The sequence below is a fragment of the Mixophyes fleayi genome, chromosome 1 (genome assembly GCF_038048845.1).
Source record: "Mixophyes fleayi isolate aMixFle1 chromosome 1, aMixFle1.hap1, whole genome shotgun sequence".
In the NCBI taxonomy this organism is placed as follows: Eukaryota; Metazoa; Chordata; class Amphibia; order Anura; family Limnodynastidae; genus Mixophyes; species Mixophyes fleayi.
The window spans coordinates 181,061,376-181,133,464 of NC_134402.1; the positions used below are offsets into that span (position 1 = coordinate 181,061,376).

Here is a 72,089-nt window from a genome sequence, read left to right on the forward strand (position 1 = left end):
GTGGCCGGCTCCGAAATTGACAGGCTTCTGGGTGGCTGGCTCCTTCCCAGGAACCAGCCACCCGACTACATGTCCCGCGCGTGCCGTCACGCCTCCCTTTCCTGGTTCTTCATCCATTCTTTGAGATGGGGTCCCGGTGGGTGCGCAAGACTGCCTGAATGATGAGCTGACAGCTGCGACTCCCGGAGCGTCCTGTAGGAGAACAGATCACCTAATCAGGTATGTTAAGATATTGTATCCTGTGCAATGTAATTTTGATTTTTTTTTTCCCTTTCAGTTGCGCTCTGACCTGTGTGGCATATGATTTAAGGGGCACTGCTGTGTGGTATATGATTTGGGGGACATTACTGTGTGGCATATGATTTAGGGGGCACTACTGTGTGGCATATGATTTGGGGGGGCACCGCTGTGTGGCATATGATTTGGGGGACATTACTGTATGTATATGATTTGGGGGACATTACTGTATGTATATGATTTGGGGGACATTACTGTATGGTATATGATTTGGGGGGCACTACTGTGTGGTATAATTTGATTTGAGGGCACTTTGTGGCATATGACTTGGGTGCACTACGGTGGGCCATAATATGAACTGGGGGCACTTAGGTGTGGCATAATGTGAACTGGAGGCACTATGTTGTGGCATAATGTGAACTGGGGGCACTATGTTGTGGCATTATGTGAAATGGGGCACTATGTTGTGGCATAATGTGAACTGGGGGCACTATGTTGTGGCATAATGTGAACTGGGGACACTATTGTGGCATAATATACAATTTGGGGACAATATTGTGGCAAAATATGATTTGGGGGCACTACTGTATGGCATAATGTACGATATGGGGGCACTACTGTGTGGCATAATATATGATTTCGGGTCCTTATAGTGGCTTAATATCATTGGAGGACATGCACTCAGGAGTGAGGGATGTGTGAGGGAAGGGGGGGGCGTTAATATAATGTGGGAGGTAGGCTATTAATTTAATGGTGGAGCGTGGGTGGGGGCTCATTATTTAATGAGTGCTATTTTATTTGCCGTGATGATACCGGGAGAAGGCCAGCACAGGGCAGGTAACAGACAGCAACCAGTTGATCCACAGAGGACTATAGTGACATACCCCAACATCCTGTAGCTCTCCAGCTGCTGTGGAGCTAGACGTCTCAGTATACCAGAAAGCCTATTGTGTGGCATGCTGAGACTTGTTGTTCCACGTAAACTGGAGAGCCACAGAAGGCGTAAGGGGGCGGTTCCTTAAGCATATTTCTATTTGACAGCAGCAGGTTTTCATAGATTCTCTGATTACGATACTTTGCAAAAAGTACTGTAATTATTATGATTATGATTATTATTATTATGATTATTATTATTATTATTATTAATATTATTATTATTATCTGGAACAAAGGTGGGCCTGTGTGCTTTAAATGCCAGGGCTGATTTTTTGTCCCAGTCCGGCCCTGATATATATATATATATATATATATATATATATGTATATATATATATATATCATACATATATATATATATATATATATATATATATATATACACACACACACACACACACACATACACACTATATACACATTATAAGCAACCAGTAGCCTCTACTCAAAAATCTTTGTGGTATATTTACTAAATTGCGGGTTTGAAAAAGTGTAGATGTTACCTATAGCAACCAATCAGATTGTACATTTCATTTATTTAGTGCATTCTACAAAATTAAAGCTAGATTCTGATTGTTTGTTATAGGCAGCATCTCCACTTTTTAAAACCCGCAGTTTAGTAAATATACCCTTCGGACTGAACCACAATTGATTAAACTATTCTAGCTCACTGATCTCTACAGAAAATACATTCAAATAATAACAGCTATTCTGTTGTTTTCTCTGTCCCTCTTTCTTCCTGTCTAATGTTGTAGTCTGTAGTGTAAACGTGATTTTCGAAGCACAGCCTTGCAGACAACCTCCTCCCTACACTCTCTCTTCTAAAATGGCAAATGTGAACACGAGGGAAGGATATATCTAAAAGAACGATATCGATCCAAAATTTATGAGATCTGACATTTTCACACAAATGACGTTTTGCCTCGTTTTCAGATCTGATTTTGTTTGACTTGATTAATCTCTGATCCCCAATGCCGGATCTTGCCAGATTTCTCTGAATCCGAACAGCACATCTCTACCTATTGCAGTGGTACCTGATAATGAGTGTCAGGTGATTTGACAAATATCCTTATGATAACAATTGGACATAAAGATTTTGCATCCTGAAGATAACTTTTATTCTACCATAACCCTTAACATAATGAAGACTATATATAGCGCCACCATGTTAACACAAGTGTAAGCTTCAGCTTTCCACTCAAGGACTAGGTGATAGTAGGGTGAAACATAATACCTCCAGGGGAAAATATTTATTTATACCTAGACTCATTTAATCTATACACTGACACATAATCATGCACATTACATGTCTGAAATATTGCAGAAAAATATCCTAATAGTTAAAAAAAAGAAATACTCGTATAGGGAACTAACAACTATTTTGTGGATTGATTGGGATTTAAAATTATTACCGAGCCTGGAAACCCTTTAAAACAAAACTGTGCAAATTAGATAATGCTGTTTGTGTGCAAATGGAACTGCAAATTAATATATTGCTATATAATTCAAATGAGATCATCTAGGCAAATTGTGGAGTGTGCAGGGGCGGGCTGGGCCGGGGGGCAGGGGGGGCATCGGGGGGCAGGGGGGGCATCCCCCAGGCCGCTCAGTCTGACCCCTGTCTGAGCCGGGCTTCCCCCCCCCCTGGTGGATGTCAAATTGCGTTCATATTATCCGCGGCCGCATCGCAAAACACGCGATGCAGCCGCGTCAGAGCACAGGCAGCCGCATCACATGACAAGCGATGCGGCCACGTCATCAATGACGTGGCTGCATAGCGAGTCATGTGATGCGGCCACCTGTGCGCACCCCGGGCTGAGATTTGCCAGCCCGCACCTGGGAGTGTGTGTTAGGAAAGTTAAAACTTTCTGCAAACATAGGTTTGTGAATTCAACTTACACTTTATATATTATGAAAATAAAAAATATGTACCATTGTACCCATTCCAGTGATTTTGTGTCACTGCTTTTGCAAAAGGAGGAAAAGATTAATGAGGTTCAATCCAACTCATGTTGAGTAACTATTCATAAGGTTATCTAAGAAGTGCAAGGAAGAGGTTTGCAGACTGCAATTATCTCTGCATGTCTCCTTTATCAGCATGTCTTTCTTTGCTAAGTAACTAAATTATTAAGAAATCGTTACACAGTAGGAGAAATTCAGCTTTGACCATTGAGCCCATTAAACACCATCATGAAATTCCATCACTATATAGTCTTCCCTAGTGTTGTAGCACCCACTTGTGGTTACTGAGGAAATATATGTTTTGTCACTATTGTTTGCATTACAAGGAGCATATTTATATGTTTTGCCCAAACTACATATTGTCTCCCTCACAATACCAGGGATATATCAAGTAGACATTAATAAATTTAAAAATGTTCATGTCTGTTATAGAATAAGAAAGCCTAAATCAAACGTTTTAAACAATTAATTTTAATGTTTTAATTAGAGATTGGCATATTGATTTGTAAGCTTTTGATTTATTAACAGTGTCAGTAGATTGTGTATATAGCATTCGGCACAAGACATCACTGTTTTCTATTGATGCTGATTTGCTACAAAATTTGACAATATTTGACACACACTGGAGAATCAGACAATCTATTTATAAAGCAGTGGTGACTAGCAATAGTCTTTCACTGAAACACTGTGGCTATACCATTATCTCCTATGGGGGTTGGTCTGGCACTGCTAAAGGGACAAGTACCTCCTCCCCCCACTCCTGGTTTAAAGTGAAATAAATAAATAAATGTTAAAAAAAAAAAAAAAATATAGCCTTTCCAAATCTGCCTGGGCTGCTTTCCGCTATAACAGGGTTTTCTTTAACGTACAGTAACAAAAACTGAAAAAATTATATTTAAAAAAAAGAGGAATTAGACTCAATAAAATATAGGTATACTATTATTGATAGAAGTGAAGCGATAAGACAAGTGACACAAAAATAGAAATAATACATTTCTACAAGAAGGAATCATATGGTTATTTAGCTATTTCATATAAGATCTACCCAGTAAAGTCACCTATTTGGTTACAATAGACATATGAAATAGTATCTAGCGAGAAAAGATGACAATATATAGGCAAATTCGTCCTTTTAGACCATACTTGCCGACTTTCTCACGTCGGCGTCTGGAAGCTGCATTGGGGAGGTGGGCGTTTCATGGGCGAGGCTATGCAAATCACGCCAGATGCCGCAATTCCATGAGAATCGCTGCATTTTGAATCTAATTTTGCCCACTTCACTAGAAATGCGGGAGGCTGCCATACTCTCCAGTGAGTCCGGGAGACCAACCCGGAATCCATGAGTCTCCCGGACATTCCAGGAGAGTTGGCAAGTATGTTTGACTCAATAAGCTGAAATTGCATAGGAAGTTCAACAGATAACATTTCTCCATGCATATAACACTTATTAAGATAATAATTTAGCTACATATATATGGACAATAAGATGATACACTTCACCTTGCCTATATAATTTTCATATGATTTTGAGAGACAACTGAACTGTAAAATGTTCATACAAAAGTTATGGTAAGGGCTAAAAAGAATGCAAGTAGGCAATGCTTTGTGTGTGGCATCACATCTATGGGATCTCTGCAACCATGTTGTCTAGAGTAGTGTGGTAAACAATTGACATTTGACCCTGATGGTAAAGCAAGCAAAATGGCAGAGACTGGTTAAGGGTTCAGGCCTCCCTAGGCCAATGTGCTCATAGGGACTCCTCGCCTTACACAACAGGCTAATAAAGCAAACTCATCCTTAATTTAAAATCCAGCTTTCTTCACCCCCCCCCCCCCCCAATGTTTATGTTCCTGGAGTGAACTGTCCCACCTGCACCTGTAGCCAATCTTGGCTCTCCTATTCACTTAATCTCAAGCACCCTCCCAAGATTTCATTGTCTTCAGCCTTCACCATGGTAATATGTCAAGATTAAAACCTTACTACATTTTTCGTTATTGATTTATTTTCCCTTTGAAGAATAGCTTTGCTCTATTATTTTAAAACAAATTTTAGTTTATACCTCTCCCTGTCACAATTTTGCATCCCCAAAATTGTTGCCCCCCCCCCCCCCCGAAAAGCCTTGTACCCTAGTAGCATTGTTAGATAATCTGTAATCTACAGCCCTTCAAAATGTATTCTATGCTAATTGGTCCTGTTTGCTAGAAAATAACGTCTAAGCTATGGGGCATGTGAATATAAAAAAAATAACTCAAATATATGATGAGAATTACAACAGCTGTAAAAAGCAATTAAAGGAAAGTGGTTAATTAAGCCCTTTGGGGGCCAACAACTCAATCTAGCTTCACATTTTAATATTACCTTTCTTCTATCACTTATGCTCCTAGATATTTGATTGTGATCTATCATCATGTAACATGTCTCATTAGCCTCATGTGTTTGTTTCACAAAATGATCCACAACTGGTTGACCACTGAGATGCTGATTCTTAGCTATTTTGATGGCAGAACAATGACTGGTCCAAACTTTCACCCACGTAGTATTTGCCACGTGGGCAAACTTTTGAAAACCTAATTAATAAACTATTCATCTGTGTCCTGTTGATTAGTAGTAACATAGTAACATAGTTGATGAGGTTGAAAAAAGACACCAGTCCATCAAGTTCAACCTATTTTGGATCTTCTGCGATCCTGCACTTATATTTGAAATTAATCCAGAGTAGGCAACCGCCCATCTGTTTCAATTTTGAAAATCCCCCCAGACTCAATATTGCAATCCAATTTTTACCCTATATCCACTACTATCCTTTATTTTAAATTAACGGTCGTATCCCTGGATACACCTTTCCGCTAAAAATTTGTCTAACCCTTTCTTAAACATATCTATTGAATCTGCCATCACAACCTTCCCTGGCAATGAATTCCATATCTTGACTGCCCTTACTGTAAAGAACCCCTTCCTTTGCTGGTTGTGAAATTTCCTCTCCTCTAACCTTAGGGGATGACCACGTGTCCTGTGTTATATATCTTCCTTGGGGTAAAAAGTTCCCATGAAAGCTCTCTGTATTGACCCATAATGTATTTGTACATAGTAATCATATCTCCCCTTAGACGCCTCTTTTCTAAAGTAAACATGCCTAAACTGGCTAACCTTTCCTCATAACTTAATGACTCCATACCCTTTAGCAATTTTGTCGCCCTTCTCTGAACCATTTCTAGTTCCAAATTATCTTTTTTATAGAGTGGTGCCCAGAACTGTACTGCATATTCAAGATGAGGTCTTACCAACGATTTATACAGTGGCAAAATTACACTGTCTTCCTTTGCATCTATGCCCCTTTTTATGCATGCCAATACTTTGTTTGCCCTTGCAGCTGCTGCTTGACATTGAGCACTATTGCTAAGTCTACTGTCTACGAGCACTCCCAAATCCTTTTCCATTATAGATTCTCCCAAATTAATTCCATTTAATTTATAGATTGCGTTCTTGTTTGTGATCCCTGAATGCATTACCTTACATTTATCTGTGTTAAACCTCATATTCCATTTAGCCGCCCAATCCTCCAGTTTATTTAAGTCCCTCTGTAGAGAAGCTACATCTTGCTCTGATTTTATTACCTTACAGAGTTTAGTGTCATCTGCAAAAATAGAAACTTTACTCTCTAAACCATCACCAAGGTCATTAATAAATATATTAAAAAGGAGTGGTCCGAGCACGGAACCTTGAGGTACTCCACTTAAGACCTTTGACCAATTAGAAAATGTTCCATTTATCACAACTCTCTGTTCCCTATTCTCTAACCAGTTTTCGATCCAAGTACAAATTTTGATTTCTAGACCCAGTTCCCTTATTTTGTAAACCAACCTCTTGTGTGGCACTGTATCAAAGGCCTTTGCAAAATCTAAGTAGACCACATCTACTGTCCTGCCCTGGTCTAAGTTCCCACTAACTTCCTCGTAGAAACTAATTTGATTAGTTTGACATGACCTATCCCTCACAAATCCATGTTGATTCCCACTAATAATTTTATTGCGTACCAAGTAATCCTGAATACTGTCCCTTAAAATACCTTCCAGTAGTTTCCCCACTATTGATGTCAGGCTTACAGGTCTATAATTCTCTGGTTGTGATCTCGTAGTGGGCTGCAATTTTCAGCTCCTAGGTTAAAGATAATATATAATTCAATGAAAGCTGTGCATATGTATTTTTCTATTCTGTAGAAATGTGTCAGTAATTTTGATAGGATATTCTGCAGGGACATCAACACTTAACATTGATTATCTTGTTACAATGGCACCTGTCAAGGGGTGGGATATACTAGGTAGCAAGTGAACAGCAAGTTATTGAAGTTGATGTGTTGGAAGCAGGAAAAATGGGCAAGCATAAGGATCTGAGCAACTTTGACAAGGGTGAAATTGTGATGGCTAGACAAGTGGGTCACATTATCTCCAAAATGACAGTTCTTGTGGGTTGTTCCCCATATGCATTGATTAGTACCTGCCAAAGGTGCTCCAAGTAAGGACAACCAATGAACCGGAGACAGGTTTATTGCCACCCAAGGCTCATTGATGCACATGGGGAGTGAAGGCCAGCCCGTCTGGCCCAATTCCACAAAGCTACAACTACCGTAGCACAAATTGCTGAAAAAGTTAATCCTGGCTATGATAGAAAGGTGTCAGACCACACATAGTGCATCACAGTATGCTGAATATGGACCTGTGTAGCTGTAGATAAGTCAGAGTGCACATGCAGACTTTTATCCAAAAAGCTCCTACAATGGACACGTGAGTGCCAGAACTGAACCATGGGACAATGGAAGAAGGTGGTCAGGTCTGATAAATCACGTTTTCCTTTATATCATGTGGACAACTGGGTGAGTGTGCATCGTTTACCTGGGAAAGAGATGGCTCCAGGATGCAGGCAAGCTGATGGAGAGTATGATGCTCCGGGCAATGTTCAACTGGGTCCTGGCTTTCATGTGGATGTTACTTTTACACGTATCACCTATCTAAACATTATTGCAGACCAAGTACACCCCTTTATGGCAATGGTTTTTCCTGATGGCCTCTTTCAGCAGGATTATGCTCTATGTCCCAATGCAAAAATTGTTCAGGAATGGTTAGATGAACATCATAAAGAGAAACAATAACCCAAGCGCTGTCTATCTAAATGTAGAATCAATTATATTATAGGTGCTTAGGGATGTGAATGGTCTCCCTCCCAGTCATAGCAACAAAGATATATTCCCTGGCACTCCACAAATGAAAAGATTACATGAAAATAAAATAAATGTTAAACTTGATATCACAAAATGTAATGAATGAAATCACTCTGCTCAGAGTCTAGCATAATATATAGGCAAACAAAAAACACTGAAAGAGCACAAAAAAGGCAGGATACATGTGTGTCTCGTAAGCAATATAGGTCTTCACACTACAAGTGTGCAAAGATGAACCTCAGTATCCCAATTTAATGCGAGCATCTGTAAACCGGGTTCATAATGTTATGTATATATTGGATATGGCGTCTTTCCAGTCCAACCAATATAAAAGTCCAAGAGCAAATCACAGTTTGTAGGGAAGAGTGTTGTTCTGTTGTGGCTTGAAAGGTGCTTCTATTCTATTCATACTGTGCTGGAGGGTGATGAGTCGCCACGGCATTTGCACCTCTGTTTTGGTTCGCGTCCTGGGTGCTATGGCAACAGCTGGGACATCACTTCTAGTTTCTCATTCCAGCCTTCACCTAGGCTTCGGCCAGCACACTCTCACTTCTAGCAACGCATCCTGGCAAATGGACAGCCAGGCGCGTGCACAATTAATATGATTGCTCTATTCAGCCTTCGGGGCAATAGGAGGAGTATTGTAAAAATTAATTAAGCAGCCCCCCAGGCTGCATGTTGAATGTGGCTTTCCTGTCCCCTGATTGGTTGCTTTGTGTATATAAGACAGGGGGGCTTAGCCTCTCTGCAGGTTACAGCATCTTGTGTGCTGCACATTTTGACTCACCTGACCTGCTTTGTTCCTGTGAATACATTGCTACTTAACCTGATTCCCCTTTGTGATCTTTGGCTTTGTTTTTGGACCCTGCTTGTACTCTGCATACCCTGCCCTTTGTTATTGGAATTCCCTGCTTGATACCAGCCCTGACCCTTTGGCCTGTCCCTGACTACTCTGCCTGCTACAGACCCTTGACCCCGGCCTGCTTCTGACCACACGTTCCAGTCTTGGCTACCGCCTCCTATACCTTTTGCGCTACGGCCACCATAGATAAAGTTTTACTACGCTAGAGCTTAAGACCTGGGGGCATTCAAGTACCTGCGAGCACATAAAGGTCTACGGGAAAGGGTCTGTTAAAGGTGAAGAACTCTATACCATCTGTTCTAAAATTTTATCTTGATAACTGTAAGCCTTAACATGGAGAGAGTAAGGAGCTGTATACATTTCTGTATTGCTGCAACCATTATGATTATCATGCTGGAGAAGAAGAGTATAAATAAAGAGTTCAGTTTGCTATAGAAATGGTCTGATGCCCAAATTATTCTGACTTTCATTGCACTGCACCACAAAGTGACATTACCTGTGTCCCACTACTTACAAAGAAACACCTGCATGTGCAGGGATCCCCTGCTCATTTACACCAATGCCCATCAGCTAGCCAGGGCTTGAGAAGGAGGTACACTGTGTAACCTTTGCACTCCACACTACACACAGGGACAGGAGGTTACACTTGCAAATAACTTAGCACCCATATCTTGCAAAGTGATCAACATTTTTTGATCGGCACTGATGATTCCTGGTGCCCTGATGAACTGTGAGCACAGTAGCCCTCACTGTCAAAAGACTGGATGGAAGTTTGCAGAATGCAGGACATTATTTACATCAATGGGATTGGTATACAAATTAGAGCTCAATACTGCATATTCAAGTAAATCAGAAAGTAGATATCTGTAGTGACAGGCAGACCACAAGAAAAAAAACCTCCTGCATACAAGGAATTAGATGAGCACTAAATTGGTAAATGAGGGTGGTGTGTGTTAGTGTGTTTATTTCTAATAACATTTTGTGTGTGTCTCTCTTCTCTCTCTCTCTCTATATATATCTATATATCTATATATATCTATATCTATATATATATATATATATATATATATATATATATATATACACAAGTTAACCCGTGCATGATACTCATGCATTCTAGTCAAATCAAGCTACTTAAGGTGTTAAAAAGGTTCTTGTCATGCATTTGGGGCTAGGCCAGGCCTCCTCAGGGAAAGAGCGTTACTTCCCGATGCAAGCGCCCTTTTTTAACATGGTTTTGTCCACATGTCACCACCTCATCATTCTTTTCCATCACCTCATCCTTAATTTTCATCGCCACATCTATCCAGATGTCTATCCAGACACAGGGATCTCTCTCAGCCGTCCTGAGCATCACACTCCTCTCACTCTGTCACCCCCGGCAACCACCAACCACTCCCCACTGTCACCCCCGGCAACCACCAACCACTCCCAACTGTCACTTCTCCTTCAAGAAATATATATATATTTCTTTTAAATCTTTATAAACACTTTTACCAATTAACAAATTAAATTAACAAATTAAAAACATCTTAGTATACCAAATTTCAGCCCTTTCTGAATTTTTTTTTCTACACACACTAAGAATTTAGTAGGTCAGTGTATAACTCCGCCCAGCAGGTGGCGCTGCAGCTTGTTTTTTTTTCCACACACAGACAGACTAACACACGCCACTAGCCATTTATATTATAGATATATATATATATATATATATATATATATATATATATGCTGTAACAAAAGAACAAGCAGGGCGCCTCTGAGTGTATTATCAATTGTATAGTGTGGAATAGAGCAATAACTTGCGTACCATGAAGTTGTAGATGATAAACTTTACAGAAGATAATGGAGTAATCTGTGCTTTGCCTTTAGTCCTCCAGATCTCCACCGATCCATATAAAATACAGGAAAACAGCAAACATAGTGTAATACTGCAAAAATCACAGCAATATCACCAGGTTCCCCACAATACTATGGGGTATATGGGATAACTATCCCAAAATAGCAATAGGACACCACCACGAGTGCACAAAATAAATATTAAAATCTGCGTACCAGATATAGTGATATATTCCACTTCTGAAGGGTATTAGAACATGTGTAACACCAATGTCTTCACGATCATAACCTAATCCATGAATAACAGCCGCCGTTAGGGATGGGTCCTTCTCAAATTCATTAAATGCTTGGACAATCTGGGATGCAGTCTCAGGATTTACAGCATTTCTGGCTTCAGGCCTCTCTGTTGTGATCTGCAACTGCTGGAGGCCAATATCTTCTTACAGGAAAGTGCAGTAATACCAGCTCTGTGAACTAACTTTCTTGGTCACTGCAGCTCTATACTCCAGTAACAATTACATATTGTCCTCTGTTGGAAGTGAGATTGGGAGAAGAGATTGTCACTCAGTCTAGAAACTACACCTTGCAGCACCATGCACTTGGCTATAAGTTTATACTTATGCTTCTGACCACACGTTCCAGTCTTGGCTACCGCCTCCTATACCTTTTGCGCTACGGCCACCATAGATAAAGTTTTACTACGCTAGAACTTAAGACCTGGGGGCATTCAAGTACCTGCGAGCACATAAAGGTCTACGGGAAAGGGTCTGTTAAAGGTGAAGAACTCTATACCATCTGTTCTAAAATTTTATCTTGATAACTGTAAGCCTTAACATGGAGAGAGTAAGGAGCTGTATACATTTCTGTATTGCTGCAACCATTATGATTATCATGCTGGAGAAGAAGAGTATAAATAAAGAGTTCAGTTTGCTACAGAAATGGTCTGATGCCCAAATTATTCTGACTTTCATTGCACTGCACCACAAAGTGACATTACCTGTGTCCCACTACTTACAAAGAAACACCTGCATGTGCAGGGATCCCCTGCTCATTTACACCAATGCCCATCAGCTAGCCAGGGCTTGAGAAGGAGGTACACTGTGTAACCTTTGCACTCCACACTACACACAGGGACAGGAGGTTACACTTGCAAATAACTTAGCACCCATATCTTGCAAAGTGATCAACATTTTTTGATTGGCACTGATGATTCCTGGTGCCCTGATGAACTGTGAGCACAGTAGCCCTCACTGTCAAAAGACTGGATGGAAGTTTGCAGAATGCAGGACATTATTTACATCAATGGGATTGGTATACAAATTAGAGCTCAATACTGCATCTTCAAGTAAATCAGAAATTAGATATCTGTAGTGACAGGCAGACCACAAGAAAAAAAAACTCCTGCATACAAGGAATTAGATGAGCACTAAATTGGTAAATGAGGGTGGTGTGTGTTGGTGTGTTTATTTCTAATAACATTTTGTGTGTGTCTCTCTTCTCTCTCTCTCTCTCTATATATCTAAATCTCTATATATATCTATATCTATTTATATATATATATATATATATATATATATATATATATATATATACACAAGTTAACCCGTGCATGATACTCATGCATTCTAGTCAAATCAAGCTACTTAAGGTGTTAAAAAGGTTCTTGTCATGCATTTGGGGCTAGGCCAGGCTTCCTCAGGGGAAGAGCGTTACTTCCCGATGCAAGCGCCCTTTTTTAACGTGGTTTTGTCCACATGTCACCACCTCATCATTCTTCTCCATCACCTCATCCTTCATTTTCATTGCCACATCTTTCCAGATGTTTATCCAGACACAGGGATCTCTCTCAGCGGTCCTGAGTATCACACTCCTCTCACTCTGTCACCCCCGGCAACCACCAACCACTCCCAACTGTCACTTCTTGTACAAGAAATATATATATATTTTTTTAAAATTTTTATAAACACTTTTACCAATTAACAAATTAAATTAACAAATTAGAAACATCTTAGTATACCAAATTTCAGCCCTTTCTGAATTTTTTTTTCCACACACACTAAGAATTTAGTAGGCCAGTGTATAACACCGCCCAGCAGGTGGCGCTGCAGCTTGTTTTTTTTTCCACACACAGACAGACTAACACACGCCACTAGCCATTTATATTATAGATATATATATATATATATATATATATATATATATATAGATGAGGAAGTCCCTAATTGGGGATGAACATGTTGAGTGCTACACACTATCATAATTTGCCTTCTGGAAGTAACTCTGCTGAAGAACTATCTTGGTGAACACCCTCTTACTTGTTGTGACTACAATTGTTCCCAAGGGCCATGGAACTACAGGAGTAAGAATACCTTTAGTTTAGCATCTAAATAAGTTTTGTATCTTTTCCTGTACGTGTGTTTTTTATTTATTAAATAATAGCTTTAAATAATATACAATGCTAGTTTTATTTCTTCTCTATTGGGGTCATCTTGTTTTTTTGAGAGATTAATTGATAAAAGATATTGTGGGATTATGGACATTCCAAGATCTATGGAGAAGTGATGGATAAGCTGTTAATTATTTTCTTTTTGATGAGCAGATTTGTATTTATCTTATTACCATTATTTATAGGTGTGCGCACTTTACGACTATATACACCTGCTATAGACAGGATGCATGGAGGTTGGGTCATGCGAGATGGGAATCACTAACAAATGACCAATTTTTAGGAATTTACAAGCATAATTGTTAGGGTAGATAGACTACAGAGGTAAGAGCAGGAGTGGAGCAGGTTAAGTAGATTAACAACAGATGGCTGGAAGAGAAAAACAAACAACTGTAGGTGGGCATGGTCAAATGTCAAATTGAAACAATTCTATGTAATCCTAAGGGGGTGTGGTCATCTGTCAAAGTTTAAAAGAAAGTGTCACTGTATACTATTCTCAAGGGATAAAACCTTTCTAGAGAAATAACTAAAACACTGCCTGGTACTTTGAAAAAGATACATAGATTACATAAAACTCATTTGGGAGGAAACAAAACTGGAATGAAATACATTTTTCACACACTTCAACCAAACACATTATACCTTAAGTTTACCAAAAAACGTGACCAAACAAGCATTAACTTCTAGCCCTAACATTATACATGATACATGAAATTTCTTATATTCCCTCTAAAACATTTAGAAAACATCAATAGCTATGTTCTAAAGACCAGCTATCCCAAAAATTCATGGCTAAACAACATACCATATACCAATACCAAACCAACCTCTGCAATTTGAAATATAAAAATTGATATGTCCACAATAAATAACATAATATAAGTTACCCCAAACACCTCTAAACTACTCAAAAAGACTAAACACAATACAATTAAGACAGTTACAAAGCAAAAAGTTCTTGCTAAATACTGGAAAGTGATAAATACATAGGCCTCCTCTTACCGGATAAAACCCTTATTACATATTAAAAAGCAAGGCACCTAAGAAGTCAAATAGCTCTTAAAACCATTAACACCACCACATAATACAGTAAAATAAATGTCACAAACCTTGTTGACTGTGACTGCCTAAGGCTCCAGGGGCTAGATTTACTAAGCTGCGGGTTTGAAAAAGTGGGGATGTTGCCTATAGCAACCAATCAGATTCTAGCTTTCATTTATTTAGTACCTTCTACAAAATGACAGCTAGAATCTGATTGGTTGCTATAGGCAACATCCCCACTTTTTCAAACCCGCAGTTTAGTAAATCTAGCCCCAAGTGTTTTAAAGAAGGCATTACACATTGCAAAACTTTACCATTCACAGTCATTTGGTATATAAATAATAAATAATGATGATGATAGATTGGCATCTGAACTGAAGCAAGGAAAGCCAGTTAAGGTTGAATATTTTGTAGGGAGTGTTAAGTTCATAGTATAACCAGAGCCGTAACTTAGAATTCTAGCGCCTGGGGCGAGAAAGACAAATGCCGCCCCCCTTGCCCTCAATTTTAACCAAATGGACCTAAAACATTACTAAACTGCGCCCCACTTCAGCGTTGCGCCCTGGGCGGTCGCCCCTGTCGCACAGCCCTAGTTACGTCCCTGAGTATAAAAGAGGTATTTTTAATGAGCGGTGATGTTATGCAGATGCCAGGGTGCCTACCTGTAGCTATAGGAATCAGTGCAAGGCTACTTTGCCAGATTATTGGGTATACCTGACTAGTGTCCTGCATAGCTGTTTTTGTTCCTCTTTGTATCTGATCTGGCTTTCATTTGACCACTGTTTGTTTTCTGCCAGCCATACTTACCTGGCTATTTGTCTGACTACAACTTGATTGTTGTTTGCTACGCTGACCTGGCTTCCAGTTCTCACCAAAGCCACCCAATCATTGTTGGTATTTGCCTTGCATCATGCCTTGGAATTTGTTGGTGATATTTGTCAGGATGAGGGCCTAAATAGAATATTAAATTGATAAAAAGAAATCACCATGATTTCCCCTCAGATAAAAGTTGCTGTTTTTTCTTTAAAACATTTGTTTGATTAGTCCAGTGGGAGGTAATTAGGTTCAGCAGACATTATGTCAGGAAACTAATTAAGATATACAGATCACAGCCATGTGCTTCTTATTTAGAGGAGAAGTCTAATAAGGCATTGTACAAAACAAAGTACCCCCTATGTGCGAGGTGTAAATTAGGGAGAGCTAGGTGACAGAGGAACAGTTTAGGCCAAAACAAAATATAGAAATAGTAACTTAAACAAAAATGCCTTCATATTTCATATTTTGGGACACCAGCGTGCCACTCCGTACCACACAAGGGTTTTAAATTATAGGTGCCAGCAGTACCGTGGAACAGCATTAGTCACATGTCTTTGGGAAAGTTATTTCATATTGTTATAATTCCATTATGTTTGGTATTTCAATGTGCGGGAGATTATGACCGTTTTTTTGATGGGGCTGTTATGTATCTGGGATATATCTGAGAAAAGATAAGATAGGTCAAAACTTTTGGAATATTTTTTAGCAAAGCACAGTTGACACCCAGTGGATATTTCTGCCTCCACATTAGCATCAACACGGCCCCTCTGAATGCCGTCCTATTGTGTTGGCTTAAAATCCTGTGTTGTGAAGGGACAAATTGTTAGCTCTTGGGGATCAATCTAATTGAAGGACTGTCCATCTCTTCTACCTGCCCCAGGCATACTTATGTTCTGTACTTTCATCCCATTTGTTTTTATAACTGTTATGCAATTATTTTATTTGTATATCAATTGTTTATTAATTGTTTTCATAACCTGTAAGCATTATACTTTTTGTATATTAAATGTTAACATTAATAAGTGCTGTCCTTATTGCTCTAAACAAATTCACTGCCTGTTTACAAGATATAGATTGCTTGACTGGGTTAACCCTTTAGATATCAATGTGTGAAGTGTTAACTATTTTAGCTACCAGAGCACAGAGGGTGCACAAATGGATAATTAAGTCTTAGGTTTGCTACGGGCCTTATATGTAGCTAGTGGCACTTGCGGAGAGGTGTGGAAGCGTGTCTGTGTTAGGCAAGGGGCCCACTAAATCTGTAACCTAAGAGAGAGGTGAGTGTGAGACTTAGGCTGGAATCCTGTGTTTTCCCTTACAGTAAACTTCCAAGTCACGAGTGCGCAGAGTGTGGTTTGTGACTGGTAAAGGTATTCAGGATAGGTTTTCTGACAAAATAATGGTGATATATTGTTTGACTGTGTGAAGTTAGGATTAGACATTAAATCAGGGAGTGGCTAGAGGTGGTTATCCCTGACAATATTATTACTGAATAGACTCTTGCCACTGACTCCTGATCTTGTCTAGGGCTGAAGCAAGTTTTCTTTTTCATTTCATCAGTTGCTCACTGCTTGCACTGCTAAACAGGCGCGGGCTGGCAGGTATCAGCCTGGGGGGCGCACAGGCGGCCGCATCACATGACACTCGATGCGGGCGCGTCATAATGATGCGGTCGCATCGCGTGTCATGTGATGCAGCCGTCTGTTCACTGACGCCGCCGCATCACGTGATCCGCGATGCGGCCGCCGGTAATATTAAGCAAATTAACAGCCGTTAGACTGAGCGGCCCGTGGGCCCGCTGCCCCCCTGCTCCCCGGTCCAGCCCGCCCCTGCTGCTGTGGTTCTGGCATTGTTTTTGGCTGAAGATTTAGCATCAGCAAGCAGTAATCCTTGTGTCCAGAATAATCATTGCTGTACCGGATTCCGTGAGATGGATAAAATGCACAATACTCTTAATTCTAACGAAAGCTGAAGCAAGGTCTAATTTGTATCCAGGGCCGGTGCTAGGGTCCACGGCGCCCTAGGCATTTTTAAAAAAGCGGCGCCCTCCTCCCTCCTCTCCTTACCTTGTCTCACCACCGCCGCCTCTCTGCTCCGTCTCCTCCCCTCCACTTACTGACACTAGTAAGTGGAGGGGAGGAGACGGAGCAGAGAGGCGGCGGTGGTGACAAAATAGCCTCTTCCCCCCCTCCCCGTCCATCTGAATGCTGTGCGGCGGCCATGACAGGTATGGTCAGCGGTCGCCGCACAGTTTTAAAGTATTTTAGAATTCTGTGGCGCCCTCCAGGCGCCCTCCAGAGCCCGGCGCCCTAGGCAAGTGCCTAACCTTGCCTAATGGGAGCGCCGGGCCTGTTTGTATCCCACCGACTGCTTACAGCTGGCACTGCAGTTGCTTCTGCCAGGAACAATCATTGCTTTTTAAGACTTTGCAGACTGCTGTACATATATACTAATCATCTGTACATACATATATATGTATGTATGTATGTATGTATGCATGTATGCATATTGCTATTAATATTTTAATGTAAAACTGTGATTGCTACTTAAGTCTGCATACTGGGCTTTAGTTGGAGCTTCTTGCAAAATGCACTGAAAACTGTGCCTGAAATTTGCTGTGCTGATTTCTCTTTTTTTTCTATTTTAGAAGATTGCTGTTGCAAAGTAAATGGATATAATGGGTATCAGTAGGGCCAGTGTAAGGTTTTTTCGGCCACTAGGCAAAGTTTCAAACTAGCGCCACCCCCTCACCCACTTTACTTTTGTAAACTAAAAATGATAAGCCTTATCTTCTTCAGTAGTTCAGATGCAGTGATGTTTCATGCAGAACACTGTCCAGACTCCACTGCTTCCCAGGGGCAAACACATGATTTCTAGAGGAGAGTCATCCAAGTGTTTCGGAACAAAAAACTTGACACAATAAGTCAACAACAGACATTTTATTTGTCTGCCTCGCTCCTGACTGAAAGTGGTGTCAGGACATGATGATGACGACACGCCCAACTGAAGTGGTGAAAACAATCGAAATACATAAAAACATCACATGTAAATCCACTAATTTAGTTTACATATCAAAATTCCCATGCAATCTAGAATATGAAGACCTGACAGCCAGACTACTGTTTAAAAAAATGCAGGAACACAATACTATATATGTTATGCAATATTATAATATATATAATGTAATGTGTTTTTTTAAACAATGCTGTCAGAGACGCAGCCGACAGGTCTGTAAATAGACCTACTGGCTGTTAGAATTTCATTCTGTTGCTGGTTGCTTCTGTAGTCAAAAACGGTTGCTGCATCTCGGGAACATTTTTTTTCGTTTTGGCAAGTTCCGGATGGATTGCTTTGGGGAGCAAGCTGCCAGACCGAAGATTTGGTTTTTTCATCACGTTTTTTTTTGGCTTCTTTTTTATTATGTCCCTTGGAATATTTTTTGGCTTTCTTTTTTTTACATCCTTTGGAATATTTTTGGGGATTTTTTTTTAACCTCACTTGGAATATTTTTGGGGCTTATTTTTATTTTAACCTTACTTGGAATATTTTTGGGGTTCTTATTTTAACATCCTTTAAAAAAAAAATTGATGTCCTTTTTTTCACCATTTGGAATATTTTTTGGTTTTTTTTTATGTACATTATATACAGAATATTTTTGGGCTTCTGTTTTCTTCACTCACTTTGGATTAAAAGCTTACAATAATGTAATTTTTTAATAAAATGTTGTGGTTTTAATGAGAGGTGTGTCAGGGCATGCTGGCACTTGCGATTCCCCAAGTGCCAGCATGCCCTGGCAGCCGTGGGTTTGCTGGTGTTTGCAGTACGACATTTACCAGCATGCCCAGACTGGCCATGGCAGCCTGGGCTTACTGGTACCTGTAGTCCACCAGTATAAAGTAGTGTTTGATTCATTTGTTTTCTTTTTTTTTTTTTTTACACATTTATTACCCCACACCCCCTGCCCAGGGGTGTGGGAAGAACTGAAGTGCTGTCAGCATGGAGCTGGGTATGTGGGGCCCACATTTTCTTTGTGGATCACAACTCCCTAGGGCATCCACTCTCATGCTGACCAGCCTGTGGTTGGTTGGCATCCTGGCTGAGGGATCCCTTGCAGTGGGTTTCCCTGCTATGGTGCCACCAGCCCTGGTTGGCTAAGCCGTTGGATCTGCCGTTTTTTCAGATAATACGAAAATCTTCTCTGTGCATGCCCATAAAAGGGAGATAAGGAAAATCCATTGCGTATGCTAGGAATTAAGGTGAAAATCCACCTTAAGTGGACTTAAGAAGAATTTCCACACTTAAGAAAAAAGGGATGTGAAAGGGAGGGGAATGGGTGGAGATCCAAACGAAGATAAGAAGAGTAGGCGCCATCTACACTGTGTTAAGAAGAGAAGGCGTTACCTCCTTATCCGTTGGATAGTTAAGTAGAAATGCTATGAGTTTTATCTTAACTTCTTGCTTAAACTTAAGGAAGCTCAGGGTCATGTTTAAATCCAAAAGGCAGCTAGAGCAGCAGCGCTGAATAATAAAACTAAACTGTTCATAAACTGCTTCATTCTTTTAAAACACTCACAAGTAAATATGCACAAAATACACCTTTATGCACTTCACATATAAATTATTTTATATTTATATCACACATTAAACATTGTGTTTTTTATTTTGAAAGCAATCTTTTTTTTATTTCAACCACAATTGTAATAAATTGCATTGCAAACTGGTTGATGTGTCTAACAGTTATTTGTTCATATTTGTAAAAACAGCTAAAAATATGCTAATAATAATATGAAAGCATAATAGCTTAATTTGTTCGGCTAAATTGTGTGAACTTAAACCAAGCATACTCTTGCACAAGGGGCACATAGGAAATCCACACAAACATGAGTGAGGATATATAAACTCCAGAGAGATAAGTGCATTGGAGAGGATTCGAACTCAGGTCTGCACTGTAGAAAGCTGGATTGTCTAACCAATAAGCCAATGTGCAGGTGGATGAAATAGACTAGAACAGTGTTTCCCAACCCTAGTCCTCAAGTACCCCTAACAGGTTTTCCATACCTCTTTGCTGGAGCCCAGGTGTATTCATTACTGACTGACAAAGTTTGAAAGATCCACAGGTGATACTAATTATTTCTCTTGTTACCTGGAAAACCTGCACTGTTAGGGGTACTTGAGGACTAGAGTTGGAAAACACTGGATTAGAAGGAAAAGCTGAGCATCAACTTATTTCATAACAAGCTTTTTTCTTGAGTAATTTTCAATAATGATACTTTGAAATATTAGAGCCTTAAATCCTTGGTACATGCACAGTTTAAATATTTGGATATTGAAAATCATTTATTTATAATATAATACTAATCGTAATAATAATAGGACTTTAAATTGATTGTCAATTTTGGTTGTTTTTTGGGGCACTTAGGTTTTTTTCGTTTTTATCTGTGGATATTTCCTATGTGTTTGGAATCAAGCTATTTTGACCAGCTGCTTTTCTGTGTTGAAGCTGCACACAATTTTTAACATGCAATTTATCCATATTCCACAAAATGGGTCAGGAATTGAACTCATAACCCACTAATGAAAAGTGGATTGTCTAACTACTACGCCAACGTGAGAGTGGATGAAATAGACTAGAAGGGAAAGCTGGGCATCAACTTACTTTATAACAAGCTTTTTTTCTTGGGTAAATTATAATAATGTCATTAATGATACTTTTAAATATTAGACCTCTCAGTCCTTGGTACATGCAAAGTTTAAATATTTGGATATGGAAATTCAAAACACAACACATGCATTACTGGCAACATGAAGGTTTAAGGATAAACAATAAAGAATTACACACACACATTCTCTTTTACTCCAACATGAAAAATGTGTCATCTGTAAGTTTGAATTGAAAATAACCATAAATGCGGATGTAACGACTAATAATTCGCAATCATAAACACTGGCATACTCTTCTATAAGTGACACATTGGAGTAAATCCACTGAAACATTGGGAAATCCAAAGTCCACACAGATACAGGCATGATTCTGGATTCCAACTCATGACGCTGCTGTTGGCAGTTTATTTGTCTAACCACTAAGGAATACTTCAGATTGAAATACCCATACAACACAGCATAAGAACTTTTGGCAAAATAAAGTGTTAATAAGCTTACTTAAATGAACAATTGCACACACGTTTTTAGTAACAGACATCAAGGATCATGTTTTGTTTTATAAAAATTTAAATAAGAAATTCTATGCTAATGCATATCAGAATAATTCACAATCAGAAAAAATGCAAACATTTTGTAATCTGTCTAAAAGGAAGCTAGAGATTTTCATAACCAGCGTTGCATAGACCCAGCATCAAATCTCGTCAGCTTACACCACAGTGGGCCATACACCTGTATATACTTGTCTTATTACAATCCACTATAAAAGACTACTTCATGCACACTTGAAGTTGGTTAGGACCCTATAGTGTGTTTTTCTTCTGTGGCTTTGTATAGTGGTCTTTTATTTGTATTGAGAGTTATATGTTAGTTTACTCTTTTATAGACACTTTAAATGTTTGTGTTTGTAAGATATTTTATGTTGCACAATAACAGTGGATCTCTATTTTCATATGTAATGTGCATTTTAATGTGTGTGTTGTTTGACAAAATTTATTTTAGGTTTTGTTGGGGGAGGGAGGAGTGTTGTGAAGCTTTTCAATCTAATATCTATTCAGTTAATTCTTATGTGTTTTTGCACTTTTCCATGTTGCATGTTTATCCAATAGATCGCCAGCACTCCTGAAACTGTGGAGGCAGCCACTTTAGGATCAACACTGATTTGCAAGATAAAATCTTTTTCGAATATGGTTTATATCACATGAAAATTCTCTGACATCCTAATAATACAATTGTTGATGTAAGTAAAGGCCTGTTTCATTTTTAAAAACATATACAAATGCATGCACCAGATAGTTTGGACTTAATCAAATGTTTACCTTTCAAATCGTGCTGTAAGGGCTGCCTCTGCCCCTGCTGAGATTATCAGATGTGCCCTTTATAGCTATAGCACTTTGAAAAATAATAAAGCTGGATTGTTAGTTTCGTTTAAAATAGACCAAACTAAAGGCTTTCATTGATGTACTACCAAGAATTAGCTGGAACATATCTGCCTCACCAGAAAAATATTCAGTAATCCAGGATGTTTTTATCAAGGTTCATTGCATGCCGAAGGATCAAGATATGGAGGAGTTGTCTTTTACAGCATGTAAATATCTAGTTAACGATGTTATTCCTTTTAGGTTATTGGGGAACCTGTTTTACAGTTAAGGCAACAAATAGATTATACTTCTGAAAAGTACAGGTGTGTACAAAGTACTCAGTCAACAAATATTTTTAAGCCAAATGGCCTAAGGTTGATTTTTTTTTTCTCTTATATTTTAAACAGAGAACGAAGACAGGCATTATGGGTTCCAGCATAACCTGCCTTGTAACACTTATAACCAATGGGAATTAAATCAACATGCATGCATTTATACTTTTTAATTTAAAAATGAGTTTGTATTTTCAGTTTGTTTTCATGTTGTGTTTCATTTCATTACTGTAATTGTATTTATAAATATTAATATTTTATTTTTGCAATACTCATTCTCCTGTAACTCTCTGCTGCTTTGGATAATGTTTAACACCCTCTTCTCCTACACATCCTTCACTCCATTGTCCATCTAGACACAGTTCTCTCCTGGGTCCCTTGTTCCCTCTCCAACCATTCCTGTACTGTACCCACTTCTGGCAAATTCTCCCTTCCACTCTCACTCTCTATTGAGGTTTCCCAAGGCTCCTTTTTTTTATAAATGGTGTACTTTAATATTGTACATCTCTAGTCTTGGGGTACTAATTTGGTCATTTAGCCTCTAATACCACCTCTATGCCAAGGAAACCCAAATGTACATTGCTTTCCCTGACTTATCTTTTGAAAACCACTGTCTCTCTGCATTGGCCTCATTGATGTAAATAGCACCACCTATACTCTCTGTATTGCATAAAATGTAATTTTTCTTTAAATTTGTGATGAGGATAGGAGGAGCAGATTCCTGAGGAAAATTATGGCCCAAAAAATGTAACTTTGAACTTTATCAAAACCATATCACCAAGTTGTGTTTAAAATTACAGACACATATTTTAAATCATAAGTAAATTACTGTATGATTTTTCTGGTAGTTATCTCAAAATGATTCACTTTATTTATACACTTACATTTACAACTCAGCTTTCTCAAAAACTAACACACTTATAAATCTAGTGTCTGAAATTGTGAATAGTAGAGTGGTATTTCCATTGGGCCGCCCCCTGTGTGCTAGTATACGAGGAATGAATGACAAGCCAACATTTTGTAAAGAGAACCGCGAGTGACGTAAGGATGCTCACACGTGCTCTGAGAACCAATCACATAGTTGATTACTTGAAGAATACTTTAATACTTTTGGTCGAAGCAAAATGAGGTCTGTCGATTTGGGCGTAGGGAGCTGTGTGCAGTGACGGAGGGCATGGATACCATGCCCAGTGGTAGATATATTTTGAATGAAATGAAGCCGCAGGCTTACAGAATGGTCTGCTGATTCATCTGGCTGCGATTTCACCGCCGCAGGTCTGTAGTCCAACTGCAGCGACGGTGGAGTGATTTATGGCCGCGCCAGCCACAGATCTTGAAGGAGCTCAGGGAAGAGATCAGGAGACGTGAGTTCTCTAGTAATTTAAAAAAAAAAAAAAAAATCTTACAAGTCCTTACCCAAATACCCCCTGTAATATTTCCCCCTAATCTGTGGCTATTTAGAATCTGAAATTATTTCTCTGGAAAAATATAATATTAATGTAGTACTTGTTATTACATTTGTTGTATTTTGTTTAAAGACATTCAATTATCTCTGTTGCTAAATCATGTTTCACCATGTCAGGTCACATTATTATATGAGTACATGTAGGTAACTGTGAATCAGGGAGAACAAATTTAAATAAACTAATGTGTTATACTTATCCCAACATGACATCAGGGGCGTGGTGCCCCAGCAGACATGGTTGAGGAAGAGGAGCAGGAGACACTGGAGGAGGTGGAGGATGAGCCGAAGGAGGAGCAGGAGGCACCGGAGGAGGTGGAGGATGAGCAGGAGGCACCGGAGGAGGTGGTTGAAGCAACGGAGGAGGTGGCCCTGGAGGAGGAGATCATTGCGGTGTTGCAGGTGGCAATTGCTGAATGTAAGTATTGAAATTAAACCCATTCCCGAATTGTATTCCTTTAGCGGAACATTGTAGTTTGTTGATTAACCACATGACATTTTCCAAATACCAAGTTATCCATTCCACAGTTTACAAACATGATGGCGATAATAATATTTATTTTGGGTTTCAAGTAAAATCCATTCCTCTGGCCACTACACAAATGTGTATTTATAAATACATCTGTCACCCAAAATTATTAATTCCGTGCCTAGTACAGTGTTTTGCATACCATTAACGTTTTCAAACAATGTTAAGTTGATCCCGTCAAATGTGGCAAACAAAGTACACCCTATTGAAGTAATATATGTTTGAACAATAAGCTAAGCATTTTGTGTTTGGTTTTTTTTCAACAGCTCAAGAAGACACCCAGGTTGTGGTGGAAATCCCTGAAGCAAATTAAGCCATTTACCATGACATTTTCAAATATAGGAGGAAAATAAAAAAAGTATTCCAAAGTAATTTAAAAAAAATGGTACTACTGCAACAAAATTGTTAGTTTATTAATATTTAGATAATGTGTTTTTTGCCAAAATTACATTGTTCAAAAGTGTTTAACAAAAAAAAAAGAAAGTTGGTTGTGTCTTTTGAAATTTAATTCCCAGAAATGTGTTGAGGTTATTGGAGCCAATAATGGATGGCCAGTTATAACATACCTTAAAATTTGGTTGACATTGGTCCCTTTGCATTACATAATATTTTATACATTTTAGATTTAATTGATTTGTTAAAGGTGACCTTGGCAAATCAAAAATCTATTCACATACAATCATATGAAATCACACCAAAACTGGATTTTGTGTCATACACTTATTATTTTAGTATTAGCTACAATTAACCAGGTGCATAATGGCCATTATGGTCTCCTCCTGCTCCACATTTGGGTTTCAAAACTTATACATTTTAATATATCTGCCTTCATTAAGCAGTGTGTGTGTGTGTGTTGCAAAATATGAAATCCTCATTAAACTTCACACTGGTGCAGTGTTGTTCCAAGGATGCCCAGGTTTAAACTAAGTAGGTTAAGGATATCCCCTGGCTGCATGGCCATGCTGTGACCTAGAGGGACTAAGTGGTAAAGGACAGGACTACCAAGCTGACAATGTGAAACTATGAACAACCATGTCACCAAGCAAGGGTGAATACACTAATCTTTTGAAAAAATAAATACAAAACCAACAAGTAACCCAAAAAAAGTGGCCCACCCAAAGCACAAAACTATAATAGGTTCAGTTATACTAGGACAAGCCCTAACCCTACTTTCAAGCTTCCCTGGATTATCTAATTGTTTAATTAAAAAAACTAAACTTCATTTAGCAGCTTCATTACATTAGACACGTATCTCCCACTGGCTATGCTATCCATAGCCTCCGATAATACACGCAGCTCCTTACGTGCAAAAGTAGCAGATCACATTTTTTTCTAGCTCTACCTCTTAACACTACAGGTGGCGCAAATGAGTACTCTCTATTGTTTATAAATTACAGTCAGGGCCAGATTAAGGGAATGGAGGCCCCTGGGCTAAGGGGGCCTCCATTCCCCCGTGAGGGCCCTCACCCCCCCCCCCCGTGATCCGAGCTGCCCGCCCCCCGCCCCCCCCGGCATTGACCTCCTTCTCCGGTGCGCTGTACGCTCTTTACTGAGGAGATCTCGTGAGAGTGAGACTCACGAGATCTCCTCAGTAAGGAGACTACAGCTCGCCGGGGAAGGACCGCAGGGAAAGTGCTCAGCAGCACTGATCGCCCCGGGGGCGACCCCGCCCCTGACCGATCAATACTGCTGCTGAGCACTTTCAAGGGCCCCCTGGATGCCATAGGCCCCTGGGCTGTAGCCCAGTTAGCCCTATGGTTAATCCGGCCCTGATTACAGTATGTATTTTTGGCACAATTCATGTAATGTTTAAAGCATTGGCACATCACATAGTAAATTTAAAGTGCACTACAATGCAACATGTTTGGACTAAACTGCATAATCAAGCATTTATTCCCTTAATTTGCCGCATAAGGACACCAAAACAACCCTGTACCTACAACACAGGCCACAGGACAATAAAACCTTTGCTTTTCTACACTAACAGATACACACATATGTATGGACCCCGCAATAAGGAACAGACAGCTCAAATTTTAAATTTAGTTTTATAAAAAAGCAATAGTTAAGCATCCATGCTTATCACTTTACACAAATAAAGTGTACGCTAACGTTACACATTTGTCCCTCTGCCTCAAACAATGTTAGTCTAGAAAACTAATATTTTCATTTTTGAATGTCCCTTGGTTTATGATGGGTTTAAAATATTGGAGGGGGAAGATATGCTTATGTATGTGTTTGTAAACAATCACCAACAACTTGTCAACAAATAAAAAATGACCTAGCAAGTATTTGTTTGTTACATGATAACAAACCATTACTTTCCTTATTAGCTAAATACTATCCTAATACTAGCCCTTGAAAAACAAAACGTGGGCTAGTTTGGCCAAATTTCCTGTTTTGTTTCTTTCATTATTGAATAAAGGCTACAAGCTGCACACAGATGCTACGGCCATGATTGGTATTCAAACTCATGACGCCAGTTTTGTAAGAAAAAGGGCTAACCACTAAGTTACCTGTGCAGATCATAACTGGTGTATATTTTTGGATAATAACGAAGAGTACTATTATCTAGCACTTACATCGGTTGCACACATGTTGTATTGTTGTGCTTCTCACTATAGTCTATAGAATTTATTTTGGTTTCCAAATGAATGTTGCCTTAGTGGTTAGCCAATCCACCTTCCAATAATGGAGTCATGAGTTTGATTCCTGACTCATGTCCTTTCTCTGTATGCAGTTTTTTATGTATCGCTTATGGAAGAGTAGGCTATGCATATTTTTAACGCAAGTGACAGAAATTTATAAAGTACATTAATTACTGTTTATTTTAATATGTATGTTCATTTATGCTAGCAAATTATTAGGAGATTAACCTGCATTAAACCTTAATTGTTGTAATCAAACTCTTAACACAAACTTTCATTAAGAAGGTGTGTTAATTTAGTTAATTAAAAACAAAACAAAATCATTTGTCCAAGTCTCTATAAACTTGTAAGTATTGCAATGAATAATTAGGTTACAACTGTGCTGTCTAATACACTCCTGAGTGTGTTTAAACATTTGGTAAACAAACCTTTCGCACCTCTGACAATTGCTGTTACGTAGCACACTTTTTTCTTATCTTTAAATAAAGAGCAGAAGTTGCGATGCGTATTTTAAGATGAGCTTAAGATCCGATACATCTTATATTCCGTTGAGTAAAGGACTGAAGGTGGACGTGCTTTTCAACTTTCCGTTCTTTATTGAATTGAGAATTTCTTATATCCCTGTTTGTTCTTAAGATACGCATCACAACTTCCGCAACAGAACCGATCGCTAATGAATCAGGCCCAGTATTATTTCTGTCTGTATTTTCACTGTCGGAAATATGATTAACACTGAGCTCTAGATTTAAATCATGTCATTAATTCCAGGAGATCCCAGGTCATTATCCCCTCTCTTGCTGCTGAAAAAGCATTTGATAGAATTTCTAGAAGTTTCATGACCCACAATTTTAAAGCTATTGGTATCTCTGGGGACTTCTTGAGTGGTATACTGTATCTATACTCTGATTCATCAGCCAAAGTTTTGATCAATAGAATTCTTTCCAAAACAGTGACCATTCAAAATGGAACCAGACAATGCTGCCCATTGTCCCCCCTAATATTCACCCTGTTGATTGAAACACTATCATTACTCATTCGACTAGTCTCTAATATGTGGGAACTTCAGAATTTTGTTGTTTGTGGATGATTTATTACTGACTTTAACTCACCCTAGTATTTCTTTGATAATCTGTATAAAATTATAAAGTGAAATATTGGGATAAAAAATAAATTACTTAAAATCAGAAGTCATACTTCTTCTTGTCTCCCATCAGCACAGGGTCTGCCTTACATCATACTACAATTTCAAATGGGAACAGAAAAATATTAAATACTTAGGGCTGTTCATTTTCTCAAGTTACCATCTCTTCTACCAGGATTTTGCCCCTTCTCTTTTTGTCAAGCTTCAGACCGAACTAATCTCTTGGAATCAGCTTCATAATATTGTGGCTGGCCAGCATTATATCGGTTAAAATAAATAGTATCTCCAAATTGCTGTATATCTTCCACATCCTACCGTAACTGTACCACTTTCATTACTAAGCAACGTCCAAAAGTTTCTTACATGATTTATTCAAAAAAACATATCTCCAAGAATTACCTCAAACACACTTATGAAACCTATATTTAGAAGATGTTTTATCCCCTTATATAAAACTGTATTGTTTTGCAGTTCATTTCAACCAAATTGTGGCTACTTTTGCTACTCCAGTAATAATCTCCTGGCTAGATACTGAGTCTAACTTGTTAAACGGACCAAATATATAACCTATCTTTGATCTACACAAAAAGCACAACCCTCTTCACCATCCAAACTACTTCTGTCATTGAAATTTGCTATAAAAATCTCTTAAAGCCAACTATTAGAGAAATTGTGGTCACAGTGGCTGAAAAATGCCTTGAATTTGTGAAGTCCCCAAGGGCAACTGAATATCAACATAGAATGGAGGTGGTTCTTTACTATCCAGGATCTATGAAGGAATCTCCCATGCTAGGCTAAGAAACTAGTAAGTACTTACTGGTATGTGATTGAACTGTTTCTTGTTATTCTCTCTTCTAATCACTAGAAAGCACATCAAATCTCTCTGAGTTTAAATGGTCTAAGAAATTAATAACTCATATTTTGATGTCATGAAAGTGCCTACTGGCCAAGAACTGGAAAAGTTCACTCCCCCTACAACATTAGGACACAAAAATAAAATATGGTTTAATGCTGCCATGGAAAAAACACGATGTTCATTATAGTGGGTATGCATGTGGGCAATTCTGGACACCATTTTTCTTTTAGAAAAAGCCAGAACCAACCATGCTCTCAGTGATTTTCATTCACTCACCTTTCCTAGAGCTGTGCACATCTTTGTCCCAAAACTAACAATACTCCTCTCCAGCCTTATGACCAGTAGCATGTGGTGTTTTTAGTTTATATTTATAAGCAAATGAATATGCCTGTACTTATCCTCACCTCCCACCAGATTTGTCCTGTAGCAGTTCCCCCTAAATGTGATGGGATATGAACTCTCCAACAAAAATGTTAGCACAAGTTGGGCAAATTGGGTACCCATGGCCATTCCTACTGCTTGTAAATAACAGGGGCAGTCAAAAATAAAATAATTATGTGTGCCAATAAACTGAATGAAATCTAAAATAAATCTTGTTCATATTTATGGGGATTGTGGTAGTATATATTCTGCTACAGCTAAGGAGAACCTTTACACAAAGACAATAGAGCCAACATTACATTGCCAGTGTTCTAGCTATAGATTCTCTCTTTCTGTGGATCACCTGAATTAATTCTGACTGTGTATTCCAGTGAACACACAAATCTGTGAATTAGCAGCTCCACCATTTTGTGAGTGACAGCAATCTCACTCTATGATAGTGCTAAATCTGCAGCTAACCACAGGATGTGATGTCAAACCATGGCTGTATTGCGCAAGGAACATGTCCATTAAGGTTTCTGACTTAATTGTCATAATTTCAATGCTTTTAGCAGTTTGAGTGGAACAGTTTCAATAGTTTTCTTACAATTTAGATGGTGTGTAAGTGTAAGGAACCTTAATTGGACATGTTAAACCGTAAGGTTTTTGTCTATGGAATTTCATAGCTTTTTGTAAAGTTAAAATATGTATGATATCAAGTTCAGAAACATGAACATAGAAATTTAACAGCAAGACAAGAATCACTCAGCCTATCTAGTATCCAATATTTTTTTAATCTCTCATAAACAAGAGTGTTTAAATTACTCTATTATATTAAAATCTACCACCTCTGTTGGATGTCTATCCCACCTATCCACTACCGTTTTGGTCAAATAATTTTTCCTCATATTTGCTCTAAACCTAGTACCCTCCATTTTCAGTACATGTCTTTTTCTCACAAATACCCCACTGCCTACTAGCTTTGTGATCACATGCACGCATGCCACCACCAACTACACCAACTTTTTATTATGCCATGTAACAGTCTCTTTCACATGGCACCCCATTCTTATAAGCTTTTGTTTACATGTCACAAACTATGCCCAACAAATTTTCTGTCATGTGTCATCCCATATATCCTTTTCTCTTACATGCTAAACTGTATACCCACAACCATGTCTTATGTGCTACAATGAGTGGTGCAGTATGTATATATGTTTTGACAAGTAGTGGTGGGGTGCAGCAAGTATGCATGTATGTTCTGGCAGGCAGTGGTCGGATGCAGGATGAATGTATCCTCTTGCAAGCAGTGGTGGGGTGCAGCATGTACGTATAGTCTGCTAGGCCGTGTTGAGGTGCAGCATGTATGTATGTATATTCTGACAGACAGTAGTGGGGTGCAGCATGTATGTATGTATGTATCTTCTGGCAGACAGTGGTGGGGTGTAGCATGTATGTATGTATGCATGTTCTGGCAGGCAGTGGTGGAGTGCAGTGTGTATGTATGTATATTCTGGCAGTCAGTGTTGGGGTGCATATATGTATGTATGTTCTGGCAGGCAGTGCTGGGGTGCAGCATGTATGTATGTTTATTCTGGCAGGCAGTGTTGGCGTGCAGTATATATGCATGGTCTAGCAGGTAGTGATTGGGTGCAGTATATATGTATGTTCTGGCAGGCAGTGATGGGGTGCAGCATGTGTGTATGTTCTGACAGGCAGTGGTGGGGTGCAGTATGTATGCATGTTCTGGAAGACAGTGGTGGGGTACATATATGTATGTATGTTCTGGCAGGCAGTGCTGAGGTACAGCATGTATGTATGTTCTGGCAGTCAATGGTGGGGTGCAGTATATATCTATGTATGTTCTGGCAGGTAGTGGTGATGTACAGTATATATGTATGTATGTTCTGGCTGGCAGTCGTGGGTTGCAGTATCTTCTGGCAGGCAGTCGTGGGGTGCAGTATATATGTATGTCTACACAGGCAGATGGACAGAGACACACACAGGATTGGGTGACAGAGGCACACATGGACAAAGTGGCAGGGGGAAACATGGCAATGGGACATATTCACACATGGGCAAGGGGACAGCGGCATTCATGGGTAGGATGGCAAGGGGAACATAACAAGGGGACAGACAGAGACATGGGCAAGGGGACAGGAGTACACTTAGGCATGAGGACAGGAGCACACACGGCAAAAGGACAGGAGCACACATGGGCAGTGTGACACATGGGCAAGGGGACAGAGGCACACATGGGCAGATTGGCAGGGGGACAGATGGGCAAAGGGACAGAGGCACAAATGGGCAGGGTGGCAGGGGGACAAAGGTGAGGCACACATGGGCATGGGGACAGAGAGACATATGGGCAAGGGGACAGAGGGACACATGGGCAGGGGGACAGGAGCACTCATGGGCAGGAGGACAGATGCAACATGGGCAGGAGGAAAGGAGCATACATGGGCACAAATGGGCAGGGTGACACATGAGCAAGGGGACAGAGGCACACATGGGCAGGATGGCAGTGAAAACATGGCAAGGGAACAGGGGCACACATGGGCAGGGTGGCAGGGAGACACATGGGCAGGGTGGTAGGGGGACACATGGGCAGGGAACAGAAGCACACAGGAGTAAGTGGACCAAGGCACACATGAGCAGATTGGCAGGGGGACACATGGGCAAAGGGACAAAGGCACACATGGGCAGGGTGGCAGGGGGAAAGAGGCACACATGGGCATAGGGACAGAGAGACACATGAGCAACGGGACAGGAGTACACTTGGCATGAGGACAGGAGCACACATGGGCAGGAGGATAGGAGCACACATGGGCAGGGTGACACATGGACAAGGGGGCAGAGGCACACATGGGAAAGGGGACAGAGGCACACATGGACAGTGTGGCAGGGGGACACAATGGCAGGGGGACTGAGGTACACATGGGCAAGGGGACAGAGGCACACAGCTGAAACCTGGACAGAGGCAGATGTAGACTTTTAATTTAGGGGAGCGATTTTGCATATACACGCTCCCTTAACACTTATTGGTTGGCTCCGGTTGTTCCCGCCCCCTTTTCGCAAATATTTGGACCTCCCTCTAGCACTTGAATGGCAGTGGGTGAGGGGCATCAGGAGCACCACAGAGTCCTTGGAATGAGATGCCTACAGCACTGGTGCTAGGGACTGCTACTATCCTGCTGGTCTGTCATTCTACCCATGCTGCGTCCTGCACTGTGGGGATCGCACTCTGCTTCTCTGCTCTCTCTGCGCTTAGGTACAGGGACAGCCTTTTGCTGTGCTTTCCTGGCCACACAGAACAACCGCACCCGGCGCCTCGATGTTCGGTGATGAGCGCCCAACAGCCGAGCTCCTCACTCTCTCAACAACTCTATAACTCAGTATGGGGCATACTTCAGTTTCACCCTTCTAGGGACTATTCAGTCTGACAGTATATAAGGGTAATAATTATTTGCCCGTATTCATTCCTCCTGTGAGTGATGGATAGTAAGACAATGATATCTGTGTGTATATTCTTAGCTAGAATGCTGTCTGCTTATCTGGAAATAGTTATAGTGATTGTAGATTGACTTATTGTTCCGTATTCATCCCTTGTGTGGAGCTAGTATGATCAATGTTAGTCCACTAATGACATCTGTCTGTAACTTCTTGGTTGATTTAATAACTAGTTACACACAGTAATATTTATATTGTCAGGTAATACTAATTACCATGGTTTAAAATGCTAGCATGTTACTTTATATACACTTTACATGTTAGCATGTCCCAGACGGAGCACAGAGCACTTTTAAATCTCCCGCCCCCAGCTCAGTGCAGTGAATAAATTAACTGACGTCACTGAGGGGGCAGGAAGTTTAAAACGGGCTCTGTTACACAGACACCGAGGGATTAAACTATGAAATGAGTGCGGTGCCAGGACTAAAAATGCTAGTGTGTCCCCCGCAGCCCCAAAACCCCAGACAACCTCCCTGTACCCCGCAAATATGGCTAATTTCTCTGGTTAACAGGAGGGAATTTCTTAGTGAGAGGGTCAGCCATATTTGTGCTCTCAAGTGAAGCCAGTCTGAGTACACCCAGCACACACCTCTAACTGACATGTGCAACATTATGAAATCCCTTACCTTTAAAATGGGGCAAATTTTACCAAATTGTAAAAAAACTGTAACTCTCTCAACATTTTAAACTTTCAAAGGCACTCCTCAGCCCAAAACAGCTTTCCAACAAAATATACCCCAAGTCTTTAAATCTTCTGTACACTGAGTTATGCTCTCCCAAAAAAAAGCAGAAAAATGGTGACCTCTGCAAAACAGGAAGTGGCAAAAAACGGCGAGGTTTTGATGTTTAGCTTATTCCTAATTTGTCATTTTTTATTCGTTTTTTTCTGAAATTTGGCATGCGGCACCTATGGACGGTTCGCCATTCACACGCCAAATTTTAGCTTAATGGCTTTAAAACTTTTTAATAAAATGTAGCCCCTCAAACATCATGCCCCTCCTCTCACATATTTAACATGGCGGAATGTCGTTCATTAGATGTAACCTTAAATATAAGGGCACGACTGTGTCCTTATAATTTGATTGTTTTGTCACTTTTATTTACTAGATTCTAAAGGACTGTTCTATATTTACTATTTCTTCTAAGCTATTTATCATCTCCCTCTAATTTTACCACACTGTAGTCGATTTAATTCCTTGTGTAGCATTACCCCATCCCCTTTACCCATTGCTCATGCCACCCATATATGCAGAGCATAGCACAGCGTTATATACTCTTCAGAGGAGATCAGATCAACTTCTTTCTGAAAGGATATATTTATGTAGAGCAGAGCTAAGTTCTGCACTCAGTTGGGGCTGATGATCACACATTGGTCTAATACAAGTACAGAGCTCAACTGAGCACAACACAGTGCTCAGTGGGAAACTTCAGTTCCCCACTCTGCACTTTGTATGAGGTGCTCCAGAATGATAATCACAAGATATTCTGGGGAGCACAAATGAAATGTGATGTTGACAGTCGCAGCAGAAATCTATTGATCTCACTGCTAATAAAACAGTTAATAAAAAATATAATTTGACAGCACTTTCTAAGTAGTCCTGAGGGATATATAAACTGCAAAGACATATATTGTGCCACAGTCTTAGTTTATTTGTCTATGTGTCTATGTGTTATGCTCCATTTTAATATGTATCACTTCAAGATGACATTGTCCATTGTTTTCTCTTTTAGCTGGATCTTTTTCATTATTTGAGAAGTGATTCTGTTGAGGAAATAAAGTAAGATGTACATTTATGTTATTACCATAAAATGTGTTATATAAAACAGTGCATAATTTAGAAAAAACATTAGTACTTGTTTAGCAGTACATTTTATGTTTCATTTAACATACATTTTTGCTGTTTGAAGGCATTCTTACCATATTACTTAAAGCTGCATGCATAATAATTTTCTTATTATATAGAGGCTTTTACCTATAGTCTGGGAAGGTTTTAATTAGTCGTCTTGAGGAGCTTATTATTCATTGAGTGCCATTGTTTTAAATGCTGTCAAATAAAACATGTACCTAGTGGTCGAAGTAGAAATTTAGAAGTGGTGGAATGGAAATTTAGAAGTGGTGGTATGGAAAATGTAAGTGAATGGAATTTGATAGCATTACAATGAAGGCAGTATCAGAAGTGGTGGTATGGAATACCAATGTACACAAGCCCACTTCGACCACTGAATGTATATCTAACCTAAGCCCTCCTATTCTTTTTTATTCATGGGTGATAATCCTCACACAACACAATAGCTTGCAGGTATGCCAATTTTCAAATTGTGGAGTTATGGAATTTGGGGTGGGGTATAGTTACTAGGGGTGTTGCCATAAAATATGAGATGAAAAAGGAGGCTTGATGCCTTTCTATATGGATAGCAGAAAACCATGTCTAGAACATGTAATCCCCTGTATTAGACACTAGTGATGATCAAACTATTTAACCAGTTCAATGACCTTGAACTTTTGGACAAACTGATCTTGAAAATATGGAAAATGAATTTTTATTTTGACCATTATAGCCTGTATTTTATAACTGCTAAGCTGTTAACTTAGATTCAAAGTTTAAATTCAACTTTGCATTCACAGTTTGTAAATAAAAGATTCTAAAATAAAGTATGAAAAGCTGTTTAAGCTTAAATGGCAAACTTTTATGGCATTTTTTCTTAATTGGTATTACTATATTTCAAATAAAAGCTCTAAGTTCATTTTTGCTGTTCTCATGGAAAATTTTGAAACATACTACACAGTATCGTCATTTCAGCTTGAGCATGTTCAAACCTGGTTAAACTTGTTCACCTTGCTTAAATTTATCCTGGATGTTTTAGTTTATCTCAAGTTTGATAGCTTATTGCAAATTTTTGAGCTTTAAAACCAAGTCAAGGTAACTAAAATTTTAGAGACCACTGCAACATAATATTTTATGAGTAACAGATTGTTGCGTCAATCAAAGTCATAGAGTTAAATTTATCAAGCTTTGGGTTTGAAAAAGTGGAGGTTGCCTATAGCAACCAATCAGATTCTAGTTATCATTTATTTAGTATAGACTACAAAATGACAACTAGAATCTGATTGGTTGCTATAGGCAACATATCTACTTTTTCAAACCTGCAGCTTGATAAATGTACCCCAGAGAGTATTAACTAATCAACAGTATAGGGTGTAATAATTCACATATCTAATACACTAATATATTATACAAGATAAAAGCAAAATATAGTAAAAATAGTGTTACAAACTCACCCTTATTCCTTTGGACTAGGACTTTCAGGTTGGGTTGCATCATTTAGCTTCTGGTCTTCATCCCCACTGAAATATATAACACATTAACGGTTCATTTATTTTAGGGAATCATTATTTTAGGTAACAATACCAAAAAATGTAACTCTTGATTAAATGAATGTGACTGGGAGTTGGATAGAACTAGAACACAAAAATGTTTTATCTGACAAAAAAATAGTCAGGTCGTAGATTTGCAGCCAGATGTTTACCCCTACATTCGGGCAGCAGTATTTCAGCTGGTCCTTAGTATCCAAATTTCCCTCTTCACACCAGTTCCTCAGCAACAAATTGAAGTTTTAGTTCTGCTTTCTTCACCTATACTGGCATTACTTCTGAAAAGGTCACAGTGGTTGCCATCTACTTAAGAACAGTCCTTAAGCATCCTAGGGTTTTCTTCTTATAGCCATAACTTTAGCACTTACCAGATCATTTGTCCCTAGGTGTACTATAACATTTACCTCCTCCTCCTTTGCTGCTTTATGATTTTTATCATACTTTCTTTATTCTTTGGAGCTGTAGTTCCAGGTAGGCACCTCACTTCTTGCTTTGCTTCAGTGTCTGTTCTCAAAAGTATATCTCTTACAATGGAATCCCCCAAAATCCTTTTTTTGTATTTTATTTTCCTGTCAGTGTTGTGTTTGCCTTGCAATTTTGACTATAGTAGGTGTTTCTGTTGTGCATTTCTGCCTTGCAAATATGGCAAAGGAGTTGTGAAGAACGACATATTTGGTGATGAGCCAATTATTCACTGCTATCTCTAATCCATTTCTGACAGGGGTCAAAGCCTCTTTTCATCTGAACTGCCTCTAATGTAGTGGTAGTATCTCTGATAGCCTCTGTTTTGGGCAAGAGAGTACCAAGGGTATGTATTTCCTAATTAACGTAGCCTTCAATCTAGCAAACTGCAAACAGATGGGACAGCACCTGAATGTCAAACATGTCTCACAAAATACTGTACAATATAGACAGAATAGACATCCACTGCATATTAAAACACCAAACATTGTAACAGATACAAATATTGTATACATTTTTTACAGTAATTTTACATTTTCCTGAGCAGGTCCTTGATTCCAGGGCATTTTGGCTATTGTAATTCTGCAGTTCTTCCTTGAAAATAGGCACATTAAAGAATGAGAAGAACACCAAGGCTAAGGAAGAAAAAATTGTTCGTTCATGTGATTATTAGGAGGCCTAGGGGTGTCCATGAGTTATATATCTGACATTTCAGAGACTGACTCTTTGAACAAGCTTGCACCCACTTCCTCAATTTCTCAATCTTTATGAGGATGATTAATGATGGAAATCCCTGGTATGCTAGCGCTTGTTGTAGATGGTGATCGTGAGGATAACGAGGATGTCAATGATGATGTATGTGTTGAACTTGAACAAGTTGATTATGATATTGATTGTATTGAAGGAAAGCAGCCACCACTGCATGCACTAGATAAGCTCATTGTCATGCTTGGCCAAAAGTCAAACAGATCCACCACTTGTATATGGATTTTTTTTGTTCCCAAAACCAGACAGCATATGTCAAGACATCTGTTTCTTTTGTTAGGTCAAAGTAAGTAGAGGCAGGAACCTAGACCATCAAGGGACCTCTTAGACACTAGCAATGGGCTACCAAAACCGTACACCCTCCAGTGTGTAGTCTGAAAGAGAGCTTATTACAGCCGGCCTCATTGTAAGTTAATGTTGCTGGAGCCTACTTCCAGTGGGAATGATCTTATATTGGTTTATGATCTTGACATCAGCATTGATACTGATGAGAATGAGAAAGAAGAACAATTAGGGATGATGGCCTGAACCATAATCCATAGAGCAGAATCAATAATTCTTCAGCTGTGGGGGCCCAAACAAATCAAGAAATTCAGCCACAAAGATTAAATTCCTTATCGCTGAAGTGAGCTGTTTGCTATATTGTTCATATGTCCTGTTTAGCCTAAATTACATCCTCCTTGCTGTGGCTCTACCACTCTGTTTTATTTGCCATCTTCTTGTACTTTTAATGGATGCTGGGCTTTGCCCTCCTGTATCTTTACCTACTCTTGCTCATCTCTCCCCTCGTTGTATCTCCTGTCAGTCTCCCCTTCCCATTTAGATTGTACACTCTCTTGAGCAAGGCCCTCTAATCCTCATGTCTTCCTCTTGCTGTTTATCTTTGCCTTTGGCTCCCCAGCCTTATTTTTACACCTTGACATTTGACAGCTAGTTTTTCCTCTTCGTCCTTGCCTTTGCATTTCCATCACTGCCTTGATCTAGTTTATTGCACTAACACTACTGGGCACAGGTTCAGTCTCCTTTAGTTTACTCCCCACCTCCCTTCATCCCTTTCCCATTTTCTCTTTGTTCTGGAATTCACTTATTCCTCTTTGCCCTGAACACCTGTTCTCAGCTGATTTTGTATTTAATTGTACTGCCCATGATGCCATGTTCTGTTTTGTCCCATGCTCTATGTATGGCGCTACAGACCGTTTGTGAAGCCTTATAATTAAAAGATAATAATAATAATAATTAACAATGTCTTCGCTATTTATATGCTACCATGGGGTGTGAGTATACACACTTGTATGACTCATGTATGTCTGGCGCAAATGCTAACTAAACATATGCAGATAATTTAAACACCCAACTATCATTTAAAATATATGCAATAAATATATTAGTAAATACATACTTTACTCAAATGAAAACTGAAAGAAAGCAACATATGAACTGTGTTAAATGATAATTGTTATGCAATTCTCATTTTGTATTTTACATAGGAACAATACAACAAAGAAACAGCCATGACCTTTAGTCACATTTTTGTATCATTCATTTACCTTTTGGAAGCTTCTTGGGTCTTTCTGATACGTGATACAACCAAATCTTCTGCACTGTAGTATACAGATAATCTATCGGACCTAAAGAGTCAAAGAGTGATGGTTAGATCTGACTATAGAAAGAAATACAGAGCAGGGGAGTAGAGTGATGTAACCTAGCCCTTCTGCACAATATTCTTGCCTACATCTATATAGTCTGCTAAATCCTTGATGGGTGTGTGACTGTGATAATGATACCCAATTAACCGCTACACAAACATAAAATCATTGTTTATACAGTTACTGTACACTGCTTAGTGCACTATCTGCAGTGCCAACAGAACCCCAACTCTTCTCTCAGCTCTGGAGCTCACCTGTAAAGCAAGATCAGCTTGGAGAGCAAATGCTGAGATAATGTCTCATCCTATACTTCTAACGAGACAAAACACTTCCTATACATAGTGTACTGAGTAATAAATAATAAAAAAAAGTCAATGACCCCCCCCTTTCCCATCCCCATACCCTGCACTGGGCTATAACAGAGAACATGAGCATAATGTCCCCCTGATATAATGAAAACCAGTTATGGGTTGGTAAGTAGGCCTTGCTCCCCTATTAGGGGTGCAGAAAACAGCACATACCCCACCCAGAAGCTACCAAACCTGGAACTCTTCCTAACCCTCATGGACTGTGGGAGCCAGGGTAATTAACAAGATTTGGATTGACAATTTTGCCCTCTCAATGATCTCTGTATAATGTACAGGTAAACCTAAAACCTAATTATCCTGCTCTGACAATCTTTTTTTCTGCACTGTTCTGTAAAATGAGGCATTTGTTTTGTTTACAAAATAAGTATTTGCTATTTGGTATCAATACTACTTCAAGGACCTCTCTAATACAGGAAAAACAACTCCCCATCTTGCGTACCTGAATTTTTTTTTTATTAAATATGCACACAAAACCATAATATATGCACGTGCACTGAATACAGCACCTATCAGCATTGGTGAAGCATTCACAGTCAGCCAATCACAAGCAGTTTATATTGCTGGTGACTGTCATCATTATCAACCAGTATCTGCATCTGCCCTTGACCTACAACAAATAATATGGATTGGATAGGCGCTTATGCGTGAGTATGAGTCCAGTCTGCATCTGTTCACAACAGTAATTATAATCATCTTCTTCCTTGGACCAAGATGTTTCAATGGCTTAGGAAAGAAGTTGATAATGATAACATCTGAGTATCTTTCATTTTTCAAAATATATACATGTATATTTTTTATTTTTAAATGAGCCAGCCTGGGCTGGTTTCTACTAAAACAGAGGGACAACAAGCATGGGGTCCTGCTACTAAGCCACCTTCAGGCTAGACAGGCTTGGCCAGCTTGATCAGTCAATCCCCCTGACATAAAATGGACTGGACCCAAAGTGGTTAGCGACGGTCTGAAGTCACTATGGGGGTCCCAAAAAAAAGGATCATCCTACAACCAAAGATTACCAGCCCCTCAATGAAAACCACTGAGACTAAGACCCCTCCCTTGTTATACTAATACATAATAAGTAAATGAAACACACAAAGGTGTAGATTTATCAAACCTTCTAAAGAGGTAAAGTGGAGGTATATCTAATGCATTCTAGAAAATTATAGCAAGACTCTGGTTGGTTGCTATGAGCAACATCTCCACTATTGACTGCTCGTAATGAACACTTCACATTGTTTAATATGTTTGTTTTTATTGTCTTTTGACTACATTGTAGAGGAAGAATTAATTTTTTAATAAAGTAGAAAAAGAAGGATTTTGGGGAAATTTTAAACCATTTACTTGCTTATTATATGTTATGTATTAGTGTTATACTGGGACCCCTGGCAAATTTGTTAGTACTGGGTTTTGATTATTTTTTCACTTTTAAACTAGTACCTACAGCCAACAGGTGCCAGGAAGAGTCTCAGTGCTTTTCAGCGCCTTTGGTAGTCTTTGAAAGGGGGGCTCCAGCTCCACGCTGACAGAATGGGTCTGGTTATGACAGGGAGACCTCACCTTATGGGTTTCCATTCTATTGTGTGATCAGCTATTCTTTCTACCTGGATTTGATTTCCACTTCAGCAGGGGTCCCCCCTCTTATGGTCCACCCAAGTTTAGTAGGAAGCCAACCAGGCCACATGTGATGACATCATAAAGTACACCTGCATGAGGCATGTCATCCAATCACATTGTTACATAATTTCAAATAGGAAATAATTATAATAATAATTATAAAGTTTTATATATATATATATATATATATATATATATATATATATATATATTATTATTATAATTATATATTATATATAATTATAATTATAAAATAATAATAATTTTAGATAAAACATTTAATTATTGATAGCAAGATGACATAATGGTGTACTACAATATCAGGTTTGAATGGGAAATCTATCAGGTGCATTACATATTATAAACAGAAATAGTGTTGGAACTCTTCCCCTATGTGAGCTTGCTAATGTATAAAAAAAAACAGTAGTGCAGTATTCTATTTCCATTTGACTAATTTGTTCACTTTTTACATATCCCTCACTTATGGGTTCAATAAAAGGATTATAAAGGCACATAGATAAAGTGCAGTTATTTATTGGACGAATGTAAGTTGCACTAAAACTGGGTACACACTACCATGTTTTCAGACAATTATTGGGTCAATCAGACGATAAACGACCGGTTGGCCCAATAATACATTAGTGTGTACTCTGCAACAATGAACGATTAGTGTTCCAAACCCCATCATATCGTTGAAAGAGATTTTTAAACCAAACTAAAAATCTTGTTTATCACTGGAACAGCGTTGTTCCATTCCTGCAGTGTGTATGCACTTATGATCAGGATGTCCATAGAGTTTACCGAGTCATGATCTTTTCAGCCGATGATTATGACAGCTGAAGAGCACAGATCTGAGGGTAAATCGTGTAAAACCTGTATAGTGTGTACACATAAATCAGCATGCTGATCAGGACTTTTTTTTTCCAGTGATTGGTGTAATCGCTACTGATAAGGCATAGGGAGAAAATTTCCGTAGTGTGTACCAGCCTTACAATGGGCAAGTACTCAAATGAACACACTGACTGCAGTCACATTCAGGATTAACCTGTGTCTGTGTGTTTCAGGCTTAGTAAATATTTCAAATGGACAAAAAAATCTTTTGTGCTTTTGTGTACACTAGCTAAACATCATGGGGGAAGGGTTTCAGCTCTAATTACAATTGTTTCTGAAAACCGTTAGAAACACATCTCTTTGTTATATATGGAAAGTAAGACTTATTAAAGATTATGATGAATAGTATAACATCATTGTACCTTTTAGCTGACCATTATGTCCAGGTATATTATAAGGTCTTAAAGATTTGGAAATTCTTTTCAAGTGATAGTGATGGAATACACATCCGAGATCTGGGCTGGTTCCCATTATAAGAGGGAAATCAGAAGCATTTGTTCCCATGTTATAATGGAAACCAGCCCCAGGCTGATCAGTGCAGTGCTAGTAACTCTAAGGGAAGGGGAGCTGTTAAAAAACCGCATTGCCCCCTCCAAGACACTACCAGCTACGTGCTGAAAAGGGCTGGGGCTCTTCCCAGCTGCTCCTATTTGAATAAAACACTTCCCACACCCTCATTTACCACTATTATAACGGAAAATCATCTTTCTTTATTCTTGATCCATTGTAATCCAAAGACAAATGGCTAGATTTACTAAGCTGCAGGTTTGAAAAAGTGGGGATGTTGCCTATAACAACCAATCAGATTCTAGCTGTCATTTTGTAGAAAGTACTAAATAAATGAAAGCTAGAATCTGATTGGTTGCTATAGGCAACATCCCCACTTTTTCAAAACCGCAGCTTAGTAAATCTAGCCCAAAGTCTTCTGTCTGTGAAATCCAATAGGAGCAAAAAAAACATAAAATCCAATGCAACTGCTCACTATGGGCTTGATTCATTAAGGAACATAAATGCTGATTCATGCTATCCAATTTATCTTCAAACACAAAGGATACTTCCAACAGCCTACGATTTTATGGGCGGAATGAGGAGGAGAAGTGGAGTATGCATGTATTCAATGTCTATTAAGACGTGTCAAACTTTAGCACATTCAGTATCCGATTCAAACTTTGGGCATCTCTAAGAAACATGTTTTTCAGTCACTTGCACCAGTTATACAGGTCAGGTGTAAGTGCCAACTGATAGTGATGATAGTCATGTATGCATGCTAGAACATGTGTTTGCAATTTAGAGCAGCTGCTAAAATACATTCTATGTATCACAGACATAACAATAACATCCTGATAGATCTATTTCACAACTGAGAAAATACATTTATGAACAGTAAACATCCTGATAAAACTGGTAGTAAATTGCTTGAAACTCACAGTTTAACAAAGTGGCACATTTCAATTTGCCATACCAATTTTTAAATGCTAAATATACAAACTGATAGATTTACTAAGTTGGCGTTTTGTCAAAACGCTAGAAAAACCACCAGAGACATTACCAAAATAAAGGAAAGTGGTTGTGAGAGGCGAGATTGATCAAACAGCGTGTTATCTTCAGCAAATAAGAGGAAGCACCACTGACTTATTAATTATGGAACAATCATTATTTATTGGTTAAGGGGGCAAAATTAATTTATAATTAAGGCTACGGGAGCAAATTACATTTTTCATTTTATTAAGGGGGCAATGTTATTGTATTATTATGTTATGTTATGGGGCAATATGAGTATATAATTATATTAAGGGAGAAATACTATTTGATTACTACATGTGAATGCTGGCACTTGTAGTACTACATGTGTGCAGTATAACCGGTGCCCCATCATATAATAATAAGTAAATGTATAAGCATGTTATATGTGTAATTTTTCTGTATGTGAAACTTTCATTACATGATCAGGGTACATATGGAAATGCACTTTTCCATCCAAGGACAATACATTTAATCAGACTCAATAGGCAGATTTGCAGCTATATACTCACCATCTGAAATCATTAAAGATTTAGGATCTGTGTTCATCTCTATAGAGATTTTTTTATTAACAAAATGGAAAAGTGGAATAAGATCCATCACAGTGGTGTATAACATGAGGGGGTATATATTTACTAAACTGTGCAGGGGCAAACGCAGGTTTTGTAGAGGGAAGTTTCCACACCATGCAGCCAGTGGGCGTGACCAGCATGCATGGAGGCGTGGCTATAACATTAGACAGTGCTTGGCTGTTCTCCAACTCTTCCTATCCCTATAATATACATGGGCAATGCTGCATGCACTACTGTTAGGTGCACGCAGCTCTCCCTTTTCAAGCAGAGCCGTGCGAAGAGGGAGCAGGGTCCAGCCACCTTAATTATACAGTCCCCCAGGCTTGGAGGGGGGGGGGGTTTACAGGCACTAGGAAACCCCCCTTCGGTTTGCCTATGCTGTGGGTTTGAAAAAGTGGAGATGTTGCCTATAGCAAACAATCAGATTCTAGCAGTCATTTTGTAGAATGGACTAAATAAATGATAGCTAGAATCTGATTGGTTACTACAGGCAACAGCTTCACTTTTCAAACCCACAGTTTAGTAAATAAACCCCCAGGAGTTAAGAGGTCCACTACATCTGTGCATTACAACAGGACCATGGAGCATTGTAACAAGTCATACGGAAAACGAATGATTGTGGACTTAGTAAATTGCAAGGAGTCCCGGCTAGTATATTGGTACATTATATGAGGAGCAGTAAGTCACAAGTCAATATAGATATATAGATATAGATCGATAGATAGATAGATAGATAGATAGATAGATAGATAGATAGATAGATAGATAGATAGATAGATAGAGATAGATATATACACTATATGGACAAAAAGATTTGGCCACAACTGCTAATTATTCAATTGAGGTGTTTCAATCAGACCCATTGCCAAATGTGTATAAAATCAAGCACCCAGCCATGTAGTCTCCATTGGCAAACATTTGTGATACAAAAGGGTCATTCTGAAGAGCTCAGTGACTTCAAGCGTGGTACTGTGATAGGATGCCACCTTTGCAATGAGATTGTTTGTGAAATTTCATCCCTGCTGGATATTCCACGGTCAACTGTAAGTGATATTATGAGAAAGTGGAAGTGTTTAGGAGCAACAGCAAAACCAATGCCAAGCGTCGGATGGAGTGGTGCAAATCACACCAACACTGGACTATGGAGCAGTTGAAACGCGTTCTGTGGAGTGACGAATTATGCTTCTCTGTTTGGCAGTCAGATGGGCGATTCTGGGTTTGGCAGATGCCAGGAGAACGTTACCTGCCTGACTGCATTATGCCAAATGTGAAGTTTGGCGTAGGAGGGATAATGGTATGGGGCTGTTTTTCAGGGTTTGGGCTAGGCCCCTTATCTCCAGTGAAGGGCAATCTTAATACTTAAGTCATTTTGGACAATGATATGCTTCTAACTTTGTAGTAAAAGTTTGAGGAAGGCCCTTTTCTATTCCAATTGTGCTCCAGTACACAAAGCAAGTACTACAAAGACATGGTTTGATGATTTCGATGTGGAAGAACTTGACTGGCCCGCACAGAGCCCTGACCTCAACCCCATTGAACACCTTTGGGATGAACTGGAAAGGAGATTGCGAGCCAGGCCTTCTCGACCAAGATCAGTGCCTGACCTCATAAATGCTGTACAGAATGAATGGGCACAATTTCCCACAGAAACACTCCAACATCTTGAGGAAAACCTTCCAAGAAGAGTGGAAGCTGTTATCACTGCAAAAAGAGGGGCCAATTCCATATTAAAGTATATTTATAGGAATACAAAGACATAACAGGCCCTGTTGGTGTAATGGTCAAGCGTCCGAATACTTTTGTCCATATAGTATATATATATATATATATATATATATATATATATACTGTACATACTACATACTACGGTTATGAAGTTTTTCTGAGAAAAAACATTATATATATTTTTGCAGTGATTTAAAATCGCGAGAGATAGCCATCAATTTTATGTGCAAAATCGTCATATGTATTAACCTGCGATTTGGACTTTCCAAAATCCAATCTCTGACAATTTGTGTTGATATTTAAACACCTATCTCTCCCATATTGTAGTCAAACTCGATAGATATCAAACACAAACTCAGACAAGTTTCAATAGAAACTGAAACACCGACTGAGATTGAACAGAAATAAAAGCATGTTGTTTGAGCTATCTGGTCAATGTTAATATAACAGAAGGCACAATTATAGATTAATTAAAGCATGTTTTTGTTGTAGAGGGACAGAAATGATTATTAATTTTCTAACTGGGGACAATTTTTTTATAAATAATTTATTGGAACAATTTCAATTAATGATTATAGTGACATAGTAACATAGTAACATAGTTATTGAGGTTAAAAAAAGACACCAGTCCATCAAGTTCAACCTATTTTGGATCTCCCGTGATCCCTCTCTTATATTTGAAATTGATCCAGATAAAGCAACTGCCAATCTGTTTCAATCGAGAAATCCCTAGTGATCAAATATTTAAGTCGTGTTTCTCCTTGAATCCACTACTACTGTCATTTATTATAATTCATACAGTCATAACCCTGGATACCCTTTTCCACCAAAAAATTGTCTAACCCTTTCTTAAACATGCCAATTGTATCTGTCATCACAACCTTCCCTGGCAGTGAATTCCATATCTTGACTGCCCTTACTGTAAAGAACCCCTTCCTTTGCTGGTTGTGAAAAATCCTCTCCTATAACCATAGGGGGTGACTGTGTGTACTGTATACAGCCCTAGGGGTAAAAAGTTCCCAAGAAAGTTCTCTGTATTGACCCTTAATGTATTTGTACATAGTAAGGATTTTTTTATATTTTTATTTTATTTTATTATATTACAGTGGCTTAATATTTCATCACCAGTGGGGAAATATTGTATTTTTATGATGTGAAAACACTTAATATTTCCTGATATGGACACCATTCAAAGTACATACTTGTTGCACTACAAGTGGCAGCATGCACATGAGCACTTGTAGTGTCACAATTATGTAGTTTAAATGGTTTCCCCATCAGGAAATATTCATACATTTGGCGATTTGTTTAGCTAGAGTGGCAAAAAGTAGAGACTGCAATTTGAAGCAATTTTGAGAATGCCGATTTTGAAAGAAACACAATTCTGGCGATTTTACATCAAATCGCTGTTTAATACATTGGCATGTTTAAACTCGCCTGAGAAAATCACTGTAAATGCAAAGTCGCAGCTTGATACATTTACCCCAAGACGTACTATAATCAACTGTGGGATAAAAATGTTTACAAAAAAAAATTATTGCCCTTCTCCTTTAAATACAGCATTAACAGAACATTGTATAAGATAAAATAAATTAATAATTACTGATCGCTTGATCCAAGATAGGAAGGGAATCGGAACATCTTGGTAGCATCTGTGCTTGATGATTTATTGAAGAAATCATCTGCCGCTTCTTTTGCTTCTATCTGTTTCTCCTTGTCTTCTTTCTTGTCTCTTTTGGCTTTTTCTTTTTTCTCTTTTTCTCTTGCCTTTTCAGCCTCCTTAATCATTCTTTCCCTTAGTTTTTCTTCCTTTTCTTTTGCCTTTTCAGCCTCCTTAATCTTCTTTTCCTTCTCTTTTTCCAACTTAACTTTAGCCTTTTCAGCTTCCTTTATTTTTTGCTCCTTCTGTTTTTCCTCCATTTCTTTTGCTTTTTCAGCATCTTTTTGGCATTTTTCTCTTTCTTTGTCACTTATACCTGCAGCATCTTTGCCTGCTGGTGAAGACATTTCTCCAAGAACAGATTGCACAGATTGCACATACAGTATATTTTCCTGTTCTATATATGACTGCAATTCCACTTTAGCTATATTCTGATGATCGGAATACTGTGATATCTTTCTATAATCAAGAACTGGTCTGAAACATAGAATGAAGCATAATGTGATTTTAATATTTGTACAAACTCGTTACAATGGAAATTACTAAATTCAGTTTCATGCACTTACAATCCAGTGAGAAAAGCATTAGTTTGATAAGTGTTTTGTTTGACAGTGCAAAACTGTTCTCAGAGCAAAATAAATGAGTTAATGCCTATTTTTGTGCAAATGAGCTTATGTGAAGCAAATGAAGTTTGTTTGTTAAAGGAGTAGCATCTTGGTGGTGCAAAATTTTGCATGTATTTATTTTTTCTGTATCCTTGTAAAATACCATAGTGACTATCGTATTTTGGCATAGTCTATATTTTCAACTGGGCATTATTTCACATGTCCTTAAAGGTGTGTAAACCAGGCCTCAGCCTTTACTTTGATCAGGACACCATTTTACATGTCCTTAGATGTTGTGGAAACCAGGCTCTGGCTAATACTTTCAAGAGGACACCCTTTTGCATCTCACACAGCTTATACGTTAAAGTGCATTTCTAGATGCATTTCTCAGCATTTTCATGTAATAAAAACATTCAAATATATGATAATGACACATGTAATAAAGTCTTGGAGCTAGATATACTAAAGGGCGGTTTGAGGAAACCGACAGTTTTCTGTGTTTTTTTCAGTGATTTGAAAAACTGCTGGATATAGGCCGAACCGCGAAAAGGCTGAAAACCGCAGTTTAACAAGCCACAATTGTACAATTCGCCCTCCTGATTTTTAACGTGATCAAAGTGCAAGCAACCAGATTTACTAAGCTGCTGTTTTACAGGAAAATTGAACCCATAAGTTAATTATAAATTAACTTTGACCCTCAATCATTAAATAATACTTTCCCCCAAGTCAGTGGTGACTTGTCTTATGTTCTGAAAGTCGAAATAGCTCAAATAGCATGTATTACATGTTTCATATTAAACTTTCATCTTATTTTTATCCTTCCCTTTATGTATACATATTTTTGTGTGAACTATAGTTGTGTAAGTCTGCTATACTGGTCATCAGATGGGAGGACTTTGCACAGGATCACTGTGCTGGTATGTTATACAAGGAAGAACACTGTGTTGTTATATTGTGTATATCCTGCTGGTATTTGCGGGGGCAATTCTGAAATAAAGTGTATAAACATCACTGCCGGTGCCCCATTTGGCATAATGTATGAGCTGGAAATGGAGGGAATGAGGTTTTTTGTTTCAACCAAATTCAAATTACATAATTTGTCTCGCTAATATTTATTGTATTGAGTGCAGTTAAGTTTTTATGTTGCCTTGGCGTTTATTCACTGTACCTCTCAGCAGACCTGAAAATGGAAAATGTATAGTATATCCCATTAGCAGTATAAGACAAGACCAAAGAATTGTTGTCTCTGAACTTTTCAAAATTCATAATGATGTCAGGTCACCCAACGTTTCCCATTAGTGCTTACCTTAGTGCCATCAATATCTTCAACTATGTTCCTATTCAAATTTTAGTTAATGTTTCAAATAGTATTTTTATCTACATTGTTTATCAGCTAAGATCTCAGATTTACCCTCAATAGCAATCAAGTGTCTTCTACTGTACATTTTCTTTAATGAAAAAAAGTACTATAATAGTTTATATTATATTAATAAATAAAGTACTCTCACGGCATTTATTATATTATATACAATAATATGGATAATAAAATTATTTTGGCAAGAATCACATTCAATGTTTTTAATCTTATGCATTGAAAGAAAAACAAAGTTACAACAAACAAAACAGTCAACCTACTTAGTAGATGTGCATTTGCGTTTGTTCCGATTGCTCATCCCTTGTCAGCTTGTTAAAGAGAATTTCCATTACCTCCTGATAGACAAAATAAGCTCCGTCTTTTTCTCTTGGTCTGTTCAATGTTTTGCCAACATAAACTGTAACAACTAGTTATAAACAGTGATGTGAGGTAATGTGTTCTGTGACATCACTATGGTAGTGATGCAGTGCTCTGGAGAGCAGCAGGTTTTGTACCTCAGGGTGAAAAACACATGTTATTATAAAATAAAACTCCAAATATTCCAAATTTCAAATGAGGGACATTGTGGCAATATATTAGTTTGATGCCTGGCTAAATAAGCTTCCTCATTTCCATTAATTGCCCCACATTTAACCTAAAAGGAATTTTAGACATTAATTAGTTTTGGATCATTCGTTGCTCCAAAATTGAATAATAAGCTCCCATTATTATTATATACCCCTAATATAAATGTAACACCAAAAATTAATAATGATTTAAAGAATATGTAAATTCCTGTCATAACTATTGGCCAGGGGACTCGACAGTAATAGGTGTATCTGGCCAACAATTTTCAATGTAGAATTCCCTTTATCATTTTTTTCCTGACTGTACTTCTCACTAATTACTACCCTACCACGCAAGAGAGCAGAATGAATTGGCGCCAGTTCTATTTGTAGACTACAAAAACCCAAAATGTGAAATGCAAATTTAGAAATACAGAGAAAAATGGAAGCGGAATTCAAATATAAATATATACATGAAAAAACAAATAGAGTCAGAAAGCGCTCATTTAACACCAAATAGATGCATATAAATCTAATAAAATCTGCGTACAATCTTGCGCTTTAAAAGTGACGTTTTTAGTCTGACCATTCCAAGTGACGTCCTTTCTCACTGTACATATTTCTTCCAGTCACATATTACATGTGGAGGGGATTCAGGCTGCCGGAAAGACTGCCTGTGTGTTATATGGTAAGTAAGTATTTTTTCAACTTGTCGCTGTTATGGTAATTGCAATTTTTTTGCCGTTCTAAACTGTGTTGGCATTTACAGAGTCAATTAAATGACTACCACAGCACAATAAAAGTTAAATTACATGTAATACGATGATTTATTTTATATTATTTTTTTTTTTTTTATAAAAGATTTATTTATTTTGTCCATAAATTTACAGACATTGCACCCTGTACTTTCATCAGGGGTCACATCACTTAATTAACAAAAGTCTTAAACAATGTGCTACACCTTATAGTCTCATACAGTGGTCGAAGTGAGCCGGAATAGGGTGGTTGTCTAAATGTAACCTGTATACATAGATATTGTAGAGGCAATGAATTGCGCCTGTGATATAATATCACTTTCATTACACTAATCATTATTGAACCAATATACCATACCACATCATGGGGTAAATGTATCAAAGTGCGAGATTGCCAGAGTGTTTAAATCGCGGCAAATCGCGGGTGTTTACCCACGAGTTTTTAAAAAAAAACCTGAAATGTATCAAGCTGCGATTTTGACACTGAAGTTCAAAATCGCTGGTCATCTCTGGCGATTTTGTGCGATGTAAACACTCCCGAGTTTAGCTAACTCTCCTGTGTTTGGCAAACTCTCCTGTGTTGTAACAGTGAGTTGTAAACACATCCATCACTGTTACACTGACCTGGCAGCTGTAAAAACTGTAAAGAATAGATCAAAGTGAAAAAAAAAAAAGCGTGGGGTCCCCCCTCTATTCATGCTTAACCCTAGTGCTGCCTGACTAGTGCTGGTCCCATGAAAATCGGGGAAAAATTTTGCGTGGGGTCCCCCTGATTTTCACTTTACCAGCACTAGGCAAACCAGCCAGGGTTGGCGGCACTATAGCAGTGGGACACACAGCAGGGGTTCCCCTGCCATAATGACTAACCAACCCTAGACTGTTCAGCGCTGGGCTGGATACCCTAGGGAGTGGGGTCCGCCGAAAAAAACGAGCGCCCCCCCCCCCCTAGAAAGAACCAGCCCAGTGCTGATAGCACTAGGGCTCTTCCTACTACCACTGGGCTGTGGGTAGTATGGTAATACGGCGATAAAGATTGAAAAAAATAAACAGACGCCATTTTGTTTTGTGGAACTACAAGTCCCAGCCAGGTTGCCAAAAACAGTGTGGCCATGCTGCTGTTTGTATAACTACAAGCACCAGCATACCCACGGCAGCCAGGGCATGTTGGCACTTGGAGAACCATAAGTGCCAACATGCCCTGACATCCCTGGCTTGCTGGGACCTTTAGTTCCACAAAAAAAGTTAAATAAACAACAGCACCCTAGTAAACACCACAAACATTTATTAAAAATAAAAAACCCACAATAAACACACTAACCACCCTCATTTAAACCACATCTATTTATTAAAAATAAAAATACCCCAAATACTCACCAAAGATGTCTTCTTTCTTCTTCAAAAGGTCCGTGCTTGCCCCAGTCCCATAATAATTATACGTCCAAAATGTCCAGGCTTGGATAATATCTTCTTCACTTCGCCCAGTTTTTACAGTATTATAGCTTACGCAAGTAGCGTTGCGCATGCACAATGAGCTACGTTACTTGCGTAAGCTCTATATACAGTATTAGGTGATTCCCCCACTAGCGTGGGAAGATCACATAATACAGTAGTTAGAGCTTGCGCAATGAACGTAAGTTCATTGCGTACCGGACCTCCTACAAGGTAGGAGGTGTTAGCGTCGGGTCCACACTTTTTTTATTTTTCTGCAATCAAGATTAAAGATTCGGGATGTACAAATATAGGGCTCTCCTGGCCTAAGCAAAGAAGACTTCAATCAACAAGGGGCCCCTTCTGGGCGAAGTGAAGAAGATATTATCCAAGCCTGGACATTTTGGAAGTGTAAGAGTGATGTGTTTCTACAACACGCTGCTATCAAGCAGCGTGTTGTATCTGGCGTGTTTTTATGCAAACTCTCCTGAGTTTGCTAACTCGCAGCTTCATTTATTTGAGAGTTGTATAGCTGCAGTGGCAAACAGTCGGGAATTTGATCTCTGGCGATTTTGCAAATAGCGATTTTGACAGAAGCAGAACTCTGGCGATTTTGCATGAAATCTCAGCTTCATACATCGGCGAGTTTCAACTCTCCCGAGAAAATCGCTAGAGTTGCAAAATTGCACTTTGATACATTTACCCCCATATCTTTAAAAGAGTGGTATACCATACCACTCTTTTAAAGATATTTGGGTTGAAAACTATAATCTGCTGGTAGGTAGTTGTATCAGGCTGTGACCTGTAAGAATCAGTCCCAAATAAACCTTTTGGATCTCAATCCATTGTCACATCCAAAATATGTACCTATTTGGGACTGTATGCCAAGTAAATGAAGTAGAATGCAAACAACTTTACAAATTTGAATGTGAGAGAGTCCTGTTCAGCACACTACCAGATGAAGAAGATGTCATCTAGTCAGCCAGTCTGCTTTGTATGATCACCAGATTGGGTCCATCTTAGTATATTAGCCTCCAGATCAGACTCTTAGCATGCTTGCTACACTGAATACTATTATTGTCATTTGTGTAATGAAAGTGTTTTAATTAGTTATATCACAGATACAATTAATTGCCTCTACATTACCTATAGATGCAGATTACATTTAGATGACCTGTAAGTTTACATATACATTACCGTGAGACAATAAGGTGTGATGCTTTATTTAAGATGTTTGTTAATTACGTATACCCGGAGAGTGGACACTAACTATAGTAGTTCTATACTTCTCTATTTCATTCAACTTACATCACTTGTACATGTATCACTCCTGTGTTCCTAATAGATCATGTCTGTCCCACATATACTTTATAATATGGGTACTTCAAGAGATATACAATAGGAACAATTTAGGAAGCTTTTATAACTGACGGATACTCTTGGATTGTTGAAACAAACTTAAACAAGACACACCTGTTTGGTGTTTTCCAAATGGTAAGGTAAACTCTTTTAAAGATATTTGGGTTGAAAACTATCATCTGCTGGTAGGTAATTGTATCAGGCTGTGACCTGTAAGAATCAGTCCCAAATAAACCTTTTGGATCTCAATCCATTGTCACATCCAAAATATGTACCTATTTGGGACTGTATGCCAAGTAAGTGAAGTAGAATGCAAACAACTTTACAAATTTGAATGTGAGAGAGTCCTGTTCAGCACACAACCCAGATGAAGAAGATGTCATCTAGTCAGCCAGTCTGCTTTGTATGATCACCAGATTGGGTGCATCTTAGTATATTAGCCTCCAGATCAAACTCTTAGCACTCTTGCTGCACTGAATACTAGCCATTTTCGAATGCAGGTGAATTTTCAATTGAAAAGATTTTTCCATCACTTTTATAACAGCTTTCTAAAGACCATTTATTTGTATTATTTTCATTCTGCTTCAATTGGCTTTGATTCACTTAACAGTTGATACCTTAATCCATCTATCAGATTTAAATGACATTAGCAAGAAGAGAATACTAAGACTTGGGACTATTATTTTGTTAAGGAATCCTCAATTTTGCCTTTTTTATTTCCAAACTCACCATCACACACTATCAGAATTCACATATAGGTTGTATCACAATGAGGGAAAGGAGGACAGGGGGGAAGTGTAATCCAGGAAGACTAAAAAGAGATGCACATAGTCACAAAAGGATTTTAACTAACCAATTTGGTCCCTTAAGTGGCTGATTCTTTATATCAAGAAGAAGATCAAGAGAACAAGTGAAACACAATGTCCAGTGCTTCCAAATTTTAGTGACTTTGAGGAGATGTACAAAATACTGACCATGAACTCAAGTCAATAGGTATGCCAAATGCTATTAAGGACAGCTTGCCTAGCGGAGACCATAACCTCCTTTAAACTGCAACTAGCTGGAAAATGGCAAACGACACAATATGTCAAATTAGTTTATACTGATGATGAAAGGCAGATGAAAACTCCTAATGTACGGAGAAAAAAATAATATTGTTACGATTCTCAGGAGTTTTCTATCAGTCAGTGTTAGTGTTGGCCTTCCCAAGGTGCGGAGTCTGATGAACCCCCCGGTCTTCACTAAGAACCGCCAAAAGGCGGGATGGATTTTGCTGCTGGAGGCCCGAATGTCGTGGCCCTTAAGTTAACCCAATGACGTGATAGTTGACAGATGGTTGGTAAGAGATCAAAGCTCGACCAGGGAGATCGAACTCTGTAGTGGTAGTGTAGTACAGCGAGGTAAAGCAGGGTTTACTTTGCTGAAGTGGTACTGCACACTCGGAAAAATCCAAAGCTGTAATCAGTGAAACACTGGGTCGGATACACTGAGGAAACACTGCACACAGGAGAGTCGGGTTGGATAGCCAGGTCAGATACACAGGAGCACAGGCAGCAGAGTAGATGTCCAGAAGCAGAGGTCTAACAAGCCAAAGGTAATACACAGGGAAACACCAGAATGCAGCACAACGATACACAGGGAGCGCCAGATGCCAAGTGGTAACTTATTGCTCTGGCAATACTGCAGTGTCCATGTGAACTTTATATAGTCTACAGATAGTATATGCCGCCTTCCAGCCACGATCAAGTGACCGCTCAAACCAGGAAAGGCTGAGCTGTACACAGAGGCAGGGAAATCAGCTGCACAGGAGCAGGTATGTTTGGGAAAAATATTTTGACAGAATGCAGGAGGTGTGGGACATTGCTATCAGATATGAACAAGTCTTCTGCAGAGAAAATTCTCAAGCATCTATCTGAATCGGTTCTATGCAGCCTTGTTGGTACAGAATACAAACAATCTAACAGTTTATATGCGTTCTCTTTAAGTCTCTCAGAAATGGCTCTGGATACTGAATTTTCTTTGATTATCTTCCCAATCCTCATCATCAATTTTCTCACCCAGATCTACTTCCAATGCTTCCTTATGAGGATCTTGTGGAACTGATCCCACTGTTTTCAGTTCAGCATATAACATTTGCACTAAACCCTTTGTTGAAGCCTGCCGTACACTTAGCAACTCAAATGTAGGCGCCTGCAGGTTAAACAAACTTTTATTATACTGTGATAGTGTCCGATTTTCAGAAATGGAAAAAAATTAGTGGCACCAAATTGTGCTCATGTTTCTTGTGGGGAAAGAGTATCGAAGCACAAAATTATTGATGCGTCTTATGCCACCTGCCAGCCACAGTTCAAATGTAGGAGTCCACCAGGGAGCAAATCCTGTATTTCAAAGATGGGACAAGGAGAAGAAGCCAGAATGTAGATCTTGTTGGCCCATATTGCTAGGGATTAGGAGATCATGAGGTAGAGAGAGACAGATTGTGGGCGAAGAAGCCATGGAAGTCAGAGGAGGGAGGAGACAGACAACATATTGAGACTCTGCCTCAATCAATGTCCATACTCTATGAGTACCCCATAGCAACATTTTGTAAAGGGTCCTATGTACAGCTTAATAGTAGACCGATACACCTAGGGATTTGACAGGGAAGCTGTAGGCCAAATAGCCGATGCACCCCTTGCACAAATAGTAGCTATAACCTTGACTCCATTTCAGTTCAGCTGCTGGATCCAGTGAGTTCAACTGCCATTGCTGTTAATGGTCATTGCTATTGCCATCTCACTTCCCATTTTGGTTATATTCTCTGCCTCCTTGATGACAGCAACTGCTGGCGCAAATGGGGTACATAAAACCTGACTCCTTTTCCAGCAGCGAGTATGATACTAAAATAAAACATCAGGTTACTCACAGCTACTCCAAGTTTGCAGTTTATCACAAAGCAAAAGCCTTGAGATTATTATTTTAAATGATAAACGACAGTTATGCTTGACAGCAGCTGACTATTTTAAGGTTTCTACAGTGACTGGTTCTTGTTTTGTGTCTCCATCTTCCACTGTCTTTCTTCATTTCACCTATGACACACCACTGGTAGCTTCATAGAAATGCCATTCAATGCCATTCACTGAGGACTGATTTATTATTGGCAGCTAATAATGCTGCTGCTTTGTAATACCAAAACCTACTATCCTATCCTATCCAGCTGCTACAATTGTTATTCCACTTCCTTATGTATCAGGTGTTCCCCAAATCCATTAGATTGTAAGCTTATTTGGGCAGAGCAATCTTTTCCATTTTTAAATGGGTAACTGTGAAATATTGGCTACTGCACTCAGGGCTATGAACTTTGCATCACTAACATTGGAGTGTGTCTATTGAGACTGACCATGGAGGGTTTTGCCAAGAGGAAGAGAGGAGGGGAGAGAGGTTAGATAAAGGGGTGTGGGATTAGGGATCCCAGGATTCCGTTTTGTGATTTCACAATGCTCACCATGGTGTCTACAGTACTCCCTTAGTTTCACATTTAACTGAAAGTATCACTCTGATTTACTTCTGAAGGCTGATATTAGGACATATTAAAGTACTAACATTGTAAATGATGGTGATTGGAAGGCTATAGGTGCCTAAGGAAAATCTATAAGTTGCTGGACATTGAAAACAAGAAATAAAATTATAAATATATTAAAAAAACATTATTTTTCTGTTTTCTTTTAGTGGCAAATCTGTATATAGTTGTATACATGCTAAAATGGCCTCCTATGTCCTGGAAAAAACTTATTGCTTCTGTATAGGATGTGCAGTTGGTGAGCTTATGCTTTTGGGACTGAGAAGGCTTGTAGGTATGTGTTGGTTTGATTGTGTGGCACTTGCCTTAGTTTAGTGTTGAAGTGCCACTGCTGTTGTCTGTTGAGATTAGAGGCGGGCCCCATGAGGGCAGCCTGTCACACAGTTCCTCTTGGTAGGAAAAACTGGCCTGGGCTCAAGGAGAATGTACAGGTTTTCTGCTGCCAAATTAAATCTAACCAAGTGCTGCACAGATTGATTTTTGCATTGGATGCCTTTTGGTTTTTGCAATGGTGGTGGCAGCAGCAGAGCTTTAAACTCAGTGGCCCAACTAATGGTTGGAGAGATGTGTGGTGGGAGAGATGTATCTGGAGATGATGGTGCTGGACATACTGGTGTACTAACTTTTGGGCTAGAGTAGACCTTTTAAAAAAAACACTCTCTTATTATAGGAGTTCTGGCAGTTCTAACCGTAGGGTGCCAAGTAGTGTTGTCAGGTGGTGATATTAGAAACCATCTGCCTTCTTAATTATTTGCATGTTCTTCAAAGGGAGTCTCTATTAGACACAGTAAATTTTGTGTCTGGTACAAGATGGTAAATGAGGTGACCCATCACTCTTGGCAAGGGAGAGGAATGTTCGTGACTCACCAGTGTGGGGGCAGTTGGTCAGCCTCTACCATCATGTTGCCAAAAACTGCATTCTACACAGAACATTTTTAAATTGGTATTGAGCATAAGTCCTATAAATTATGTAAGTAATCAAATTAATTGAGGGAATAAGTCAATAATTGAAACCCTGTGGCAGAGGACACCTATTAGCTGTTAGCAGATCTGTACTGAAGCATACATTAATTGTTCAAGTGTCAAGTCATAGCCCTTATTTTGCTGTTTCTTTGTTCTTTTTACTAACCATCAGATACAAATATGAGGGCATTTTATTTATACATGTGCTATTTTTTTTTACAGTTTAATTATTTTAACATTGTTTTATTGGCATTACATGTCCAAAACAATAAGTTTCCTGACAGTGGTGAAACAATCTGTATTTTAGTATTATTCTATCTGGTAACAAATACAACACATTTTATTACTTCTTAAAAATGGTTTTGTATGGATTAGTTTCAAGGTCATTGCATATTATTTTATTTTCTATATTTCTGTGCTTCCAACCAGAGAGATTTAAACATTTGTTTATATTTGCCATTACATTTGAGTGTTCCACTCCTTTACATGCCAGAGATAAATAGCCACAAAATGGAAGTAAGGATTTGAATGACCTCAGGCTAAGATTTAATAACAAATAAAGTTTAGGAATTTATGAAACAATTATATGTATGATATTTCATCATGAAAATCCTTCATCCTGTTGAGAAAGGTGACATGACAATTGAAACGGTAAACCAATTGCTTTAAAAACAGTAAGTGATAAATAAAACCATGCAATTGAATGCATTCTATCTTAGTCATATAAAATGTCATTACATTTATATGGGTATAATATATCCACTCAGTTTTCATTAAGGAAGTATGCAACACTCTTCTAGAACTTAATGGATTTGTCCTTTGGCAACATATTGGGAATAATGTGTTCTTCAGCTTTTGACTTTATTTGATTGGTATTGATACCCTGAATTACTTATAGATTTATTATTTTCATATTACATTTTCTACAGGAAACTGTTTTGTAAGGTTTCTTGTAGAAACAAAATTTTTTAACATGTTTTTAAACATTACATAGCTTTTACTACTGTTTCTTTATTAAATACTGACTTTATCAAAAAATGTTTTTCATGGGGGGGGGGGGATTTAATAGGAACTTGTCACCAACTTATCTTGTTTCCTCTACTATAGATTTATTAGTAAGTACATATGAATCATTGCAAGTTACAGTAATAATCTATATGAGCCTATGTAAGACTACTTTGCTTTTACAAGATATTTTTGTTGAGAATGAGTATTCTAGATATATGAACTAGAAAGTATAATAAAAATAAGATAAATCCCTGCATGATTTCATACAGAGATTTGTGCTGGAAAAAGCCCTTTTGCAGAGATACAAAGTTCCAGTGATACAATCTTCGTTTCATTCTGCGCTGTATTTGTACATTCACATTTTGCGGAATGTATACTGCTGGAATGATAATGGTCATTTCATACTGTACCATTTGATACTTTTGTACTTTCTTACCCGACAGCCCAAAGCTGGCGAAGATTGTGTCTTGTCCTATACTTTTAAAGGCCAGATACTTTTGATACAAAGTGCACTGTAGAATATAATTAATAATATAGATCATCAATCAGATGGTTAGACAGCCTGGGCTGGTTTCATGGACCACAAACAACATGTAAAATTATCACCAGGCTGGTTAGCAGGTAAGAGGGTTAATCTAAAAAACATGTGCCCACTGTCAGAGGCAACCAACACACATACACAGTTCTCAAATAAAGTTTAATTTGAAAATAATACTTCCCCAAAAAATATATGCTATTCAAAAAGTTCAACTCAGCAACAGGCTCATAATGTTAGACTTAAAATCATTTGCCACCACACTAGACTATGACTGTCTGTGCTGTTGACACTATGACAGGGAAAACAGCAGAGTGCTGGTTGACAGTACAGTGTTGAAAGTACTAGTGCTTCTTCCAACACCTGTGCCCAGTGGGTGTTGGGGTAATAAACAGTCAAAAGATAGATTTCATATGTTTTTCTGTGGCACTACTAGACTCAGTTAGCATACCCATGGTTGCTAGAGCATAGTTTTCTATGTACGTGGATGGCCATACTCACAGGAAGTGCCATTGAGTCTGAACCACTGGATCTCAGGAAAAGACTGCAAGACTTTATTTAGTGATGTCACCATAGGTTGGCAGCATCTCAGATCATGTCCAGCCCATGGGAGATAAGGGCTGCCAATTGGGCAGCCAGAGGAGCTTCTACATGTACCCAGAAGTCACAAGTATGGGAGAGCACCCAGAGCAAGGATCGCAAAAGCCAAAATGAGACCTGGTTGAAAGATTGTGGAGACTTGCAGATAGAGCTAACTATGGGGTTATGACTCTTGCTGGACTGCCAGGGATTGGAACCCACAAGTGAAGGACTTCAATGACTGAAGCTCTTCTTATTTCATTCTCATTTCTTTTGGGTCTGGTGAAGGTGTGTGCCCAGAAGTCCAGCAAGCCCAACCGTTTACTCCGGGAAGACACTCCACTGGTTGGTGTGTGCAAATAACCATTAGGTTCCCTGGTATTGTGATAACTACCTTCAATTTTCCTGGCCTAGAAAGAAATCTTGCATGGGCAGAATTTTGCTGACAAAATAATGATTGATCCAGCAATCATGCTTGTGAAACAAAAATTTAAAACAGGAGGCTTCAGCCCACATAATAGACATGGACCAGTAGATGGACTTTCAATTCATGTAAATATGGATTTTATGTTATAAGTAATACAGAACATGCCAACCAATATGGAATTTCATTTATGTGATTACGTTTGCTAATGAGATGCCATCACCTAACTGGTACACTATTGCCAGTTTTGTTAGCAAATGAGGAGACCAGGGGGTAAATGTATCAAGCTGAGAGTTTTCCGGCGGGTTTGAAAAACCAATCAGATTCTAGCTATCATTTATTTAGTACATTCTACAAAATGACAGCTAGAATCTGATTGGTTGCTATAGGCAACATCTCCACTTTTCAAACCCGCCGGAAATCTCTCAGCTTGATACATTTACCCCCAAGTCTGGTGTCATGATTTAAAAAGGGAAAAATAAATTCTCTAAAATTTGTATATCACAGAAAATTTGAGGGGATGGAATGAGTAGCAAATTAAGATTAAGTATTTCCGAGACCACTAAAATAAAAGAATAAGCCATTTTAGAGACTGAAACTAATTTTATTTCATAACCTTGGATCTCACATCTGTTTGTTATTATAGTGTTTGTATAATAGAATTGTTGCTGTACCTTCACTAGTGCTTACATGTATATCCTGTTAGACTATCCTGTTTGTACATTAGTGGTTTCATGCTGCATTACCTACATAGTCATATTGTTTATTCAATATTTGCCAAGCAGAACAACCAAACGTTGAGTTTTTGTATCTCAAAGCTTAATGTTAAACATTTCTAAAATTATTATTAAAAACATATACATGATATTAAATACCCATTATCTGACATGCATCAAAGTTGTAAATATACTGAATGGCCATGATAATATATACCAATGAGTAAAATAAGTGATCCAATCAAAACATCATCTTCAACTTATTTAACCTGCATTTATAAGGATCAATAAACTAACAAGAAAGTTCCCCACACAAATTTAAATTAAGGACCTGTCTATTGGAGAATAACATAAACCACAGTATCCTAACTAATTTCTAGGATTTGTGAAATATTTAACAAAATGTCTAGTCATATAAAATGTTCCATTTACCACTGCAATGGTAACATATCAATTGTATTTGATATTTAAAACATATTACATCATACATATTGACAAATGCACTCAACCCATATATAGTTACAAGCAAAAACGGTCTATTTTTAGAGTTATAAGCAAAATAACACAGTGTTTGAATAATTGCTGGAGGTTAAAGATTAGCAAATTACTTGAATTATCTGACCTTTTCTAGAACACACAGCAATTCTCTTAATGTCCTGATTTGAATTAATCATACTTAAGAATGACTCAGGTCCAGGTGATGATAAAGTCTGGGTCCCAGTACAGAGCTAGCCAAGGCAGGTCAGTTCAGTCCAGCAGCCAAAAGTACGCATGATTTAGGGTTTCTCGACATTTACCAAAGTCCCTGACCAGAGTTAGCTATTGCCGGTTATCACCTGCGATAGATTTCACTTGGAATCTCTGCAAAAGGCTTCCCCATGCTAAACATGGGGAAGCCTATTTAACAAAGCCAATGGTGGTACCAGTACCACCACTTTCCTCCCATCCTTTTGTCATATTGCGAAAGCCTGGGGTTAGTACAAGAAAAAATGTATTAGTTAATCAAAGCATTTTTCTAGAATTTAAATATATTTTTTACATTTTTATTCCTATTATTATTTTTTTGGGAAAGTGGATTTGGAAGCTCAAATCCAGGCTTCTAGCTCCACTGAGCATGTGTGAATCGTCAAAGCAGAGACCCTGAAGACTGGTTGGTGAAGCAGTAAGAGTCCTCCTAAAGCTGCCAGCCATTATCACCATGAAACTGAGTATTGCTCAGCTGCACCAGCAAAATTTTCATGGTAAATAATGGAGATAATACATTTTCTATTGCTGCGATAGAAAATTTATGTTTTTGCCATTCCATGATAAATAAGGGCCTAAGTATTAGATTTATGTAATACCCGGAAACTGTGGGACACTGCAACCCTGTGAAATAGGATGGTTACATAGGGTAATGCAGGAGAGACACTAAGACCCAGGGAAAACCCAGTGCTGAGAAGCTGGCTAAAAAGTTCTCACCTTTGAGAGAGAGAAAATACTATTGGGGAAGGAGTTACAGAGAGTGTGCTGAGGAGACATTGTGGAGAGTAGAAACATTCTTATTGGATGTTGCTGTGAGAAAAATGTGGGGCCAGTGCTGCTGGTTAGGGTAAGACTGCTGCTGAGAGCTGAAGTGTGTTGCCAATCAGAGAGCTGCAGGTGTAAAAACATTGTTAGAGTGGTTACAGAGAGGCTTTCCCTGAGGACAAGAGCTTACAGAAGTGTGACTGATTGGAGCTGGGAAAACTATCTACACAACAAGAAACAGATCTGTGTAATCAAACTTACTGTGTATCCCCCATTCACAACCACAATATATTTTTCATTCAAAGGACTGTGAGTGTCACGGGCACTAGGAGTCTTTACCCAGGTATCACCAGATGATGGACTTACCAGAGCAGTATAGTTGGTAATATGGTACTCTGGTAGCGGGGTGACCACGGAACAGGAGACAGCAGATGGTAAGAGAATGCTCGAGGAAAGTCTATGACTAGCAGCACTGGTAATAGGTAGATAACTGTACACGAGGAACTGGATGGACAAGGAAACGTGAGGGTAGTCAGTGGTCTGCGTATAGCAAGTTGTACCACTGCTATAGTGAGGAGGAATGTCCAGGAGTAACGAGGAGGTGGTGAAAGTCAGCGGTCTGCGTATAGCAAGTTGTACCGCTGTCTAGGTGAAGGAATGGAATCCAGGTGAAGGTATCAGGGAAGTCAGTGGTCTGCGTTAGCAAGTTGTACCACTGCTATGTGAGAGGATACTAGAAACTGGTGTCACAGGGAACAGGAGACAGTGGTCTGCATCTAGCAAGTTGTACCACTGACATATATATGTGAGGAGGAGCACGAGGAGATGAAAGTAATGCAGCGTATACACGGACAAACAGAACTTGATCCCACGATGATATGCACAATATAATGATAACTGAGCAGCACTGCACAAGTATACAAAGTCACAAGAACCATCCAGGCAAATAGGAAACACAGTCAAATGATAGCAATAGTCTCAATGGATAGGGAAATCCGGAGGAGAACAACTCAGTCCAGCTAGATATGCAATACACAAGCACAGTCAATGAGAAGTATGCATACCGCGGTTCAGGAGAGCAGGCTGTCAGGAGACGTGCAGGGATACCTGAACGGCTGGAGGCCGGCAGGAGGAGAGACCACTGGAAGGTGGAATCGGTAACCAAGTAGGTGCAGCGCATGGTAGGAAGACCAGCAAGGATAAGGCAATACTCAGGAAGCAGTAGTATATGGAACTGGACACTTGGAGAACACGGGAGAGATGAGGCGGTCTGATATCCAGTCGCTGAGATGAAGGCAGAGGAACGCTGACCCAATGCAGACAGGCGAGTTGACATAAGCAGGAACACTGTAGAAGCACGGAGACAGCGAACAGGAATCAGCTGGCTGCAGACACAATGAACCCTGGAGAGTTGCGGTGAGCAGGACTCTGTAGAAGCACGGAGGCAGCGGATAGGAATCAGCTGGTGCAGTCACGATGAACACGGGAGAGTTGAAGTGAGCAGGATACTGTAGAAGCACGGAGGCAGCGGATAGGAATCAGCTGGTGCAGTCACGATGAACACGGGAGAGTTGAAGTGAGCAGGATACTGTAGAAGCACGGAGGCAGTGGATAGGAATCAGCTGGTACAGTCACGATGAACACGGGAGAGTTGAAGTGAGCACTATACTGTAGAAGCACAGAGGCAGTGGATAGGAATCAGCTGGTGCAGTCACGATGAACACGGGAGAGTTGAAGTGAGCAGGATACTGTAGAAGCACGGAGGCAGCGGATAGGAATCAGCTGGTGCAGTCACGATGAACACGGGGGAGTTGAAGTGGTTAGGAAACCACAAACAAACAACAGGAATCAGCAGGAGCTGAATACACGAGGAAACACAGGAACACCTTCAGAGGCTCATGGGGAATGAGACTCCAAGATCAGGCAACGAGGTATTGACCACAGGTGCTTTAAATAGGGAGTGTTGACTGATCAGCCAATTAACTAAAATGAACAGATACTGAAGGTTTGAAAGGGCTGCACATGCGCAGACCCTCAGGATGGTGGACGGCCACGGTTCCTAAACACATGAGAAGTAGCACTCACAGTCCGGTTAGTGACAGTGAGTTAGATCTACAGAGATAAACAAGTGAAGTCCATTAACTTCCCAGTACCTACATGCATCATGATCCCAGTTAAACCTGAATTACAGATTTAATCACCAGTTTCCTTGGTATCTGAAGCATCCTGTAACCCATCATAACCTGATATGCTAGCAAAAGAACAGCATCACTGCTGACTCTCCTGCAAAATCATATGAAAGCACAGTGATAACCGCCCTGGCAATGCGCTGCATTGTGTTATACCTGAGACATGGCTGTTTTTGATCATTGTACTGAAGTTACAAGACTGCCATTCCCAAAGTTCACAGTGGTACTCAGCCAAAACTGAGCCTCATAATTGCAAGTGCCTGCTCTTACGTATGCACTTACATAACGGCTGGCCAGTGAAGACATTTATGTTAACTAGCTCTGCTATGAATGGACTTCGGTGACTGTGAAATCATTTGCTTGTGGTATATTGTTTGAAATGAATGTTCTTTATGATATTGGGGATTAGAATTGAATTACTGTACTTTTAGACAGTTTAAGTAACCTAGCACATTTCAGGGTTAGAGTATTATGGCAGCAGCGGTTATTAGAAAGTACTCAGTACTGGTTCGAGCCAATGAAAACTGTATTCATAGTGTATTTGCTGCTAATCATTCTTTGTCCAGATAGATTCTTAGTGATGTATTGCTCCCGCATAGTAAATCAGACATCACTTAACTTTTTGGTGTTCTACTTGTAATGGGGACCAGGGAGTTCTCTGTTCCACTGTCGTACCATGACTAAAAGAAGGGCATCCAGAGACCAAGTACGATCCACAAAACACTCGAACATCTACCTCTAGGAGTGTCACATTTGGCGTTCCCAAACAAGATTGACCATGGAATCACAGGAAGACGACACTGCTCCAGATGACAATCATGTGTTGCGACAGGAAACCCAAAATTGTCACAAGCTCCAACCACAGAGAAGGGTCCAGCTTGACAACTGTGTCACCAATAACCATAACTTATGGAAACATTTTAGAAGAAGGGGTGCATGAATATCCCTAGCCGGAATTCAAGAATGATCTTCCGGACCGGAATTAATAATCTCTTTTACTTAGAATTCCTGATTTTGTACAGAGATGGAAGAAGATTTTTTCCTAAAAAAGGTAAACTTATTGATGACCACAGGCTTGAGTAAGGATGGAATAGAATGCATTAGGAAGTAGGTGGAAGTGCAAGTATGAATGCTAAAGGGTTGATAACCTGCGAGATCTTGAATGGGCCAATGAATCTAGGATAGAACTTCCTAGAGGGCGCTCGTAGTCAAAGGTTTCATGTGGACAACTATACCATATTTCCCATTTTAAGGAGAGGTACCGGACCACTCCTGTCAAAAATCTCCTGTCATAGATTTTTTTTAACTTGTGCCCAGCGAGAGGAACAGTCTTGAAGTAAGGTATCTACAGCAGGAACTCCGGAAGGTAGGAGATCAGCAAATGGAGGGAGTCGTGGGTGGAAGCCCTAGAGGGTGAAAAAGGGTGACATTGAAGTTGATTCGTGAGATAGATTGTTGTGGGCGATTTCGGTCCATGGTAATAATTCGACCCAATTATGATGTACTGGTGATACATAACATCTTAGGAAGTTCTCCTATTCTTCATTTGTTCTTTCAGTTAGACCGTTGGTCTGAGGTTGGTAAGCTGAGGAGAAGTTTAGCTTAATTCCACAGAGATGACAGAAGGCTCTCCAGAATTTGGCCACGAATTGAGTACCACGGTCTGAAACGATCTCATCAAGACATCCGTGCAACTGGAAAATCTCTTTAATGAAGAGTTGCACTAGGGAAGATGCTGATGGAAGAGCTTTTAGAGGTACAAGGTGTGCTGCTCGTGAGAGATGGTCTGTGACTACCCAAACCACAGAATATCCTTTGGATAATGGAAGGTCAGTAATAAAGTCCATAGACAAATGGCTCCAAGGATGATCAGGCACAGGAAGGGGGTCAAAGAATCCTTACAGTTCTTGTCTAGGAGTTTTATTCTGTGCACAGATGGTGCAGGAAGAAACATATAGCCGAACATCCGAGAGTAAGGTTGGCCACCAATAGTTGCGGAGGATGAGTTCTTGGAGTATTTTTACGCCAACGTGACCAGCGAAGCATGAGGCGTGAGCCCATTTAAGAAAGTTGTTTAGAAGATGAAGAGGTACAAAGGTTTTTCCCCCTGGAATAGCTTGGTGGCTGTAGTTGCCAGAATACAGTTAGGATGAAGAATGGCTTTTAAATTATCTGGATTTTCTTGATCACTGGCATCAAAGGAACGCGAGAGAGCATCTGCCTTAGTATTCTTAGCTCCTTGTCTAAAAGTGATCTGAATATCAAAACAAAAGAAAAATAGAGACCATCTTGCTTGTCGTGGGTTTAAACAAGTAGCAGATTGGAGGTATAGCAGGTTCTCATGGTCGGTAAAAATAGTTATAGGAAAGGAAGCTCCTTCCAGTAGATGTCTCCACTCCTCTAAGGCCAGTTTCATAGAAAGCAGCTCACGGTCACCTATTCAATAATTCTTTTCGGCAGAGGACAGTTTCCGGGAGAAAAATCGTCAGGGAAAGAGACTTCCAGTAGAAGATCTATGGGACAGGACAGCTCCGACGGCAATAGAAGAGGCATCTATCTCTAGAAAAAAAGGCTGAGAAGTATCTGGTTGTTGAAGAACAGGGTCAGAGGTAAAGGCCTTTTTAAGCTGTAGAAAGGCATCCACTGCTTCATGTGGCAAAACCTTGGAGTTAGCGGACCGTTTGGTCAAGGCTGTGATAGAAGTTACTAGGGATGAAAATCCCTGATTAAACACTCTATAGTAATTGGTACAGCCTAAAAATCTTTGGGTTGCTTTTAGGCCACAAGGCTGAGGCCAGTCCAGGATAGCCTTGAGTTTCTCTGGAACCCTGGAGTCCTGAATCTGAAATAATATAACCCAGGAAAGGAAGCTGATGGGATTCAAAAATACATTTTTCTAATTTGCAGAATAATTGATTCTGCCGCAGGCGCCTCAGGACAGTAGAAACATGTTAACGGTGGGTTTTTAGGTCAGAGGAAAAGATGAGGATGTCATCCAAATAGATTACTACGGATTGATAAAGTAGATCTCAGAAGATCTTCGTTCATGAAGTGTTGGAACACTGCTGGGGCATTACATTACCCGAAAGGCATTACATTGTATTCAAAGTGATCATTATGTGTATTAAAGGCCATCTTCCATTTGTCCCCTTTCTTGATTCAAATTAAATTATAGGCGCCTCGAAGGTCTAGTTTAGTGAACACAAAAGCTCCTTTAATTCTATCGAAGAGTTCAGAGATGAGAGGTAAGGGGTACATGCTTTTTACAGTGATTGCATTTGGGCAGCACGGTGGCCTAGTGGTTAGCACTTCTGCCTCACTTATCTGTGTGGAGTTTGTATGTTCTCCCTGTGTTTGCGTGGGTTTACTCCGGGTGCTCCGGTTTCCTCCCACACTCCAAAAAACATACTGGTAGGTTAATTGGCTGCTATCAAAATTGACCCTAGTCTCTCTCTCTCTGTGTGTGTGTATGTTAGGAAATTTAGACTGTTTAGACTGTAAGCTCCAATGGGGCAGGGACTGATGTGAATGAGTTCTCTGTACAGCGCTGCGGAATCAGTGGCGCTATATAAATAAATGGTGATGATGATGATGATGAACCCCGATAATCAATGCATGGGTGAAGACCCCAATCTATTTTTTTAACGAAAAAGGACCCGGCACCCGCAGGGGAAGTTGATTTGCAAATGGAACCTCTCTTAAGATTATCTTCAATATAGGTTGACATAGCCTGTGATTCAGGCAAGGAAAGAGGATATATACGACTCCGTGGAGGACACTTCCCAGGTAACAATTCTAAGGGACAATCCCATGGACGGTGAGGAGGTAGCTTGGAAGCTTCTTGTTCACAAAACACATCCGCAAAGATGGCATATCGAGCCGGAATATCCCGAGTGGAAGTGTTAGAACATTGAGAGTGGCTAAGCTGAAGGACCTTTTGAAGACATCGGGAGTGACAGGTGGAACCCCACGATAGTACTTGGGCTGATCTCCAGTCCAGAACTGGAGAGTGGGACTTAAGCCAGGGGAGACCTAACACCAGGGGATTGAAAGCCTTAGGGATTACCAGGATGGAGATGAATTCGGTTTGTAAAACCCCAGTTTGCAGAATCAGGGGCGCAGTGTGAATCTTAATAGAACCTCTCATAATCTTTCTGCCATCAATGGCGGTGATAGCAATGGGTTGGAGAAAAGAGACTGTAGGCACGGAGAGCAGTAACCGAAGACATGAAATTCCTAGCGGCTCTGTAGCCAGTAAGCGCCAAGTGAGGAACTTAGCGATCTAAATGACAGAGGGTCATTTCAAGAGAAAAATTAGTATCATGCAGAGAGATTTCAGATATACCTAACCTGGCTTCTCCGGATCCGGTTAAGCTCTCTCGTTTCCCGGGAGCTTAGGACAGAGATTGAGAGCATGTCCAGGTTCGCCATTTCTCTGGGAAAAGCCTTGTTCGGCCCAGCTGCATAGGTTCCTCAATGGGTGTAATGAGAACTTGGAACCTGGGAGCCAAGCGAGGAATGGAACGCTGGCAGACCTCCCTCTCAAGATTCCTCTCTCTGATGCTGAAATTAATTTGATTACAGAGGGTGATGAGTGCATCCAAAGTTGTAGGAAGTTCCCTCGCAGCTAGTTCATCTTTTATCTGATAGGTTAACCCATGCCAGAAGGCAGCTGCTAGTGCCACCTCATTCCACTGGAGCTCCGAAGATAGGCTACGGAACTGGATGGCGTATTGACCCATGGTTAAATATCCTTGGCATAGGTGAAGGAGCCCAGAGGCTGCTCTAAAGACGCTACCAGGCTTGGTAAATATTTTTTGAATATTTCCAGGAATGAACTATAGTTTTGTAGGAGGGGAACATTGTGCTCCCACAATGAAGAAGCCCAAGCCAGAGCTTGTTCAGACAATAGGGAAATAATAAAGGCTAACTTTGTCTTCTCAGTCGGAAAGTTGGCCGCTTGCAATTCGAACTGAATCGCACATTGGTTTAGGAAACCCCTGCAAGATTTAGGGTCACCATCAAACTTGGGGGGATTTAATATGGGGAGTTGCAAGGAAGTAGAGGGAGTGACAGGAGCACCAGCCACCGGAGGAGCAGAAAGTGGAGGGTTAACCTGAGCTGCCAGAGTGTTCTGCACGGTATCCATATGAGTGGAAAGGCCTCTAAGGAATTGTAATAGCTGAGCCTGTTTTTTTTCCTGTTCGTCTAGTTGATCTACTATCTGCCCCAGGAGTTCCCGTGATGGAGGATTGCCTGCTTCGTCCATCTTTTTTTTTTTTGTGGGTCAGAGAAAACTGTTATGTTCAGGGGAGTTCCTCAGTCAGTATTAGCACCAGCTCAGCAGGGCGCAGATTCTAACAGTCTATCAGGTCTTTACTAAGAACTGCCGCAATGCAGGAAGGGCTTGGCTGCTGAGAAACTACAGGTCGCGTCCCCTACTAAGCTTACAAGGGATAGATAAACAAGCAGCAAAGTAATACTGGAAAGGTACCTGTGGCCGTAGTCAGATGTACAGCCGGGTCTGGTACACAATAGCAGATGTCCTTCACACCAAAGGAAGATCCAGTAGAGAACTCTGTACAAGCCAGGCCTGGTACACCAGGAAGTCACAGGAGATGCAGGGAGTAACACAGGAAGGAACACAGATAGCAGATACAGGAGAGCTAGGAGTCAGGAGCGTAACCTGTTGCTCTGACACAGGGCTTGTGTCAGAGTGAGATTTAAATACAGAGGAAGCGACAGGCGGCCGGCTGCACGAGGATCATGGAGTGAGTGAGTATTACAAGCAACAGCACTCCCCATCAGCTCCTGATGCCAAACATGCCTCTCAAAGTTAATTGATAGCCTCAGGACTGAAATGCAAACAGCACCACCACTGGCAAAAAGATTCTGCAGCAAATCATATGGCTATTTTAAGGTCAGAAGAGGATTGCTAATGCCCAAGGTGAATTTGAAGGAGCAGGATTTGCTGACAGCAAGCCTATATTTCTAAATCTCAACTCCAAGATTGTGATCTGGTGTAACCCGAGAATCGGACCCAGCGGATGAGACTGTGAGGCTGTAATAGAAGCCTGTGATCCTTCTGGGCGAAATCTGTTTTCTGTGTTTAGAGCTTTGGCAAAGATGGAATGGGAAGAGTGCCAGTATGAATCCTGAACCCTCAGAACTTCCGATACGACTCTACCGAAGTAAACTTTCAGGACGTGTCCAAAGAGACCTCAGCTGTGGTCCAGCAGACTGTGGTGACTGGACAATCAGCTGAAATGCTGAAAGAAAACCCATGGTGGGATGAAATTCAGATCAGGGACCAGGATACCTCCGAGGAGAGACTCAAAGGAGTCCTATATGTGGTGCGGAAGAATGCAAATTTGTTTAGATAACAAGGTGGTGTGTGTAATGGTGAGACAGCAGCACCTCTGGTGGTAGAGGGATACTGCAGGTAAGCTACACACAAATCAAAAAGGACACCAAGTGTATCCTGCTCTCCTTTCTAAAAGTGGCTTTACTAATTTAGAATAGGGCTATACTCTTCCCCAAAAAACAGTTGTATATTTAATGAATAATGACTAAAAATGAAATCGCTAATAGTGTTTTTGTGCAATGAAAAATTATATATTAGGGGAACTTGGTCCTCTCTGTTGTATGATGAACAGAACAATCCCATAGCAAGTGTAGAAAAATCTCCAACACTATTACTCATAACTCAAATGTGTATAACAGGTGGCAAACATAA

At 39.5% G+C, this 72,089-nt stretch overlaps 1 protein-coding gene across 2 annotated transcripts; it reads right to left on the minus strand.

The window, feature by feature from the left end:
• Positions 1–34,839: 34,839 nt before the first annotated feature.
• On the minus strand, positions 34,840–50,160 carry LOC142106794 (uncharacterized). Of its 2 annotated transcripts, XM_075189806.1 has the most exons (5): positions 50,045–50,160; positions 47,748–48,281; positions 39,358–39,438; positions 36,491–36,556; positions 34,840–34,972 (listed from the first exon to the last, which is right to left on the minus strand). In XM_075189806.1, the coding sequence occupies exons 1-4, from the start codon at positions 50,080–50,082 to the stop codon at positions 36,493–36,495; spliced, it is 717 nt and encodes a 238-aa protein (XP_075045907.1). In that variant the 5' UTR covers positions 50,083–50,160; the 3' UTR covers positions 34,840–34,972; positions 36,491–36,492. The 2 variants fall into 2 exon arrangements, with proteins under 2 accessions (XP_075045907.1, XP_075045916.1); XM_075189815.1 differs by lacking the exon at positions 39,358–39,438.
• Positions 50,161–72,089: the final 21,929 nt, after the last annotated feature.

Coding starts and splice junctions, on each gene's coding strand:
- LOC142106794 (XM_075189806.1), bottom strand. CDS start 50,082: ATGAGCAATCGGAACAAACGCAAATGCACATCTACTAA. Junction 48,282..50,044: donor CGCAAATGCACATCTACTAA/GTAGGTTGACTG, acceptor TCTATGTTTCAG/ACCAGTTCTTGATTATAGAA. Junction 36,557..39,357: donor ACCCAAGAAGCTTCCAAAAG/GTAAATGAATGA, acceptor TATATATTTCAG/TGGGGATGAAGACCAGAAGC.